This window comes from Chenopodium quinoa, unplaced genomic scaffold (assembly GCF_001683475.1).
Source record: "Chenopodium quinoa cultivar QQ74 unplaced genomic scaffold, ASM168347v1, whole genome shotgun sequence".
Lineage (NCBI taxonomy): Eukaryota > Viridiplantae > Streptophyta > Magnoliopsida > Caryophyllales > Amaranthaceae > Chenopodium > Chenopodium quinoa.
In genome coordinates this window covers 1,986,337-2,058,425 of record NW_018744072.1, presented here as the reverse complement: position 1 = coordinate 2,058,425, position 72,089 = coordinate 1,986,337, and the positions used below count along the sequence as shown (strand labels likewise).

The following is a 72,089-nucleotide window of genomic DNA, read 5'->3' as shown; positions in this document are numbered from 1 at the left end:
ATACTTTGGGTGATCATCCCACGGAAGAAGGTCTGGAACAAAATGATAAAGCTGCCCATGTAACTTGAACACATATATTCCTTTATATGTGCTAGCATTGAAATTCCCGCCTAAGGAGCTAAAAGCAAACAAGTTATTATATAAACACGCATACATCCTGAAATGCACTGCATCTTTTTCCTGTGACGTAAATAAGCGCTCGAGTTCTGCAGGAAATTCATTTTGAGCAATCTGTATATCACCATCCCCACAACAAAAAGTTTTGGTTTCGAATGCAAATATCTTGGCATGACAATGGTGACAGTAATGAGGACTGGGTAATTGCAATGATTCTGTGGGCAATGGTAAATCGATAGTGGCACCAAGAACATTTAAATCCGCAGTGGAAACCAACAAATTATCATAAACCAAGGTCCTTGAATAATTTGCATATACAAATTAAACACAAAATGAAAATTTTAAAATTTACTCTGGTGCGGGCATGCGTTTCCTCTTAGGTGCTTGGCGTCTACAATTTCCAGAGTTGCTGCATACCAGCTTCACAATCAACTCACTGTATAGAAAATAACATTTTAACTATGTAGAAAGTGTTATACCTCACTAAACCAACAGCAGGTTCTCCGCCAAGCACACGCCTTCTTCTGGTCGTGTGTGTCTTAGACTTGCGGGGATATCAGCTTAATATATAAAAAATAGTAGAATGGAATTATGTTAGCCTTTTAAAACCCAAATAAACAAATGAATACATAATTTGAAACAAAAATTATTGAAGAAGGATGCAATACCCATTGTTGAATGCAGCAATGACTTTTACGAAACCTGCAATAAAGTCCTTAGGAATATCGACCATTGCCTAAACAACTGGAAGCATTTGGAATGAAATAAACACAGGGTTAAAAAATAAATACACTGGTAACATACACAAAAAAAGAGAGTGGTACACAGAAAGGTAGAAACATAACAGTCGGTTATATGCATTATACCCAGAATCCGAGGTCTGCAATTTTGAAATAGTATATACAGGCTAAATGTACAAACAACCCAATTCCAAAGAATTGTATTATATAGCGAAGTACAAAGATGGTTAAAATTATAAACAAAGTTAATAGTGGCAAACAATAGATCTTCATAACAATAACATAGTTGTCACAAACCCAAGAACTAACCATAGAATAATAAAGGTGCATGTATAGAGATACACAGGTAAATAGAAACAATATAAATGAAAGACTGCTGCGTAAACCAATCAGCAAAACAAATCTAAGATCAAAGTCACTTTATCATACAACAAAAGTTTAGCAACCAGTTACAAAAGCCACAAAAGATACCACAACCGAACTACATGATAATAAAGCCTCTGTAGCTAACTAAAGGCACTACCAAAGCCAAAAAGGGCATCATAGGTCTGCCTAATGCTGCGACATACACAGTAAAGGTACAAAAAGTCTCTAGATACAGCTACAGAGATAAACATTGCACACTACGCGTGCCTTCGGACGCTTAACAACAGTCTCCAGTTCTGCAGACCAGCTACTAAAGGTCGTGTAGGTCTTGCACCAGAAGATGCTACATGAGCAGGAGACACACCACGCCTTCGCCGCATCTGCCGATCACAAGGTGTGCGCCTAGGAGATCTGAGGTACTTTTCAGATCTGAAGGAAGATGGTTGTACAGCAAGTGAAGACTCTGCTTCTTGCTTTGCAAGGCGAGATTTGAGAGCTAAGTATCCTCCCCCTAAGCGAGCACATTCTAAGCTAAGTGGTGCTGCATCACCATAGTTAACATCAATAATTTCAAGCCTGTACTTACTAACCAAATAGAATACTCCTTTCTTTGCAGCCTGCTGAACAGCAACCGAGCTCTCTAAACATGGTTTGCCAATATACATTCAAGACCATAGGGTAGATCATCACAATCAATGGTAACCCAACCAATATAACCATGTCCTTCAACCCAAACAGCCTTAACTAGTATAATAAATGCACCAGTTTTGCGACCAACAATATCCAAGAATGCCACATAATCAACTGAAACATGCGGCCTAGCAGTCAAGGATTTGTTACGCAAATTCCCCTGCCTAGTAGGGGCAGCTGCACCATGTTTTCTGTGCAGTAATGCAACACACTTGTGTTTGATCAATTTCCCACAAAAACTTAACATCTTTACCCTTTCAGATGTAAAGTCAGAAACACGAATATTGAAACGAGCTCTAAGTTTCTGCACAGCCTTCTGTGCTTCCCTCTCACGAGACTCCTCTACTGTAACAGCTGGCCCACCAAAAAATACGAACCTAGGTCGACCACTACGAGCCCTGACAGAAACATAAGCATTGTTCCTAGACTTATCGATAACCTCATACAGTGGCTTGGAGAGCTGTAAGTGCTCAACAATCTTCTCTAAAAGTGACTGGAAATCTCTGGTTCAACAGCCATAACCTGTATTCAGCAAGAACGGTGCTTAGCATGGCTTTCGTAGTCTAAGTTAAGTAAGAACTAAAAGATTCAATTTGGTAATTCAGTAGGCAGCACAGCTAACCCTGAAAGCTACCTAACTAAACTGCTACATATGTATGTATACATCCTTGAGCACCAAACCAAAAACATCCATTCATAGAAATACAAATTCCACAAATTAATAACTCTTTGTTATTACTTCTCCAAAAATGGGAATTCACACAAAAGAACAGCACGTAAAACTGCACAAGAAACCTTGACAGCCAATCAAATCTTAACAGCATGGCTCAATAATGAACAAGAATTTAGCAAAAAGCCTATCCTGAGCCAGCTTAGGACAAAGCAACCCATACCAGGAATAAATCACCACAACACAACAGACATATTAGATAACAAGTCTGCAAACACTGGCACATGAATGCAATAAACATCATTTCATTTTTAATACTGCAGAGTTAAAAGCCTAACAAAAGTGTAACAACAAATTTATCTTAAAGTTTCGAACTGGAATATAGACCTTCTCTGGTGCCGCAGCTACACCTATAAGCCGCAATGAATGGGGCCGAATGGCTTATATACTCACAACTAAATCCAATCTAACATAAAGGGAACAATGTAAAAGTGGCACCAATGCAAACACCAAAGTGTAAGACTTTGTAAGGGAAGTTGAATTTCTGGAACAAAGCCCACTAAACGCAACCAAACATATGCAATCATGTATCGATTCCAAACTAAAGAACGTATAAACCTATAAACCCAGGAAAACTAATAGAAGAAACATTATATATATATATATATAATATCACAAAACAGATTAATATAGGAAATGTAAATCACTGATACAATAGGGTAATAAGTTTCTCCAAAAGAAGGCAACAAAAGCGACAATACAATACATACAATCGGATGTGGAATCTAGGCATACAAAAAAAGACGCAGTGCTTAACAAAAGAGGGAATTTTAAACATATTCCTAGAGGAAACGTAGCCACATCCACTATACTATCCTAAACTCCTACAGTGGGAAAGAGCAGTCTTAAGATCTTAACAAAAGTCATAACAAAGTGCATCAAAGCAGCACAGCTAAGAAATTCTTGCACGCTTGAAGAGAGCCTCCAAATCTTCAGATGAAGGAGCATTGGAGGAGGCAGAAACTGCAGCCACTGGACGAGTCCCACCTGAACATGCCCTTTCTCTGACTGGAGCTGCAGGAGGAGAAGCTGAAGTTGGAATTTTTGAACATTCATCAGTGGGGGTCACACATTCAGGCCTAGTCACAGTCAGCCCATGCGAACTCCTCTTCTTTATCACTATAAAAGGGGTCCTTGCAACTATACGTCTCTCCCTCCACATCAGACCAGCAATATGCTCAACCATTGCATTCCCATGGTTTACATCAATGATCTTTAAGCTATAACAATGTGCTAAATAAGTAATAGCTTTCTTTGCAGCCTTTTGTTCAGCAACAGCAACTGCAGAACATGGATCATTGAAAACACATTCCAAATCTTCTCCAGTCCGAGAACAACTTAGCATAATCCAACAAATAAAGCCCTTGCTTTCAACCAGAACTGTCTATAGCAAAATCATCAAAGCTCCAGTTTTCTTAACAACATCAGTTAAGAATCCTACGTAGTCCATTGAGACATGTACAACAGCGTTAAAGAGTCTCCAATACACAAGGTCCTTTGTGAACCTGCAAAGCATCTTCTGTTTCTCAGGGGTAAGGGCATCACTCTTCTGTGCGAAAAGGTGACCATAAAATTCACTTTACCCAATGTAAAATCATCAACACAAGCTCCATAACGATTCATCAAACTGCGAACAGCTTTCTGAGCCACATCTTCACGTGAGGCCTCAACTGTAGCCTCGTTTCCACCCGTGAAATAAATGCAGCCAGAGCCAATTTCTAGGCAAACGCGCACATAAGCACTATTTTGACCAACATGCCTAAGGCCGTAAACAGGTTTTGGAAACTGGAGGCAGTCACTTATCCGCTCTAAAAGGGGTTGGAAAGGAATGGAAATCATTTTTGTTTCACAAGCCATAACCTGTAACTTTAAAGAGTTACGTTGAAACAATAATGCTGGCAAGGCCCACCAAAACTAAAGGACGCAAAAATATGAAGGGCAAGCAAAACCCAAAAATTAGATTGCCTACAAAAAAAGAAGGTACTACAGTTTATCTATAAATACCACTGACTTCGCCCAACCTATACTAAATCTCATTGGCTAATTCCTATGGCCATGCAAATCTAGTGTATAGAAACGAAAACCAAAATTCTTGCGAAACGCAAAATAGAAAAAAAAATGACGACACTTAAACACATTGAACCCACCGAAAAGCATCAGAACATGCAAACAAATCAACAATAGAAGCAGTGATATGCACAAAATCAAACATCCTTAACAGGTGACTACCACATAAAAAAGGCTGAAATATCACAAGCGCAAGATCTTGTAAGATCAAACCAATTGTCACAGACAGAGGAAACAAAGCTCCAATTATAGAGCCAGACACAACAAAAGCAAAACACTAAAGAAACAATAACATAGCAAACATAACAAATAACAAAGAACTAATGTGTAAATAAGGCAGCACTACAATAACAATGGCTCCATGTATTCTTAAAAACATTTAGACACAAAACCCAATTTAAAGGTTCTTTGAATACACCAGATCATAGTAAGTACAAGCTATACCTTCCGAAATCAGAGCTGAACAAACGCCAGCAACTGCAGCACACAATCAAGAGCAAAGTAACCTGAAAGAATGACCAACCAACACTAATTAAAAGGCATAAAACAACATATGTATCTACTTAACACACTAAAATAGACACTGAAACCCCAAAAACAAATATACAAACTACGAGCATACAACAACAAACTCAAACTCAGCACCACCAATTCATTCATATGTAATAGATTGTCATGCAAACACACATTTCCTCTCAGTTACAGCCCCAAAATATGTACCAACCACAGATCCTAACAATTAAACCAACATCAAAGAAACCTTGCCATTACGCTAACTAACCCCAACTTTCTCCACACAGCAGCATGAAAAATTTACTCTATAATAAACAACATTCAAAGTTTTTTCTCTTCCCCTTCCCTAACACAACACGATACATCTTTCAATGATCTGAACAAAGAACAAAACCAGCAAAACTAAGCAACTTTCAGCAACAACTATCAGTTCCTAAATGAATCAAGTCATTTTGAAACAAAGAGATCTGCACCAAAACAATGAAAACCCTACACAGCAGCCTGATCTGAAGAGGCCAAATCAAAAACCTCAACCCAAAACCGACAATTAAGCTCACTTAAGCAAAGTTGCAATGAAATGGGACTGATTAAAATTATATAAGTAAAGATCAATATCAATACACATGTATAACATATCAAGGTCAAATCAAATCTGTTCCAGTCTTGTAATAAATGCTGGTAAAATTCATTCTTGTCAAAGTATTCTTTAAGCCATTTTAGATTGACTGTAAAATTTAAGTCCAATAATTAAGACCAATTAGCACGAAAGAGATTAGCACCCTATTAATCTATGGTTAGTAATAATTCGGATTAGCACCCTATTAATCTATGGTTAGTAATAATAAATAAACACTATTACACCCAAGCAACGAAACCAAAACAAATAAAAAACACTAACCAAATCTTACAGCGTATTTAACTTTAAAAAAAACAAATTAAACATCAATTAGACCAATGCACAACAAGCTGCAATAGTATAGCATAGATTCTTACCTCAAAAACCACAACATGAAACGCCATTGGCACAATCCACACAGACCATAAACAAAGCCCTCACCACCACCGAAACAGGAAACTCAGGCAAAGAAGTCAACTTGTTTACTGTACCCATAGAGCCAAAGTACACGCCATTAAAGCACCCAGCTAGAGTACAGACCAGGAAGAAGATGAAATAGAAATTCACCTGCTGCTGATCTAGAATATAGCATGACACTTCGCCTCTACACACACAGCCACGAAAGCAGCTAAAAATAAATAAATAAAATCACTATAAGCAGGGGCATTTTGGATTCACTAACAGCAGGGGCATTTTCGGGAGAGCACTGCTGATAAGCTACAGTAAGTTAGGGACTTTTTATTAAGGGTCGTAGATAATATGTCCGCACGTTATTCTTAAGATTAAAAAAAAAAAAAAAACAATTCACATTATCGTAGATAAATAATTTAAAATATATAATTATTCAAATACTATTCATAAAAAGTATCTCACACTTTTTAAAAGGCGGGGAAAACATTTTGCATATCATGCATTTTTAAGTTACCTTAGCTTAATTGATAGAGTAGCTAATGACGTATATATGTACTGATGTACATGATATTATTTATATCAAATATTTTTATCATGCATGTGCACAAAATCTAATATATTATCCTAGCAATAATATATTTATTGTCATTGATATAGAGTAAGAGGTAAATGCACTTACCAATTTACTAGGGGTGTTTAAAAGTACCCGACCTACTTGACGCGACCTGAAAATTCACTGACCCGAGAAAAACTAGCGGGTCTTCTAAAAATCTCAAGTACTGGGCTGGATCATGGGTCGTCTGTTGACTCATTCGGGTACCCGCTAAATACATGAAATTCAAAAATATTAAAAAAAAAAAAAAAAAAAAAAAAAAACTAAACTAATGTGGGTTGTGCTGCTGTGCAATTTGAATGGGTTAGGGACTTAGGGTTTATTGTATTCATTCTCTCTCCTCACTCCTTTCCCCTATAGCCGCACAAACCTTCTTTATTTCTTTCTTCTCTCTCCTCTCCAAAAGTTAGAGATGCTTTTCAAAGTTCTTTTCCTAGCACAATTAGATCATTCAAAGATTAATTCTTAGATAATTTGTGCACTTGGGTTGATCTATACTACAGTATAAGAATCTAAAAGAAATAACGTAGCAAAGCAAACAATTTTGAAGAGAATTGAGATTGAAGAATGGAAAAATAAAGGAGTTCGAAGGAATGTTGGCTATTGAAAATCCATCAGCCATAAAAAATTACTCCTATGTATTTTCAAGTAACAATTTTGAAGATTTATAGGTTTATAATAATAGGAGTTTCATTTCTTCCTGTTCTAATTCAATTTTGGTTTCGGTTCTTGGAATTTATGTGGCTTTGGTAATTGTTGTTTATGATTTTATAGGTTAACCTATAATATACATATGCTTTTGGAAGAAATTTTGTTGAAATTATACTGATTAATGAAGTTGTATTTGCAAAATTCTGTTAAAATTTTTTTAGGGTAGCCAAATTATCAGGTACCTGTTAAAAATTAATCGGGTCGGGACATGGGCCGATCTTTTAACTACCCAAAACCCCGGGTACTCGCTTTTTCGAGTATCCGAAAGCCGGGTACCCGGATTTGAACACCCGTACAATTTACCATGTATATATTGTCAAGCATCCAAAGCATGAGCAAGCACACTTACCATATATTATGAAGCATGCAAGCAGTTACCAATAACCATAAATAGACGGGCATTCCAGCAAGCTATGCCCATATTAAGTAAAGAATATGTGCATAGTTATATATTAACATGAAGCATAAGTATGACTAAAACTGTATAAAGAAAATACCATAATTCAAGGTAATAATTTAGACTCTCCAAGAATTTAAAACTATCTTTTCTAAAGTAATAAGATAAGATTTGCATAATTTAAATTTTGTGGTGACATGTTTAGCGTACGCAACATAATTTAATAGGTACATTTTGGCAATGTCCAAAATTACATATCATGGTACACAACAAAACAATTAATATACTCCAACGTTTAGGTAATTCCTAGTAGACATATAGGTTGATGCCTTTTAACACAAACATATCATAAAAATCAGTCATAATTAGTTATTTTCCTCTCAAACAATATGAAAACAATTAGCTAGAAATCTTATGTGACATATTAATAAGGTAATATCATCACTATGAGCTTACCATTGGAGTTGCTTTAATGTGGTTTATTAGAAATTGAGTTAATTTTAAAGCAAATTTATACGAAAATCAAACCACAATAGTAGATATATGCATTTTGGTTTGTACAGTCCATGAGCCTCCATTAATTATATTCTAACAACAAATAAGTAATGGATGATATTTTGTGTTTTCAAACAAGGACCACAATCCTATAAACTTTCACTTAAGAAAATAATAAAACAGATTTGCAACACAATCAAATAGTTGTCAATTTCCAAAATTACATATGTGCAAGCGCACTTACAAGTAATTATTATATATTGACAGGCATGACAGCTAAGAATCATGCAAGCACTTACTCTTAAGTCTTAACCATATACTTTATACAAATATTGACAGGCATTACAGCAAGCTTAAACATATTAAGAAGCATGATTAATTAATAGAGTAGCTGAGCACTTACCATATTTAAGTAAATGCACATGATTCTTTAACTTTTAACCCAAGGAGTAAAACGAGCTCTCAAGTAACAAATAAAATGAAAGCAGTGTAATTCTATCTTAGATTTTTCACCTTCCAGTAAAAGAATTAGTATAAATACACTACTATACCAAATAGCTAATTTAAAATTCAGAAATGATGATAAACATGGCTTACGCTTCCCCAATTGTTTTCTTCATTCCCCTGTTTTTTCATTCCCTCATGTGTTTTTACAAAATCTAGCCTTGAGAGCTTCTATAACACCATCGTAAGCCAACAAAATCAATCAAACATACAAAATGCCAAATTTGCGAATTCTTTTTGAAAACCATCTATTCTAGAGATCAACAAGCTCAATGAGAAAATACGTTCCAAACAAGTGGATATGGAAGTGATAGAGCAGCTTCTCTCCGTTATAATTAACAAAAAGAAGAATGTACTATGGAGGGAAAGGTGGTGGGAAAGATGCTCTCGTGGGCATTGATCTCAACCTTTTAAACTTGACGGTATTCCATACCTTTGAAGAGCTTATACCAGAGAATATGTTGCCGCTATACTTCGCTAATGACGGGCCTATGGAGTCAAAGTTTTTGAAGAAGCTTCACCTAGCCAATGCAAGTGCAATATCTTGTGGTGCCGCTCTTTCAGGGGAGATGTACAGATGTGTTGCATCTCTTGAGGATATGCTGAATTTAGGAACAAGACAATAGGCAAATTGGTCAAGCCTATTCTCACCCCAGCATGAAGATGGCAACAGTATACTGTTGTTGGCGAACCGCAAAAAATCAGTGATGATAAGGTATGTGTATGTCACAAGAGCAAATACCATCCTTTTGCAATTTATGGATGCCATTTCATAGCAAATACCATCCTTTTGCAATTTATGGATGCCATTTCATACAAATACCATCGTACGTCTGGTTCTTTTGGTAGGTGAGGACGGAACCAGAGTAACTGCGATAAATGTTTGTCATATGAAGACATCCTCATGGGGCTCGAATTCCATCATCTTCCAACTCATCAATGCCAAACCTGGCACTCCTATCTGTCATTTAGTAGCTACTGATGATATTACTTGGATCGCCAAGTGATCGATTGAAGTTTTTTTTTTCTTGTTTGAATTATGTTCCTTCTGTTCAATTGTTCAACCCTTCTTCTAATGTAGTGGACTTGCTGATGTCAAAAAAAGTATTGTTTGAATGATGTTCCTTTTGTTCAAAGAAGGTTTGATGGGAGAATAAATAAGAATGAACCTTTTCTAACCTTTTAGTAGTGCATTTTTCTAAAAATATAATGCAATATGTAATTTTAACTAATCTGTCAAAGAGATTATAATTTACGTACAGGTAATGCGATTTCCTAAAAAAATTAAAAAAAAATACTGGTGATAAGGAAATTTTTCCTATACAACTTCATTAAAAAAAACTAATTAAAGGTAGTAACCATTATAAAAATTTTGTCAAAATCGTGCATTGCACGACATCTAAGCTAGTTAGAAATAAAAGCATTTATATAAACGTTCATGAAGACTAAAAAATCCTAAAAACAAATTCATGTTATATTATATATTATATAATATATTGCATATAATATATATTATATATTATACTTTATATTATATAATATATTGCAAATTTATTATGTGTACATATACTTGACACATAAGAATATGTGTGCTTTATATTGATATTATTATTCGAATTTTCATATCGACTTTTTTCATATTAAATAATTTAATTTAAATTAGCTCCACCCTTGATAAGATTGGTTGTTTTCACTGGAAAATTCATCCACAATTCCACATCCCTCTTCCTTGCTTACTCACATGCGTGTTTTATAAGACTTAGGACAATACTAATTACAAATATGTTTTACATGATTAATTGAATAAGAGATTTTCCGATAAGTATTGCCTTGTTAAATTCAACTTTCATGTGGATCAAGATTAATGTTTGTACCCGTAGAAAAAAAATTAATGTTTGTTGTAATATAATATTACTAGCATTATTGTGAATTTGGTGATACAAAGTACTGCTTTTCATGAAGAAGTTTTCATGTGACAAACATAATCTGGTTCCATACTCACCTACTAAAGGAACCAAGTGTACTATGTTGTTTGCAATGAAATGGCATCCATAAATCTCAAAAGGACGGAGATTGCTTTTGTGACATACACATACCTTATTATCATTGATTTTCCACAATTCGGCAACAACTATCATCTTCCTGCTGAGGTGAGAATAGACTTGATAAATTTACCTTTTGTCTTTTGGACACATCCTCTAGAGACGCGACACACTTGTACATCTCCCTCGAAAGAGCTGAACCACATGAGGTTGCACTTGCATTGGCTAATAGAGGCTTCTTCAACAACTTTGATTATATAGGCCCCTCTTTAGAGAAGAATAATGACAGCTTGTTCCCTGGTTTAAGCTCTTCATATGTACGGAATACTGTCAAGTTCAAAAGGTGGAGATCAACGCCCTTGAGGGCATCTTTCCCTCCACCATAGTAAATTTGTTTGTCAATCAGAGGCGGATCTTTAAGGGGCGGACTAGGGCTTGGCCCCCCTTAAAAGCTTAGCCTAAAAGAATTAAAAATTACTTATCCGTGAAGCTAGAAAGCCCAAGTAACGAATCCACCTCATATTTTATTGCATTTGCTAAAGCCCAAACCTTAAAATAATACGGAGTATATCAATTCATAATTTTTCCTATTCTATATGCCGATTGGGCACAAGCTCCAATATACACGTGATAGATGATAGATTATGTACTTTTTTTTTTTTTTTTTGAGGAATAGGTTATGTAGTTATGTACTATTCATACATCATACTCCCAAATCTTTTTTATTTTTCTTTTTTCTATATGTATTATTTTCATTTTTGTAAATTAAATAAGATATGATCCTTTTAAGGAATTATTTTGAAATGCATTGGATTAACAATATTTTACAATTAATTGTGAAATTTCTTAAAAAAAGTTTTTTTTTTTTTTTTAAAGTTTTACATATATATTATAGTATTTAAGGCATGATTAAAAAAATAATTATGAATTGAACATTTAATTCGGCTCCTAGAAGAAAAGTTTTCAACATCCGCCACTGTTGTCAATGATGATGGGGAGTTGCGCTATCATCTCGATATTTACTTGTCTGGAATGTATCTTCTTGTTAAGTTGGCTGATATCTAAAGTTTTTTCTCGGAAAGGAACATATTTGGCTTGTATGTTTGATTGATTTTGTTGGCTTATGATGATGTTATAGAAGTTGCATTGTCAAGGTTAGCTCAGGCAAAAACACATACGGGACTGAAAAGGAGAGGAATGAAGAATAATACTATAGTTAAGGAAGGCATCAGGGGCTAGGGGTGTCCATTATTCGGATTAGAACCGAAATCCAATTCAACCCAAACCAAATTATAAACTCGGATTGGATCCAAACTTTAAATCGGATTGAATCGGACTGAATTTTTTTTTAAAATTCCGATTTTTAAATCGGATCGGATTAACCTTGTTCGGATCCAAAAAAACCGAAATAAGCGAAATATGAAACCGTTATTTTATAAATAAGTATTGTTAATATTAATCATGTTAAACAATGTTTATAATTATATTAATATTAATATTAATCATCAAAAACTATGTTTTCAATACTTGTATTAATCGTGTACAACTATACTTTCAAGGAATGAATTTTTATTATTGCCTTTTTAATTATAAATGTACTAGGCTCAAAAAATTTGCACTGTATTTTAATTCGGATTTTCGGATTGAATCCAAATAACCGAGTTTTAATTCGGATTGGATCGGATTGGATTTGGTTAGAAATTCAGATCGGATTGGATTTAGTTAGAAATTCAGATCGGATTGGATTTGATATTTGAAAACCGAAATATATTTCGGATCGGAATTTAGGCTAAATCCAAACTGAAAACCGAATGGACACCCCGATAGGGGCGGAGCCATAGCATAGTGAGTGGCTGCAAATGAACCCACTTGAATATATATTAAATAGTTGAGGGAATTTATTTTATATATAAATGTTGGAAGATAGATAATAAAATACTATAATAACTTTTTATCCTAAAAAATCTACTTATATTATTTTAATATATTCATGAATATATATATATATATATATATATATATATATATATATATATATATATATATATATATATATAAACATATCATCAATAGTAGTTGTAATTTGTAAATAACTCATTTATAAGAGGTTTATTGAAAGTGATAATTTATTTTATGCTTCGTAAATTTGAAATATAAGAACTATATATTTATGGATGCCAAATATAATTCTAGAAATTCGTATTTTTATATAATTATTAAGAAGATTAGATGTGTGGGGATTGAGACAAATAGGGTTTGTAGTTAGACATGTCAAACGGGTCGATTGAGTTAGGTATAGATTGATTAATACAAATTTTCCAATTTGATTTCATTTGAAGTATTTCAAATATCAACTCCTACTTGGCTTTGAAGATATACGCACAATTTAATGACAAATGAGGTCAAGTTAGGTTTGCACTTATCCAAGGTGTTATGTACTTATGTTGTCCATCTCACTTTTCAAAATCAAATTGCTTTTCAAAAATATTAAGGCTAACTGGCTAAGAGAAATCTATACGGAATTGTGTTCGATTAGGCTAATTTAAACTCTTTTTTGGCTATTAGTATGTAAAATGTTACACGGTTATTGAATTTTATTGTAGTAATATGAAATCAGCTACTAAACGATCAATTGAAATTCACAGAATTAGAACAAGAATGACCCAACATAGATTGCAAAGATAGCTACTTATTATTTATACATAGGTATTGAGTCAATGATACAGCATCATGACCAAAATAAATGTACATGTTACAAATGTCTGAAAGAATCAAGTTGATGTAAATTCCAAAAATAAAGACCCCAAGGCCCAAATTATCTAGCAGAATTGTTCTGTTCTAGCTGCTGAATCCATTCTTCTTCAACAAATATAGAGGAGATAACTCGAAGTAGAGCATAAAATATCACTTGTACTACATAATGCGATTTTTCTTTATTTTTGTACTGCTTACCATTTATATATGCATCTGTAATTCACATGAAGGTCACACTGAAATACTTACAAAAAATGGCTTATGTCATCAGTATGTAAATGAATATTCATTCTGTTGTCCTTTTGGTTATTAGCAGAATCTCAACAGCTGCTTCAATAAATCACTAGTAAGTTGACCACTGTTAAAAGTCCATCACTCCATAACTCGAGCAGATGAGTACCATAGACCCAGAGTCTTTGAATATTAATAGTGTGGATTAACTAGCCAAGATGCATCGGAAACACAGATGACTGGCAGCGAATTCTTCACAATCAAACCCAGACCTCAATTTTTGAGCTGAAAGCACATAACCAACTTCTTCCACAAACCAGTGCTCTCGTTATTAGCTGGAAGTTCAGTTGGTTCCTTGAAATGTGCACTCTCACTAAGCTCCTCAAATGCATCCACCAAGTATCCAAGCCTTGCAACAAATTCTACCAAAAGAGAAGCAAAAGTTGCTAATGACAAGGAACTAGCGCTTTCATAAGTTTGTGCTTCCTTTTCATTGATGGTGAAGTCAGGAAGAATTGAAATACGTGAAGGCCAATGAGTCCTGCCAGCCATGCTGTCAGTGGAGCACAAGCCTTGCATTGAAGATCCACCACCAAACATAGAAATCTTTGAATTTGTGATATCAATGTTTGATTGCGTATGCTCAGGTTCGATGCTAAGCACACTGAGGGAATTTATCACAAGCTGACTGCCACCACAATCCTTCATTTGGGCAACATGATCAGGATCTTCAAATTCCTTGGGCCGTTTTCCTTCCTCCCAAGACTCAAAACTAACCAGAAGATAAGACTTTTCATCTATCCTTGTTTGCAGTTGCTCTGCTGCTACATGAACTTCAGCCAGTATATCATTATCATTTAGTTTCTCCATTTTCTCAACTTTGCTCCCAAGGTCACGTAATAGTTTAGCCCCAGCAGTACCAACCCTGCGAAGTTCATTAACGAAAACCTGTCTTTTTTCTGCTGGTGCCTATGCATATTAACAGACAGATTCAGTCAAATAATTATTTCAACATAAAAAAGAAGGTAGTAGAAGCTAAAGCCCAAGAGTGCAAAGAAATAATTTTCTTCAATTTTTTTTTTTTTAATTGTAGCCATAAAAGTATAAAACCCCCTAAATTAGGATATTCACATGTCCCTACACTAGATATCTATAGAAAAAGAACTGCATAAACCTTCGCCGGACTAGAAGGCCTCAGCCTTGAGCCCTTGAACAAATAAATCAAACCATAACCATAACTAATCATGACAAACTAATGAATTCACATAACCTTTCATAATTAATAGGGGTTTTGCAATGATCCCTTTTGAAAAAAAAAAAAAATCTAATTCATGAATCTTTTTTGGGTGTATTTCAAATTTTTCAATAGACTCAAGGACTTTCTAAGATGCCATAGGTGAGATATGGGAGATTTGTGAGGTCGTTTAGCATGACATATATGAGCAAACTAGATAGTGGTTGAGTATATATTGATGCTATATTTAGAGACCAATCTTTGGTTGATGTTTAAAATTTTTATACGTGGCTAGCTAAAGTGATTGCTTCGGGCACACATTTCTTGGGAGAGCTTTTTCCCCATCAGGGCTTCACACTTGTCTCAAAACCAGATTAGTCAAAGTCTGGTATAAAAAGCTATGGGCAAACAATGAGTAATATTATAGACTTGGCAAAAACTGACCAACTTGAAAACCAACCTGAACGTCCTGAACCCTAACCTGCCAAAATAATGGACAAAAGTAACTTGAAATTTTGATAAGATGTGAAAGCGGTTATTCATATAATGCACTTCAGACTTGAGAATTGAGACGGGCTGACTACATTGAGTCTTGCTCTTTACTTATTGTGCTGTTAGTTCCATTGTCAATCACACTCATAAGTGATAGCTTAATTAGGCAGAACACCCTACAGGCTACAACTCTATGATAAGGAATATGATTTACAAATCAAAATATTATACTCGTATTAACGGAAGTAACTTTGATTATTACAGAATTAAATTGGTCTTAAGCCTTGTTTTCAAATATATCTTGTATAAAAATTAATAATTACTTAAATTTATTGTAAAAGCATTACTGGATTCTGTTTACTAGTACTAAAAATTGCAAGTATTTTATTAACACACAAACTCTAAAATAAAGAGGTCTCTTAAATTTGTACAAATATCACTTCCTCTACTTTTTAATAAATGCAACTTGTCATTGTCGCCTTTGCACAGATTTTGAGGAAGAGAGTAGTGAAGGTAAATGAATAAATTATTTAAAATAACCTAAACACCGGTAAGACGAAAGGATTGGCTTACCTATATTTAACACTATAACTTATATTACCATAATTGTCCATTTATCTTCTCTAATCTCTTCCCTAAAATGTGTGTCAAAGAAACATGTTAAAATTATTAAATAAAGACGGAAGAAGTATATTAAAATAGATAAGGAGCATGAAGCTAACTACTTCCTCCGTTTCCTTAATATTGCAACAATTACCATTTAAAAAAGTTTCACAAATATTGCAACATTACCATCATGCTTTCTCTCTATCTCTCTCCTCATCACATGACTCTCTATCTTTATTTCTCTTTCTCTCCATCTAAAATTCTGTGTCTTCCCCCTTGTTGCAATATTAGGGGAACGGAGGAAGTATAATATTATTACATGATAGTCCATGTATGGTTATTGTATATGATATGATGGAGGGATCTAGTTTTGAAATACTTCTCAAAACGATTCTAGTGATATGATAATTACAAATAAATGATTAAAAGTTATCATTCAAACATGATTTTATTTATGCAAAATGCTACTATATTAGTAATCCAAAACTCTAATAAATAGTAAGAAAATATAAGGCAACATCATGAGGAAGTAGTAATGCAACATGGTTATGTATCTGTTGTTAGATTACATGCAAATTCGTAAATATTCTGAAAGCTAACAATTGTACCACTGGGTTTTAAAATGCACCATTGATAGTGGAATAGTACTATAAGTGGTTATAATGATACTCCTTCCTCATTAGGTTGTGAAAATACCTAATGACAACATTTAGCATTTAATAAGGTTTTCGATTGTAGTCGTCTCATGTCGGGTTTGTGGATCCTGCTCTATACATTTTTGTATATATATATTTTCACCCTACATCACTGGTATGACCATCATAACTTTTTAGAGAGATGGAAGGTAGGTTGAGCATAAGTCTTATAAGCTTGTAGGGCCTATGATAACTTCTATGACATCGGCGGAGCTACAGATATTCTAAGACATCAAATTTTATTGCTCCCTCTAGCTTTTTTTAACAGTTTTGACTTTTGCATTGTTCATGTGCTGACTTTGACTAATGTTTTCACTAATATATAAAAAGCACATGTGCTTATATAATATGTTGTTGGAGTAGTCACGTTGTGTACTATCACGGTATCAACTTTTTATAACTTTTACGGATATTAAATTATAGATATTAATAGTCAAAGTTATGTTTTGGCAAATGTGGTAATCAAGCCGTTGCATTTTTAAAAAATAAAATATATAAAGGGAGCATATTCTATGAATGGCACAAAGTGCAGCCTCAATTGGTGATGTAACCTTTATCACTAAATAGGTGGGCTACCTAGGGTTAATTAAGAACAAACTCTTAAAAAAAAAAAAAAAAAACAAAAAAAACAAAAAAAAAGGGGGTTAATATGAGTGTTGCATTAGAGTAGCTAATGCAAAATTTTAGTAAGAGTGGGCAGCACGGTTCTCGTTCGCAATGATGATGTGCGGAAAAGGCAGCACAGCAAAATAAAGATTCCGACATTCCCAAGGTTATAAAATTTATGAATGACAAGTACATAAGCCTTATCAGTCGCTGTAATTACTACTTAGTAACTACTATGGTTAATCTAGCAATTTTCTCATAAATTGTTTTCTTCTTATGCTCTAGAAGTCCTAATCTCTCAATATGTTTCTTGATTTTGTAGATAAATCATTGCATGGTATTGTGAGGGCATTAGATTTTTAATTAAATTAGTTGCTTATAGATGGTTCTTCGTAGGATCTTTCCAATATGTTTCATATATATGTCAGACTTATCCCAAAACAATTGCATGTTCCAATTTGTTTCTATATTCTCTCTTAGTCTCATTACCTTGCAATCTACCGTCAGCTCCTTTAGGAGAGGGAAAAACCGGTTTAAAAAACTTGGTAGTTGAGCATCCTACATAAAGACATAGGACTATTTGATAGCACAAAATCAGTTTATAACTGATGAAATTACTAGGACTATTACTAAATGATCTAATGCCATAACTGATGAAATTACTAGGACTGCTATTAAATGATCTAATGCCACAAAATTAACTATTGAGCACCCATACCAAAAGCAACAAGATTTTGTGAAGCTTCATAATCAATTATATACTTAAGAGAGTTACAAAATGCAGCTGACAGCATAAAAAACAACTAAACACACCTAGCTTGGTTAGAAAGAACAGTTAAAAGGAGAAGCAGTGAGACACACACACACCTGTATTTCTGAAAGAATGCATCCATGCATTGCCATGACCATGAAAGCACAATGCCTCAGAGCACCACTGACTTTAACATAGTTTTCCCATGGATAATTAAATGACTTGTAAGGGCCATGTGGAGGCTCCCATGTCGCAAAACCTAGCTGAAACAGAATGTATTTTTGTGGTTAAAGCAAACCATTCTGACAAAAAAAAAAAAAAAAAGAGGTAAATAGTGAAAACTCTAAAAATCAAAATACCAAAGATTCCTCTTGGCTTGTAGACTGGAGAGCTGCTCTGTAACCACCATACATAGGATCATCATAAACTTGGTATGTAAGAATTTTTGAAGGGATTTTATCATATGCTACACAACGCAAGTAACCATCAACACAGCCTACAAAAGAGTATGAACTTGTTTCAGGAGCAGGTCAAATGAAAGGAACTAATCAGGCACTTGCTCCCCCCCCCCCCCCCCCGCGCGTTCTCCCCTCTACCGGCCCAAAAAAAAAGAAAAGAAAAGTAGTGAAGTGTGGTCAAACCTTCCAATGAAGTAGCAACACCTTTGAAATTTTTAACAACCAACTTGTGAAGATCCTCACCAGCCCAGATAGGGAAAATACAGATGTTGACGAGAGAAGCCATGCCAGCCCCAATTGCAATAAGTAATAACCGAAAGTATGCTGTCCGCAGAAAGTTTGATGTTTTATTTCCAGTCACCAGTACTAAACAAAAAGTCAGTAGGAATACCCTGAACCCATACTCATAAGGTTTCAACTTGGGGTATAATTTAACATAAGTCACGCAAAATCCTGAACATCAAAAGATCATAAAAGCCAGGTTAGTATGATATTATCATGAAAAAGACGGGCATTAAATTAGTCATATTACAATCACGAGTGGACATAGATGACATTCAATAGCAATAAGAAGGAAACAGATTTCAGCTATGGTAAGCTCTAATTAAATTTACACTTATATGAAGTAAAACTAAAATGCTGACCTCCAACAAATAGAGTAGCTATAATGAATGCTTCTTTAAATTCTCCAACATGAATGGCTACTTCTGCTATCCCTAAAGCAATTGCACCAGCAGACAGAGTTCCAATAGCACGGTTACAACCTTTACTGAGAGATGCTCCTACAGAAGAATAAACATACTGTCATACAGAGTGAATGGATGAGTACAGCAAAAAAAAAAAAAAAAAAAAAAAAAAAAAAAACCATGTAAAGAACCCTGCTTCACACATCGAAGAAACTTAAACCCTAAACTAGAAATCTAGAATCATCGCAAACAACAATCATAGGTCCATAAATTGGATCAATAATAAACCTGAGCCCATTTCACAAAAATAGACAACAAAAGTACAGGCTGAGATCTCTTTGTTGAAAAAGAAATACAACAGTTCATTCCATCACTTTCGTTGTTTTTGCTCAGTTTTTCCTATATACAGCCTGGGAATTGAAATGGGCCAAAATTAATACTAATTTCGACTGAAAAACCAATACTCTCTAGTCTCTCCGTTCCACAATAAGTATTTTTTGCGATAGTATGTACAAACCAAGATGGTTAGTATTGCATAGATTTGCATTCTATTTCCGAATTCACAAGTAACATTGCATTAAAATTTAAAACTAACTTTTAATAAGCATTTACATTCGAAATAGACTATCACAGTTACAGTAAAAATTACCAAATCAAACAGCGCTGTACAACACTAAAATCAAAATATCAACCACAAATGCACACAACTACACTACATTCAAAACAACCTAGCACAGTTAAAATAGCCCAAATCAAACGGAACAACATGCCACTGAAATATATAAACGGGAACATATCTAAATTACATTAGAAACAGACTAGCACAGTTAAAATCGCCCAAATCATACAGAACGCCACAAAAATAAATAAATTACTGCATACCTACACTAAGCAGACTCACACAATTAAAATCGCTCACATTAAACAGAACAGCATACCACTGAAATACAACATACCTACACTATAATCAAAACAGACTAGCACAGTTAAAATCGCCCAAATTTAACAAAACAACATACCAGTGAAAGACGAAGAAAATTAAAGCCGACATACCTACATTATATTCGAAACAGACTAGCACAGTAAAAATCGCCCACATACAAAGTATTAAACAAAACAACATACCACTAACAAAACATAAAATCAACGACATACTTACACTACATTTAAAATCGTCCAAATTAAACAGAACACCATACTACTGAATTACATAAATAAGCAACATACCTACAATATATTCGAAGTATTAAACAAAACAACATACCACCAACAAAACATAAAATCGACGACAAACTTACACCACATTCGAAACACAGTTAAAATCATACTTATCAAACAGAACAAAATACAACTGAATTACATAAATAAACAACAACATACCTACACTATATTCGAAACAAACGACAACGGTTAAAATCGCCCAAATTGCATATTGACTAACATCCTTTAAAGGTCCCGTCAAAAAAATGAGCAAAGAAACCAAAACCAAACACAAACCCATTTTCGCCGAGAAGAAGACTTTTCGAGGGTCTGATCTTCCCATTTCATATAAATTAACCCAGAAATCTTTGAACCCATTAACACAACCCGAAAACCCATCACAAACACATCGATAAAACCCGATTTTGGCCCGATTACAAATTGATCGGAAACACCCAGAATCGTTTAGGTCAGTTTCTGCATCCGAAGTCGAAAATCCGAATTCATTATACCCTTTTCGAGAGAGCAATCTCTCTTTACTTCTCTCCATGAAACTCTGCCTCAATGATCCGAATTTTGCCGCCATTTTAAAGGGTAAATTGTGAAAGCTAAATTGTCCTTTGAATAGTCGTGATAATGAAATTGAACAAAAGGAAGAAAATTGAGATGATAAATTGGAGATTAAGCATTACCAAGAGACAAATTAATTTAGTTTAATACAATTTCAATGGGATTAAATTCAAAAAATCGGACTTTGTAAAAAAATGAAGGGGTCGTGAAGAAGACGTGCTGAATTTAGGGAAGAGAGAGATGATGATGGAAGAGTTGAGGAAGGAGGGAGATTCAAAGTTAATTATGCCAGAAATTTTTAAAAATTGATTGATTATTTGATGTGAGAGAGAAATTTCAATCAGATCTCATCAGATTTTACAGCACTTTGATGATTGATTTGTTTGATTTTGTCTTTCATGCTGTTTTTTTTTTTTTAAATTATAATTATTAAATATGGAAGGAAAAAGTACAAATACTAAAAGGTTGGAAGAAGAAGAATTGTAGAGGAGGTAAATTAGTTATGGAGTTTTGGCCTTTCCGGGGTCGGATTGAAATTTTCAATTTCGATTTTGATTCGGATAAGGAGTTTTTCATTTGGACTTGTTATGATGTCGGCTGGATTATTTTTGGATCAGGTGATTTTAATTTTGGGTTAATTTGTTACGAGTGGTGCTTTTACTAGTATTTAAAATTTTAGCAAATTTTTTTCTTAAAAATTTTTTTAACAAATTTATAATTTGTTTTTAATGTAATCTATCTATCTATTAACCTATACTGAAAGCAAATCTTTTAATGACACTTGTCATTACCTTGTGAAATTTTTTTCCGCTTTTTCGCCTTTTTTTTTTATTTGCAAAATCTTTAAGTAAACTATTTATACCTTATGTATTTTCTTTCCAGATTGACAATCATATCTCATATTGGTCATATATACCCAAATGAAATATTTCTGAATATCATTTATATACTTCATATTTTGTAATATTATGGTAAAAAATATTTAATAATCGTGCATTGTACGAGATTTTAACCTAGTTTATGAAATAATTAAAAAGATTTGCATGATCTAGTAAAAGTATATTAGTGTCAAATAAAGATTCTTATTATCAATGTTGAACAAAGTACATTAGTTTTGATTTGATTAGGATTATACTAACCGTGTATTATCTATTTATCTTATTTGAGTGGGTTACTTATTCCATTTAAGAGTAATTTTCACAATCTATGGTAACCTATTTGATTGAAATTTTATATGATTTACAAAGAAGTCCTTTAGAAATTCCACTTGCTTTTTCTCAACTTTACCTTGGTTTTCGTTTTAATTCATTTGATTGTACTATTGTGTAATTAGTCCGATTATGCAAACGAGCTCAAAATTTACTAGATTTCATTCCCTAACTTAGTTGGACCGATTTCCTAGACTTGATCTACAAACTTAGTTGGCCCAATCTTCTTGTCCCTTACCCAAAATGAAGCTCGCGAAATTCACAAACCTTCCAAGATCAACACGAGTTAGATAGTCCTTTGGATAATCTTTCATACGATATATTATAAGATAACTTCAAGTTATAATTAAAAAAATATATATGGGCAAAATGTTAAAACCGGCCTCAAAATGGACACCTATGCACTCTTGGGAGAATTTCTTAAAATCTACCAATTATATTGACCTAGTTTCAATTGTTTTGAAAAGTAAAGTTTTGTAGCTTTCTAACAATATGTTAAAGCCCAATTTCAACTTCATAATTCAAGAGTTATGAGCTCTATAAAATAGGTTGCGCTGGCACTAAACAAGAGCTTAGGCTTTTGAGGCGAGAGCTTCATTAGAATTGAAATAACTCCCTTCCTTATTCCATTATCTTCTTCCTTTTTTGCTATAGATACTCCCTTTGACCTTGATTTCTTCATTAGAAAACCCTTCGAATTACAATATTGACAAAAAAAATCCTTATTTCATCTCTCTCTTTAGTATTGTAAGCTAAACCCTTCAAAAATACCTCAGCTCCAAGTTACTACAAGTATTAATGGCTTGTTTGTGCAATCACTTTGACCTTAGCAATTCAGGTTCAATTTTTGAGGAACCCGTTTTTCAAAACAAAATAATTCTATAATAAAATCTTTCTTCTTTAATAAATCTTCTTTAAAATACTTAATTAATGATTGATAGTTAAATGATTACACACTTAATTATTTATGTTTTGGGGTTTTTTATGTGTTCTGCGGGAGAGTTACAATTCCGAGAACGGCTTGCTGACCGGCTGTGTACCTGCAAAACAACGAAACTCCGGTTGGGTGGAGTTCCGCCTCCGACGATCAAGTTAGAGCTCGTTCGAAGTGAATAGTGCGGAAATAAATGGCTTTCTCTCTGATTCAGAGAGAATAAATGCTTAGTTTTGTTTTTGTGTTTTTTTTGTTTGGATTTGTGAATACCCAATAAATGAGTTATTTTCCTCTATTTATAGGGTTGGGGAACTGTATCCCCACCAGTAAGGAGGTGCCACGTGTCAGCCTGGGATTGGCTCCCACTTGCCTTCTCTGGGACTGACACGTGGCGCTCTCTGATTGGGCCACGTGGCTAGGGTAGTTTTTACCCTAATCATTTGCCCCTCACAGATGACACGTGGCGTGCCACGTGGCATCTGACATGGCATGCCACGCAACATTGCTATGACAGTTGTCACAATGAGGGGAGGAGACGGTTGGTCTCCCTCCCTCCATTTTTTTTTTTTTTTGAATTTTTTTGAAGGGGGAGGTGACGGTTGGTCTTCCTCCAAATTTTTGAATTTTGAATCAGAGAGTTGGTGATTCGCCTTCCCTGACCCCTATATAAGGAGTCCTTCCTCAATCATTTGCAACATTTGCAAATTTCCAAAAAATCCAGAAGAGAGCTCTGATACCGGCTGAGAGTAAACACCAATCGTTCCTTGTTTTTCACATCCGGCTTTGCATCACTTCCTAACTCAGAGCACCCGCAATCTTCCGGCTGAGGTAACTTTCACACCTCTTTGCATACTTATACGGGGGGGTTAGCTTGCCATAGATTAGGGTAGCAGCCGGATTTATTCATTTTTGCACAACCGGTGATCTTGGAAAACTTGTTACATCTGCTCAATAGACCCCCATCCGGTATAAACCGCATGGGGTACTGTTGAGAAATTTATGGGTTGCTTCTCAAAGCTCTCAAAGGACCCCCATCCGGTTATGACCGGGTGAGGGATCTTTGACTGACCCCATTTTTTCCAAGGCTCCTCAATATACCCCCAACCGGTTTTAACCGTCTGGGGACATTTGGGTAGATAAAGGCCTTTCATGAGACCCTTGATAAGCCCTCATCCGGTTTTAACCGTCTGGGGGGCTTTTGGAGGAATTCTGAATTTTTCCAAAAGCTTTCAATAGACCCCCATCCGGTTTAAACCGTCTGGGGTGCTTTTGAGTCATTGTATTTTTCTCAAAATCTTTCAATACACCCCCATCCGGTTTTAACCGTCTGGGGTGCTTTTGAGTCATTGTATTTTTCTCAAAAGCTTTCAATAAACCCTCATCCGGTTTTAACCGTCTAGGGTGCTTTTGAGTCATTGTATTTTTCTCAAAAGCTTTCAATAAACCCCTATCCGGTTTTAACCGTCTGGGGTGTTTTTGGAAAAGTTTGACCAAAAACGTTGACCAGACCGGATGGGGTGTTTTTGGGTAAGTTTGACCAAAAACGTTGACCAGACCGGATGGGGTGTTTTTGGGTAAGTTTGACCAAAAACGTTGACCAGAACCGGATGGGGTGTTTTTGGGTAAGTTTAACCAAAAACGTTGACCAGACCGGATGGGGTGTTTTTGGGTAGGTTTGACCAAAAACGTTGACCAGACCGGATGGGGTGTTTTTGGGTAGGTTTGACCAAAAACGTTGACCAGACCGGATGGGGTGTTTTTGGGTAGGTTTGACCAAAAACGTTGACCAAAACCGGATGGGGTGTTTTTGGGTAAGTTTGACCAAAAACGTTGACCAGACCGGATGGGGTGTTTTTGGGTAAGTTTGACCAAAAACGTTGACCAGACCGGATGGGGTGTTTTTGGGTAGGTTTGACCAAAAACGTTGACCAGAACCGGATGGGGTGTTTTTGGGTAAGTTTCTGAATTCTGATCACTTGGATCATTTTTTGCAGGTATTTGAGACCGTCTGCAGTGCTTCCAATCAGCCTTCAACTTTTCAACTACAATTTAGTACCAAGGTACCGCCTGTAATCCTTATATTCTCTTGTCAATTTTCCGGCTGACTAGGTAGTTAGAAATGGACTCACCCAACACACACTTGGCACAACCTAGAACTGATGTCAACCGGTCACCAAGTACGGCTGAGTCTAGGACTGGGGATGCCGCCTGGGAGTGTTTGGTCCATTCTTGTGATAAAAATCCGACCATCTCTGCTCATGTGCAGGACAGAATGGCCCAAACAAGATGGACGGTGGTAGATCCGGATTACCAGTCTGAAGATTCAGCCGGACCTCCGGTTGAAGACATCCCCTACGACCAACCGGGTGTACCAAGTACACCAAGTGATAGGATATTAGAGGGGTCTGAATCTGGTGAGGAGGATACTGCTCAGAGATCCGCCTCCTCTTCTTTTGCCACAACATCCGGGGAGCCGGATGTCCAAGAAGTGGACAAGGACGCCTTCAAGTGGAAGTCCATAAATAATCCCACTGAGGCGTCAATGAGCGCCCGGGATATTGTCACTTTAAACGCCACTTTGCCGGCTTTCTTGGCAAAGAAACCAATAGGGGCCGGCTGGGACCTGGTAGTGCCGCCAGCTGAAGCGACGATTGTCTGGGATGACAACCGGGACCACGCGGACAACTACTTCGGCTGCTATGAGGCGGCCTTCAAAGCCGGTCTCCGGTTCCCCCTGCATCGAGCAATCAAGGCCATACTAAGGGGGTATGACCTGGGCGTTTGGCAACTTACACCCAACTCTTGGGTCAATATTTTGGGATATATTGCCGCCTGCGAGATGCAGGATGTGACACCTAGCTGGGAGGCGTTTGCACATATGCATTACCAAAGTCGTGCCCCAGGCGGCTGGAATGCGTGGTATACCCTGACCACGCATCCGGAATTTATGATGACCCTGGACAAACTGTCCAAGTGGTCAAGTTGGAAGAGTAAATTCTACTTGGTGTCATCACCGTCTCTCCAACAGAACTGGAGGCTGCGCACCTATGATAAGCAGTTGTTGCTTCTTGGGAAGAAGTGCGCCCTCCCAAAGATACCGGAAGAGGCCTGGGATCAAATTATGGAGCCGGGGCTCTTTAAGAAGACGACCATGCCCCTGGATGACGGGACACATATCATCGTGCCCAAATTTTGGGTTCCTCATCCGGAGTGGTTTGGAGACGAGGCGTTTCTCTCCGCCTGCGGTCTGAGTACCATGTTTACCAAACGTACGTCATAGACAACCGGCCTTTTCATCCGCCTGTATTATGCTTGGACTGTTCTAACTTTATTCATTTGTTTTGCAGAACAAGGTAGAGAGATGGTTTCCCCGGACATGACCCCGGCTAAATCAGCAGCTGAGCTCCGCAAAGAAAAGCTCGATAAGAAGAGGGCTCAAGTTGCAGCCCGGAACGAAGGGGTAAGTACCGGATGCTCTCTCTTATTTTTACCGGATGTATGAGTTGTAGCTCATACTTTTTACTCCGGATGCATATTAACTTGCTAATATTTGTAACTTTTTCTTTTGCAGTCTGGGAGAAGGGCGGTTCCCAGGTCCCTCCGGCAGATGACAAAGAGGCCCGGCGAGGATCTCTCTCAGCCGGCCTCCTCCCGCCAGAGAACCATCCCCATTCCTCCTCCCGTCTCTGGAGTCAGACCGCCTGCTCAACCGGAGCGGTCTACTTCTGGAGGAAAAAGCCTTAGAGGCTTCACTCCTGGCTCCCAGACGGGAGGCAACGAAACTGAGGAGCCGGAGGCTCTTTCTGGCCGGGTGCTTGCTGTAGCATCCGGCTCAAATGCGGCTGGGGGTGTTTCAACCCCTCAGCCCCAATCTCAAGGTATGGCCTTGCCCTTTGAACACCCCTGGCCGCTTGGACCTGTCAGAGTCAAGTCCCAGGCTTCTCAGTCGGGCGATTCTGCAGCCAGCCGGCAAAATATAGGCGGTGCTTATGCCCGTTACTTAACCGGTCGATCTGTTGATGCAGAAACTTCTCGTTGGCCTGACTTGCAAAATTATGCCAAGAGAATGGTCCGGGCCCTCACCCGTTCTGAAAGGGAGGCAATCCCGGGTGTAGGGCAGGTCAACATTGACCAACTACAATCACTTGCAGATGAGGTAAGTACCGGCTGAGTTACTTTTATGCAAGTTTTCATTTTACCGGATGCTAACTCATCTTTTGCCGGCTGTATTGCAGTTGATGTTACGGATTGATGGACTCCGTGGCCCTCTCCGCCGCAAGCAAGAGGAGGTAAGGGATGCCCAACGAAGGGCAACCGACTTAGTAGACGTCCATCAGTATAATTCTATTATGTATGAAGTTGAAACTAAAGCCCGGGAGATGAAACAGGAGGAGCTTCTCCGAAATGTTACGGCTGCTGCTGAGGCTCCCATGTTAGGCATCTGATGCTGAGCTGAAAGTAAAGTCCCTTGAGGCAAACGTCCAAAAATTGACGGATGCTCAAAAGGGTTATGATGAGCTCAAGGAGGAGGCTGCCAAGGCTAAGAAGGAGCTTGCTGAAGCTCAAGAGGTCTTCAAAGGCAAGCTGGAGGCTGAACAAACCCGCCTGATCGATGAGAATGAACGGGGCTGTGAGGCCCGGATGAAGATGGCGTGGAGAATGCTCCACCCGAAGACGGAGTACGCGTGCTTCGACTTGCGTTATAGGTACGCGAGTGAAGTATACGACGCTCAGGTACTCGGGTTGGACCAGCCGACACCCTTCGACGAATGGGTGCAGGCGGAGTTGGAGCCGGAAGAAGAAGTGCTGGCTGAGGGTACTGAGACCCAAGGCCAAGCCAATGAAGCTCCCCCAGCCGGTGATAGCCAGCCGTCTGTTGATCAGCCTCAACCTCAACCTCCGCAGCAGCAGCAGTAGTTTTTCTTTTTTGTTTTGTTTCATCCCCGGCCTGTGTGCCATGTAATGATTCAACTGTTTTTACCGGACGTTGATCCGGGTGACATTAATATATATATTAACCGGTACAACCGGTTTTCTCAAGTTCTATTTTTGCTTTCAATTATTTCAATTTTTGCAAAAATTTTACAAGTGTTGGGTACGTCTGCCCCTGGACGGGTGCATGCTTCAAGTCGTTCCAACTTGAAGGAGGCAGTCGTCCATATTGCTACCCGGCTACTTTAAAGTATCTGCTGGGTGCGATGCCGTCTACACTATCTATGTAGAGCACCGCCTGTAGGGTCTTTAGATAAAGACCGGCTACAGGACTTTTGGTGAAACACCGCCTGTAGGGTCCTTAATTAAAGACCGGCTACAGGGGCTTTGCGTAAAACAACGCCTGTAGGGTCTTTAAATAAAGACCGGCTACAGGGGCTTTGAGTTAAACATGAAAGGAATGGTGTCCTTCCAGCAAGTGTATTATTCCGGTAGAGGGTTCAGAATTATTACAGAGCTAATTCTTCAGTAAGGTCAAGTGATCGGAATGCCTAGGTGGAGGCCGCTTTCGATCAGTAATATCAAGGTACAATTGATATTACAGCTTAATCTTGACTGAACCCTTCGGGTCGAACCCAATTGAATCTCCGATCCGAGACGTCGAATTAATCCGGAAGGATTTAATGAGTCGACAGAGTTTTACGAATACAGACGTCGGAAATCGAGCCTAGGGCGTCGAGACCGCGCGTCGCAAAATCACAAGCAACAAGCATGAGCGTAGCCGTAGCTAGGCTAGGCTAGCTCATCGCAAGCCTAGGCGCATCATGGGTGTGCTAGGCGCACCATGGTGTGCCAGGCACTATCGCATGGTTAGCATGCTCATAACATAGCTAGGCGCAAGCCTAGACTCACTAGGTGTGCTAGGCACACCATCGCTAGCACCGAGTGCTGGCGTGAGAGCATGCCTAGCATCACTGCCTTAGCATGGCAGCACCAACGCAGGCCACACGCATCATGCACAACACTATCGCACGGCTAGGCCTATGCGAGTGTGCGTGTGCAGTGCCTAGGGATATCGCAAGCCATCGCAAGCCACACGCACCGAGCACAGCCATCGCAGTGCTTGGCACTTGCGTATGTGCTTGTGCGTATGTGCCTCGCACCATCGTAGCACCAGCCTCGCACAGCAGCACCATGCCAGGCATCGCCCTGTGCGTGTGCGTGTGCGAGTGCCAGTGCATGCTGGCTAGCAAGCAGCAGCAGCGAAGGGTGCCTTGCGTGTGCATGTGCGATGGCTAGGCACAGCGCCTAGCACTAGCACGCAGTAGCAACACAAGCATCGCCCAGCGCCAGCACGCATAGCTTGGCTGGGGATGCAAGGCTGCTGGGCGTGTGCTAGCTGGCAGCGCTAGCTGGCTGCCAGCCCAGCAGCTGTGTGGCGGCATTGAGGAAGAGTGTGGGGACCAAAAACCAACCCCTTGGGGAGCAAGGCACATGGTCCCCCCCCCCCCCACCTAGCCTTGGGCACTACTTCTTTGCACATGATTATGCCACTTGTCGCAATGTGATTTACTTGATTATTTATTTAATTTGGAAATTAAATAAATCATTGATATTCAACACTCCCACATTGGTGGAGAATGAAATGCAAGGGCTCATTTCCCTATAAATACCAAACTTGGTATTGGGATTTGAAACAACCTTGAGTGGAATTAAAAAGGCAACTCTAAGAAAGAGTAAACCTTTGATTCGTAAAACTCATAGTTATTTTGTCCGGGCCTCGACTAACCTTCGAGGCTTAGGACGCTCGGGTCGGGTTCGTGGGTACGAACCGTCGGAGATCTCGTGCTTTCGGGATTTTGAAGTAAGAGCTCTTTGGGAGCGAAGCACGCGTCAAAGGTATAATTCTTGTCCTTAATCTTGTACGATTAAGTTTATTATGCTTGTTTAATTGCTTTAATTAAGGGGCGGGTCTTGGTGGGTTTCCTTCCGCGTAGTGTCGGGTCACTACGAAACCCTACAGCGGTATCGGAGCCACGCTCCTTTTAATTTTTGCAATTGTTGTTTAATTAAGGTGTTTTAAAGAATTTAATTTTCTGGTTCATGTTCATCTAATTAGATTAGATGCTCGTTTTAATTTTAAAACTCGATTTTATTATCGACTTGGCTGTCGAATCCAGATTTTGGCTCAAAAATAGTGAATTTTGGGTGGAATCGACATTCTGGAACTGTTTCAATCCCTTTTAGGATTGTCCAGAAGCCAAATTCGAACCAGAAACCCATTTTTTCTGGGGTTTTTCGTTTTTAACGAAAGTTTTAATTCTTTTTAAGCCTTGATTAATGCAAGCATTACAAGGTTAGATTAAATGCATATTTGCATCACTAATCTTCTGGTTTTAAAATATCCTTGAGCATAATAATGGAGTGTTTATTAGTGCTTAAGTGGATATACCAAGTAATCACATAAACTAGTTTTTCACAATTTTGCAAATAAATTGCAATAAGGTGTGAAAACTTGTTGTGATTTTGTTTTTTTTTTTAAGTTCCCAAGTAATGTTAAAGTTCTAATCTTTAAATGTTTAAATGATTGGAACCCTAACCCTAAATTCCATGATTGAACAAAGTTTGGATTTTTCATATTTTAGTTGATTAAAATCCATTAAAAGTTCAATTACTTGTGAGTAAAATTTGATTAATCTTCATATTGGAAGATGTAATCTTGGTATTTTACACAAGTATGCAAGTTGGAAAATTTTATCATTGGATGATTAATTTATTTTTCCAACTCCCTTTAGTCAAATCCATAATTAATTTTCATATTGGCAAGATTAATGTTGGACATAGCTCATTTTATTTTAAGCATAAAGTTTGACCTAATTTGATCAAAATTGAAATTTTGATAAATTTAGGTTAGTGCACCAATTAAAATAAAATTTGTTTAAGTTAAACTTAATCGTTGTTTTATTTTCCTTTAAAATTAATTCTAAAATCTAATTTAGAATTGATTATTGTCACACGAAAATCGGGATTGAAATCCCGAGTCGTAGCACGCAAATCAAGGCCACACACCCATGTGCCACCAAGGCTAGCCGGGCTGCCTAGCAGCCCACATGTGGCTGCCTGTGGTGCGCACAAGGGCGAGGCGTGATAATGCTATGCGCTGTGTGTGTGGCTGGGATGCGTGGCTGTGTGGCGTGGAAAGGTGTGCTGTGAGGTGCGTGTGCTGGCGCATAAGGGGCCTTAGGCTGCTGGTATGCTTGTGCGGCTGCTGGGCAGCAAGGCAGCAAGCCCCAGCCAGCCAGCCCTGATGCTCGTGCCAGCAAGCTGCTAGCGTGCATAGCATGCGTAGCATGCTGCTGGTGCTAGCAAGCTAGGTAGGCTGTGCTAGGCACAGCTACTAGCTGCCAGCAACACGCACCATGGCGCAGGGGCCATGGGCTGCCTAGCAGCCATGGTGCGCCAAGCATCATTGGATGATGCCTTGATTTTTCTTAACATTGAGCTATGATTTTGCGATTTTTCGCATTAATAATTTTAATTAATTAATTACTTTAACGAGGCTAAAAACCTCGATTTTGATTTTGCAAAATTTTGACAAATTACGGGTTATGCCGACTTAATTAATCGGATTAATTAAGTACGGATGCGGAATTTAGTGGGAGCTTAATTAAATGCGTTAGCATTTTGCGTTTAGAAATAATGGATTAAACCACTTTGACTAGTTTTAATTAGGCGCGTTAATTGGATTAACGACCTAAGTTAGTTACTAGTTCTGCGTGTTTAATTATGTATTTCGTAAAATTGCATGGGCCGTTCACAAATAGTGAACGGGTGAATGAAAATTGCTTTCAAAACAGGTTGTTTGAAAATGGCAACTAGTAGGGCCTGACTAGGATAGAAAATACGGACTGTGTTCCGTTATGTATTTTTGTAAATCTAAATACGGTCTGCGAACCGTCAAGTATTTATGTACTATTTAGATTAATCTTAGTCGTTCTAGCTAGCTTCTTTATTTCATTTTGGCCGAGAAGTCTCAAGACGGCGTTTCGACGAAGACGAGCCAAGATGAAGACCCATGGAAATTGAAGATTTCAAGGGGTCATGCTAGTTGCCAAATGCATCTAATTTTATACCTTATATATTGTTATTATTTACGTTTGCTAGATGCATGTCTAGGATTTCTATGGCGTTGTGATGATTAGTTAAGTTCACTTAAATCAACCAACATAGAAACCTTAGGTCCCTTAATAATATTGAGCTAAAATTTGTCATTCTAAGTACAACACTTACCGAACTAATGCGCGTACGTGATGGATTACGCCAAAGCGAGGCATCACTACTTCCCTAGGAACGTAAGGTATACTAGGTATACAAGTTGTCTTGGTTAAGTTCAACGATATCAGTAAGGAGTCCTTAGATGTCGTGGCAAAAGAGATAAAATGTCAAGTATGCATTAGATGCGATATTTTATCAAACCGAGAGTAGCTTGGAGCTATTAGCAATTGGATTGCTTACCTTAAGATATTTAATGGTTAAGACAAGCCAAAGCATGCTTAGCCATTTCTTGATCTTTGGGATCTCGGAATCATTTTATTCTCGCCCATAAGGGACAATCTTAAAATGCGTGGATAAAATGTTCAATAAGGGTGAATAAATGCATGAACGCTTTAAAATTCAACTTATTGATATATGAATATTTTTTTTCACTTCAAATTCTTTCAATTGTAGAAATCATGTCTGCAAGTAACTCGAACAACAACCAATTCTCTTTGCGCTCAATTCTCGACAAGGAGAAGTTGAGCGGGCCAAACTTTCTTGATTGGCAAAGAAATCTCCGCATTGTACATATGCAAGAGCAAAAGGAATACGTCCTTGATGAGGAAATGCCCGACGCTCCCAATGAGGAGGTTACTCAGGCAGCCCTTAACCGATGGCATAGTGCCAATCGGGATGTCAAATGCATTATGTTGGCCACTATGTCTCCGGAACTTCAAAAGACTTTCTTTGAAAAGGAGACAGCCTTTGAGATCATTTCTGAACTTCAGAATATGTTCCAAGAGCAGGCCCGAACTGAAAGGTTCGAAACCCACAGGCAGATCCTTGAGAGAAAGCTCAAGAAAGGAGAGCCAGTCAGCCCGCATGTTCTCAAAATGATTGGATTATTTGAAAAAATGGAAAGGCTTGATGCTGGGTATTCAACTGAAATGGCAATTGACATCATTCTCCACTCCCTTCATAAAGGCTATGATCAGTTCAAGATGAACTATAACATGCATAGTATGGAGAAAACCCTCACCGAGCTTCATGTTATGTTGAAGCAAGCCGAGCAAACCCTCAAGGATGAGGGCAAGCATGACATGCTCATGGTGAGGAAGGGCAAGTCGTTCAAACGTGCGGGCAAAAAGAAGAGCTTTAAAGGGAATAAGAAGAAATTCCCGCCTAAGTCAAAGTTTGCCAGGGGCAACAAGGACAAGAAGGCAGCTTCTTCTAAGTCTGATTCCGAATGTTTCTACTGCAAGAAGAAGGGACATTGGAAAAGGGACTGCCTAAAATTCAAGGAAGATAAGAAGAACGGCAACGTTGCTTCTTCATCAGGTATTTTTGTTATAGACTTAAACTTCGCTAGAAAAACATCATGGGTATTAGATACCGGATGTGGCTCACACCTTTGTTCCAATGCTCAGGGACTAAGGATAAGTAAGAAGCTAGAGAAGGGAGAGGTCGAGCTTTGGGTCGGCAACGGAGCAAGGATGTCTGCCGTCTCCGTTGGAACTCTCAGTTTTTCTTTACCCAGTGGGCTTGTTATAGAACTTGAAAATTGTTATCATGTTCCTAGAGTGACCAAAAACATTATTTCAATATTGGCGTTGGACGCCAAAGGATTCGAATTTCGAATCAAAAACAATAGTTGTTTTATATATTTTGATAATGTTTTATATGGAAAAGCACATTCAGAAAATGGTCTTTATGTGCTGTCACTAGACAAACAGGTCTATAACATTGAGAATACTGCCAAAAGGGCTAAGACCATCGAGTCGAATCAAACCTACTTGTGGCATTGTCGTCTTGGCCACATTAACATCAAACGCATCAAGAAACTTCTTCAAGAAGGTGTTCTTGACTCATTTGACTTAGAATCATTTGAAAATTGCGAAGGATGCTTATTAGGCAAGATGATCAAACATCCATTCTCCAAGTTGGGAGAAAAGGCAAGTAACTTATTAGGTCTAATACACACGGATGTATGTGGACCTATGAGCACACCCGCAAGGCAAGGTTACCGATATTTTATAACTTTCACCGACGATTATAGTAGATATGGCTATATCTACTTAATGTCGCATAAATCTGAATACTTTGAAAAATTCAAAGAATTTCAGAAAGAGGTTGAAAATCAACTTGGCAAGAAAATTAAAGCACTTTGATCGGATCGGGGTGGCGAATATTTGAGCCATGAATTCGACGATCACTTGAAAGAATGTGGCATTCTTTCAGAGTTGACACCTCCCGGAACTCCTCAATGGAACGGAGTGTCCGAAAGGAGGAATCGGACCTTGTTAGACATGGTTCGGTCAATGATGGGTCTTAGTGAACTCCCTATCTCGTTCTGGGGACATGCGCTACAAACAGCAGCACTAACACTGAATAGAGCTCCGTCAAAAGCTGTTGAAATGACTCCATATGAATTATGGACTAAGAAACCTCCCAGGTTGTCTTTTCTCAAGATTTGGTGATGCGAAGCATATGTCAAGCGATTAATTTCGGACAAACTTCACCCCAAATCGGATAAGTGTTTCTTTGTGGGATATCCAAAAGAAACCAAAGGGTATTACTTCTACAATAAATCCGAGAACAAAGTATTTGTTGCTCGTGATGGTGTCTTTTTGGAGAAGGATCACCTTTCCAAAATGACAAGTGGGAGGAAAATCGAACTCGACGAAGTTCGAGAGGACGAGCAACAATGTCAACCTGACAAAACTGACAATCTAGATACTTTGGAAGCATCTGGGAAGATTGGTCAGAGTCAAACAGACAATGTAAACTCTCAACCGATTACCCTACGTAGGTCGCAACGACAAAGATCTCAACCAGACAGATACCTTGGTATCGTCTTAACTGATGATCAGGACATCCTAATTATGGATGGTGATGAGCCGGCGACATACAAGCAAGCTATGATGAGCCCCGACTCTGCAAAATGGCAAGAGGCCATGAAATCCGAGATGGACTCCATGTCTGAAAATCAAGTCTGGGACTTAGTGAATTTGCCCGAGGGTTATACACCCATTGGTTGCAAATGGATCTTCAAAATGAAGAAAGAAAAAGATGGAAATGTATCGATATACAAAGCTAGACTGGTGGCAAAAGGTTATAGACAAGTCCACGGGATTGACTATGATGAAACTTTTTCACCAGTTGCAATGCTAAAGTCCGTCCGGATTATCCTAGCGATTGCTGCATATTACGATTACGAAATATGGCAAATGGATGTCAAAACCGCCTTCCTTAATGGAATTTTGGAAGAAACTGTGTACATGACACAGCTAGAAGGTTTTGTCGATCCAGGCAACGCTGGAAAGGTTTGCAAGCTGAAGAAGTCCATTTATGGACTAAAGCAAGCCAGCAGAAGTTGGAATCTGCGATTTGATGAAGCCATCAGCAGGTTTGGTTTTATCAAAAATCCAGATGAGTCTTGTGTATACAAGAAGGTCAGTGGGAGTGATATTGCATTCCTAGTCCTGTATGTCGATGTCATACTGCTCATTGGAAACAACACAAAATTATTGGAGTCCGTAAAGGACTGGTTGGGAAAGTATTTTTTAATGAAGGACTTAGGAGAGGCACAATACATATTGGGCATCAAGATCTACCGGGATAGATCTAAGAAGATGATTGGATTAAGCCAGAGTACTTACATTGATAAGGTACTGGCTCGATTCAACATGGAAAATGCCAAAAGAGGGCATTTACCCATGTCCCATGGCATAACTCTCAGCAAGAAACAGTGTTCGCAGACACCTGTTGAGCGAGAAAGAATGAATCAGATCCCATATGCTTCGCTAATCGGATCGATCATGTATGCCATGATATGTACAAGGCCAAATGTATCGTATGCCCTGAGTGCAACGAGTCGATACCAATCAAACCCAGGAGAGGCGCATTGGACTGCGGCCAAAAACATCCTTAAGTACTTGAAAAGGAACAAGGATAAATTCCTGGTATATGGAGGTCACAAAGAACTGGTTGTTGAAGGTTACACCGACGCTAGCTTCCAGACTGACAGAGACGACTTCAAGTCACAGTCGGGATATGTATTCTGTCTGAATGGAGGAGCGTTCAGCTGGAAGAGTGCCAAGCAGAGCACTACTGCAGACTCTACAACTGAAGCCGAGTACTTGGCTGCTTCGGAAGCTGCCAAGGATGCTGTTTGGATTCGCAAGTTCATTAGTGAACTTGGTGTTGTACCCTCAATCAAGGGACCGATAGATCTCTATTGTGATAATAATGGAGCTATCGCTCAGGCCAGGGAGCCGAGAGAACACCAGAAGGTCAAAGATGTGCAACGGCGATTTCACATGATAAGGGAATGGAAATCCGAAGGTGAAATCAGAATTTGTAAGATCGACACGGATGATAATGTAGCCGATCCTTTGACTAAACCTTTGCCTCAAGTGAAACACAACAAACACGTTGAGGCAATGGGAATCAAGCATGTTGGAGACTGGTTTTGATATTCCCTGTACAAGTGTTTTAATTAAACAGGGTTGATTTAATGTAAAACACTGTACTAAAACCATTCATTAATGGAGTAATTAATTTTATGTAATATTATCATTCACTCCATTACTATTTAATTGTGGTTTAGAATTAAATAATGAGTCCATTCGATTTACTGAAATATTCAAAACAGGGTATCAAGACCATGTCTTGGATAAAGAAACACCTGTTAAGTGAACATTGAATATTAAATCGAAAAGTATCCCTAATCGAGGTCATCTAACAGATGGACGATTGATGACCGCAATAGATTAGTGTGTAGTATGATTTACAGCACCGTTTCTTGTGCTGCGAGGACGTGACAGTCATAAATCATTTACACAGGTACAGTTTAGAACTGTACTGGATAAGACCTATGAGAGTACTTTAAGAAAATTTAACTTTTGTCATAAGTACATTTCTCATTATGGCTATCGGAACTTAATTCCTCAGACCATGAGTACTGTGAAGTTTTCTTGTTTGAGTACTAGGCTCTTTGATGTTTCCAAACGTCTGCCGTAACTGGGGATCATAACGGGAACACTCGGGAGTCTATGTCCTCTTAGTGAGAAGAACTTACAATACAAGACTGGGATTGTCCCCCTACTAAAATAGGGAAAATGTTTTGTTGTTTAAAAGGCCGCTCGAAGAGTGAGACTGTAAAATGCATGGCCATGCTCAGATGGATTTTAGAAATCATCTGCTTATTGACAGTCGAGCTCGGAGATCGAGAAACACTTCTGAACGTAATAAGGATGACAAGGAATCTTACCTTATAGTTCACGAAGAAACATTAAGTGACAAAGGAAATAAGCTATACACAATATGCACACTTGTCCGGAAGGACAAGTGGGAGATTGAAAGGAATGGTGTCCTTCCATCAAGTGTATTATTCCGGTAGAGGGTTCAGAATTATTACAGAGCTAATTCTTCAGTAAGGTCAAGTGATCGGAATGCCTAGGTGGAGGCCGCTTCCGATCAGTAATATCAAGGTACAATTGATATTACAGCTTAATCTTGACTGAACCCTTCGGGTCGAACCCAATCGAATCTCCGATCCGAGACGTCGAATTAATCCGGAAGGATTTAATGAGTCGACAGAGTTTTACGAATACAGACGTCGGAAATCGAGCCTAGGGCGTCGAGACCGAGCGTCGCAAAATCACAAGCAACAAGCATGAGCGTAGCCGTAGCTAGGTTAGGCTAGCTCATCGCAAGCCTAGGCGCATCATGGGTGTGCTAGGCGCACCATGGTGTGCCAGGCACTATCGCATGGTTAGCATGCTCATAACATGGCTAGGCGCAAGCCTATACTCACTAGGTGTGCTAGGCACACCATCGCTAGCACCGAGTGCTGGCGTGAGAGCATGCCTAGCATCACTGCCTTAGCATGGCAGCACCAACGCAGGCCACACGCATCATGCACAACACTATCGCACGGCTAGGCCTATGCGAGTGTGCGTGTGCAGTGCCTAGGGATATCGCAAGCCATCGCAAGCCACACGCACCGAGCACAGCCATCGCAGTGCTGGGCACTTGCGTATGTGCTTGTGCGTATGTGCCTCGCACCATCGCAGCACCAGCCTCGCACAGCAGCACCATGCCAGGCATCGCCCTGTGCGTGTGCGTGTGCGAGTGCCAGTGCATGTTGGCTAGCAAGCAGCAGCAGCGAAGGGTGCCTTGCGTGTGCATGTGCGATGGCTAGGCACAGCGCCTAGCACTAGCACGCAGTAGCAGCACAAGCATCGCCCAGCGCCAGCACGCATAGCTTGGCTGGGGATGCAAGGCTGCTGGGCGTGTGCTAGCTGGCAGCGCTAGCTGGCATGCTAGCTGGCTGCCAGCCCAACAGCTGTGTGGCGGCATTGAGGAAGAGTGTGGGGACCAAAAACCAACCCCTTGGGGAGCAAGGCACATGGTCCCCCCCCCACCTAGCCTTGGGCACTACTTCTTTGCACATGATTATGCCACTTGTCGCAATGTGATTTACTTGATTATTTATTTAATTTGGAAATTAAATAAATCATTGATATTCAACACTCCCACATTGGTGGAGAATGAAATGCAAGGGCTCATTTCCCTATAAATACCAAACTTGGTATTGGGATTTGAAACAACCTTGAGTGGAATTAAAATGGCAACTCTAAGAAAGAGTAAACCTTTGATTCGTAAAACTCATAGTTATTTTGTCCGGGCCTCGACTAACCTTCGAGGCTTAGGACGCTCGGGTCGGGTTCGTGGGTACGAACCGTCGGAGATCTCGTGCTTTCGGGATTTTGAAGTAAGAGCTCTTTGGGAGCGAAGCACGCGTCAAAGGTATAATTCTTGTCCTTAATCTTGTACGATTAAGTTTATTATGCTTGTTTAATTGCTTTAATTAAGGGGCGGGTCTTGGTGGGTTTCCTTCCGCGTAGTGACGGGTCACTACGAAACCCTACAAAACACCGCCTGTAGGGTCTTCAAATAAAGACCGGCTACAGGGGTTTTCGGGCACTAATTGGTGCATAGTTTTGGACAAACGGTTTGTAATTGTTGCTTTTTTGTTAAGCGCGTTCCCCTGTAGAGCTTCAAGATTTTAGGCGCCGCCTGTATCACCTTTGGGTAATAGGCGCCTGTATCTTGAATTCGAAGGATCACTCAACTGGCGTTGAGTTATGATCGCTAGAACAATGTACCACCCGGATGGGAGATGTTCTCTTCGACGATTGAAGCCAAATTCAGATCGCCGGATGCCTGCCTTTTTGGACAGACGGTTTAAAGTAGTTTTAGGCAACTTATGCGCATGCCCCTGGAGGGTTTCAAGATTTTAGACGCCGCCTGTATCACCTTTGGGTGATGGGCGCCTGTATCTTGAATTCGAAGGATCATTCAACTGGCGTTGCGTTATGATCGCTAGAACAATGTACCACCCGTATGGGAGATGTTCTCTTTGACGATTGACGCCGGATGTCTGCCTTTTTGGACAAACGGTTTAATTTTATAAATGCCCGGTTGCGTATTACGCGTGGGACTTTGAATTATCCGGATGTGTATCCGGCCGGGCTATGCACAGTTACAAACGAATATATGCAAGTATTTAAACAAATAAGTGTCGGCTGTGCATTGCGCAGCTGCGACATGATACAAATTGAGAATAAAGCTTTTTATTAATACTTTATTACAAATTATCAGAAGTAGTACTTTTTTAAGTTATCTACATTCCAAGTTCTGGGTAGCTGTCTACCGTCTGGAGTTTCCAGGCGGTAGGTACCACCTCTGACTTCTTCGGTAATCCGGTAGGGCCCTTCCCAATTTGGGGTTAGTTTTCCTTGCTCATTTTCCCTACCGGTTGCCTCCATTTTTCTCAAAACAAAGTCACCCACTTTAAGGGGCCGCTTGTGCACCCGTTTGTTGTGGGCTCTCGTCATTCTCAGACGGTATATCTCATGACGCAAAGCGGCATTGCCCCTACGCTCCGGGAGATAATCCAATGCTAGCCGCATGGCCTCCCAATTAGCCTCTTCGTCATAAAGCATGACTCAAAGTGTTGGCTCATACAGTTCAATTGGCAAGACGGCTTCAGTGCCGTATGTCATGAGGAACGGGGTTTCACCGGTTGCCCCTTTCTCAGTTGTTCTGATGGCCCATAGAACATGTGGCAATTCGTCTGCCCATAGACCACCAGCCTTTTCTATCTTCTTTTTTATACCGTCTGAGATGAGTTTGTTGAAGGCCTCAACTTGACCGTTTTCTTGAGGACGGCCTACGGATGCAAAGCAGTGGGTGATTCCTTGATCCCCTAGCCAACTCTTGAGTATAGAAGTTTCAAACTGAGGACCGTTGTCAAAGACCATGGACATAGGCACCCCAAACCGGGTGATAATGTTTCTCCATATGAAGGAGATAACGTCCTTTGTTTTGATGCCCTTGACCGCCTCTGCTTCCACCCATTTGGTGAAGTAGTCTACAACCACTAAGATGTACCTACGCCTGCCTGAGGCTGTGTATGGTCGTAAAATGTCCATGCCCCACTTTGCAAATGGAACCGGGCTGTAGATGGCCGTCAGGTCTGTTGCTGGACGGTGGATGAGCCGGCCAAATTTCTGGCACTTGTCACACCTTTTCACCAAATCCATGGCGTCTGATTCAAGAGTCGGCCAAAAATATCCCTGCCGCCTGGCTTTCTTGGCTAGGGACCTGCCGCCTATGTCCAATGCACAAAAGCCTGAGTGCAGATCTTCCAAGACCTCCTTTCCCTTTTCAGGGGTTACACATTTTAAAAGCGGCTGGAGATACCCTTTCCGGAAGAGTTCTCCTTGGAACATTCCAAAGCTGGCAGCCCGTTTTTTCAACAAAACCGCCTCAGCAGGAGCATCCTGCAGGATGCCGTGTGCTAGAAAATCCCGGATGGGGTCCATCCAGGTAGAGCTTCGGTCCAGAACTCCAATGGGATCATGCTCAATACTTCTTTTTTCCATGACTTCCCAGAAGACTGACCTAGGCGTATCAGATGTGGCGGATGAGGCCAGTTTGGAAAAAGCATCCGCCTGGTTGTTTTCTGACCGGGGCACCTGACTTAGCTTGAATTCGTCAAGTGTCTCGGCCTCTTCTTTTACCGCCTGCAAGTATTTGATCATTGCCGGATGGGTGGCTTCGAAGTCACCATTGAATTGGCTGACGATCAATTGAGAATCCGAGCAGGCGTCAATCTTTCTTGCCCCTGCTGCCTTACACATGCGGATACCGGCTAGCAGGGCTTCATATTCCGCCTCGTTATTCGAGGCTTGAAATTTGAACCGCAGTGCATATTCATAAGTATCCCCCTCCGGGGATTTGAAAATTACGCCTGCACCACAGCCGTTCATTGTAGAGCTCCCGTCTACATGCACCTTCCAGACCTGATCTGTGTTATCCGGCTGGGGTGGCCTTGTCATTTCCACAATGAAATCGGCAAACGCCTGACCCTTCACTGCCTTTCTTGGCTCGAAGGTGATTTCTAAGCTTTGAATGGCGATTGCCCATTTCAGAAGCCTACCGGATGAGTCCAAGGTTGTCATTTGCCACTTGAGGGGTTGGTCGGTATAGACCACCACCGGATGTGCCAAGAAGTATGGTTTTAACTTCTTTACAGCCATGAACAAGGCGAGACCAAACTTTTCAACCATGGGATACCGGAGCTCTGCATTCCGGAGGACATAGCTTATGAAGTAGACCGGGAGCTGCGTGCCGTCTCGCTCGGCTAGGAGAACGGCACTGAGGGCATGATCCGAGGCAGCTAAGTACATGTACAACACTTCACCGGTTAAGGGGCTAACCAGTCGGGGTAACGAGTGAAGGTGTTCCTTTAATTTCTGAAATGCCGCCTCGGCATTCTCCCCCCATTCGAATCTGGTCTTCTTCTTGATAGCTTGGAAGAAGTAGAGGCATTTGTCACCCGACCGGCTCAGGAATCTTCCCAAGGCAGCCAGGCAACCGGCAAGTTTCTGGACTTCTTTGACGGTACGGGGTGACTTCATGTCAATCACCGCCTGCACCTTGTCCGGGTTTGCCTCTATTCCTCTTTGATCAATCAAGAAACCGATAAACTTTCCAGAATCAACACCAAAGACGCATTTCTTGGGATTTAACATCACTTGATGCCGCCTGAGTGTTGAGAAAGTTTCCCGGAGGTCAGCGAGGTGATCCACCTGCTGCTTGGATTTGACTATCATGTCATCAATGTACGCCTCCACATTCCTTCCGATTTGATTAATGAAGACCGTATTAATCATCCGTTGGAAGGTGGCAGGCGCATTCTTCAACCCAAACGACATCACCGTATAACAGAACAACCCTTGATCAGTGACGAAGGCCGTCTTTTCTTGATCTTTTTTCCACAAGGGTATCTGATGGAAGTCGGAGTAGGCATCCATGAAGCTCATCAAGGCATGACCGGCTGTCGAGTCAACCAGACTGCCAATCTTAGGAAGCGGATAGCTATCCTTTGGACATGCCTTATTCAGATCTGTGTAGTCTACACACATCCGCCAAGTACCATTCGGTTTTTTGACAAGAACAACGTTTGCTACCCAATCCGGGTAGTAGCATTGCCGAATGAACCGGGCATCAAGGAGCTTCTTGACCTCAACGGCTGCCGCCTGAGATCTTTCTTCGCCGTGGTTCCTCTTCTTTTGCCTAACCGACTTTTTCTTTGGATCCACGGCGAGCTTGTGAACAGCAAGATCCGGATGTATACCCGGCATCTCGTCCACTTCAAAGGCAAAGATGTCTTTGAATTCTTTGAGAAGTTGGTGCAATGCTTCGCCCAACTCCCCTAAGGAAACCGTCCCCACCTTGACGGTTCTCTCTGGACGACTGTCATCCATAATGAGGTCAATGTTTTCACCAGCCGGTTGGGGACGGAATTCATCTGATCGCTCCCCAATCAGTGATTGCTATTTTTTGCCTCTCTTGGCGGCCAAAGGATGGTCCGCCTTTCTTTTTTGGCCGGCTGCTAAGGGAGCAGGCCCGGCTTCCATGCTTTCTCCAACAAGGGGGGGTTCCTCATTGATGCCGGTTGTGTGCACAGTCGGCTTGACGGCTGTGAGGTAGCACTCCCTTGTCGTCTTCTGATCACCACTCATGGAACCCATCGTCCCATCATCCCTCTCAAATTTGATCAACATGAGAGAGGGGATGATGACTGCCTTGGACTCATTGAGGGTTGGACGGCCCAAGATTATGTTGTAGGCGGTCAGTTCTTTAACTACAAGGAACTTGACCACCATATGTCGTCCTTCCCCCTTCTCGCCCATCCGGATGGGTAGGTCAATCCTCCCCACCGGATGCACTACTCCTCCCCCGAAGACAACCAGGGGGTGAGGAGCCGGCTGCATGCTACCAGGCTTGTATTTCAACTTTGCTAGGCACTGGTAGCTGATGAGATCAGACGAGCTCCCGGTATCTATAAGGATCCGGCCTACTCGCTGATTGGCAACCTTGCACTCTACGACCAAGGGGTCATCATGAGGCCGCCTGACCTTGCCCCGGTCCCTCTCAGAAACGAGGACTTCGGGGAAGGTATCCGGCGACGCCTGGCCCTCATCTACTGAGTTGACCAGACGCCGGATGTTGTCTTTAGCCCCCCGGATGGTAGGACCCCCTCCGGCGAAGCCGCATGCTATGGTGAAGATTTGTTCTTCATCCGTATCAGAGCTGGCAGCCGGCTTCTTGGACGGACGCCCTTTGCTTTGCTTGGCTCCGCCCTTGGGCTTCACTATGTAGGACCTCAGGGGCCCTTCATCAGCCAGACGGTCCAGCTGCCGCCTGAGGGTATAGCAGTCACTGGTGTCATGGCCAATGTCCTCGTGGAATTGGCAATACTTGCTCTTGTCCCGGCTGCTGATGGGACTTTTCATGGGAGCCGGCTTCTCAATGGTCATCCGGTTCCTGACCTCCACGAGGATGGAGGATGGGTCTTTGTTGAACTCGTACTTGGGGACATACGGTCTCAACTCTCTTGCTTTCTTCTGGGACGGCTGACCAGAACGGTCGGTTGCCCAGACTTCCTTCCTCTTGCCCTTGTCTTTGGCAGCCGACTGGGCAGGCCGACTGTCTTTCCTGTCAGACTTTTTAGAGTCTGCCGGCTGCCTGATGGAGCACAACTTTGTCGCCTGTATATAGGCTTCAGCTTCCATCAGTGCCTCTTGAAGGGTAGCAACCCTCTTCCGGACGAGGTCAAACTTGAAAGCTGACCCGTTCTTCAGGCCCTTGAAGAAGTCTGTGTAGGCAACCTCATCCGTCAGGCCGGCTATCTGAATTTGTGTCAGATTGAACCGCCTGACGTAGGACCGAAGTCCTTCCTTTTCCCCCTGCTGTACTGCCCCTAGATCGAGGCTAGTTTTCTTGGCGGGAATGTTCATGGAGAAGTTGGACGTAAAGAGATACGCCAACGTTCTGAAGTTGTTGATGCACCCGGCTGGGAGGTTGCCAAACCACCTCTGGGCTATGTCCTTGAGGGTAGCCGGGAAGCACTTACACCAGACGGCGTCGTCCAACCCCTGCAAGTACATGAGGTTGGTGTATGCCATGAGGTGATATTCCGGGTTGGTGGTACCGTCGAAGGTACCTACCAACACGTTCTTAACCTTGGCCGGCTGAGCCGCCTCGGCTATTTCCCGGGAGAAGGCTGACGGCTGCTCACCTAGGTTGAGCAGCCGGAGCTGCCAGTCGGCTGACTGGATGGGTGCCGCCTGACCTCCGAAGAGACCCGGCTGCATGTATGGAGACCCATAGGGCATGTATGGCGGCTGGGGCGCATACAGTGCCGGCTGGATCACTTGAGGGCCAGTGCGCGCGGACACTCCGAGCGACTGACTTCCTCTGTTTGTTTCCGAATGCTTCATTGAAGTATTACGGAAGCTGTCGGGGAAGGTCGAGGTGGAAGCCGACCCAGACAGCTGCTGACTTCTCCTTTCCTGGATTAAGATCCGGGCGTCGGAGTAAGTCTTCTTGGACCCATCCGGCTGTACTTGCCGGATGGCTTTCCGTTGCCCTGATTCAGGGAAACGGAGTCTTGAAAGATCAATTTGGGGCCCATCCGCTCCCTTCGGCTTAGGGTGCGGAGTAGGCACCCGGTCTTTTACCGCCTGCCCCCTCTTTGAGGGAGAAGGCTTCTTGGCTGCCTGACCCCTGTTGGAGCCAGTAGACCTTTTGATGATGTCCGTGAGCTCCCCCTTGAAACTAGTCATGAATTTCATGAGCTCATCTCTGGTGACGGGGGCTGAGCCCTCCGCCGCCTGGGGTACCCCAGCAGGCTGGCCGGCTGGGGGGTCATGGACTGCATCAAATCCCCGTTCCCTCATTTCTCGAGAACGGGTATGTCGCGACCTGAATGACCCGTCTGGGGCCATATAGGTTTCGACATCGTTATCGTCACCACTGCTTGGGTCCGTGTGGACCTCGGCTTCGACCATAGGCCGTTTGCCATCAGCAGGCGGTACATAGTCGGAAGTCATCTTGGAAGTACTCTCCCCACAGACGGCGCCAGATGTTTCGGGGTTTTTTATGTGTCCTGCGGGAGAGTTACAATTCCGAGAACGGCTTGCTGACCGACTGTGTACCTGCAAAACAACGAAACTCCGGTTGGGTGGAGTTCCGCCTCCGACGATCAAGTTAGAGCTCGTTCGAAGTGAATAGTGCGGAAATAAATGGCTTTCTCTCTGATTCAGAGAGAATAAATGCTTAGTTTTGCTTTTGTGTTTTTTTTGTTTGGATTTGTGAATACCCAATAAATGAGGTATTTTCCTCTATTTATAGGGTTGGGGAACTGTATCCCCACCAGTAAGGAGGTGCCACGTGTCAGCCTGGGATTGGCTCCCACTTGCCTTCTCTGGGACTGACACGTGGCGCTCTCTGATTGGGCCACGTGGCTAGGGTAGTTTTTACCCTAATCAATTTAAACTTAATCAATATAATTAACTAATTTAATATGTATATTCATGTCTAATAGTCCTCATGTATGATTTGTAATTTTCTATTTGATATTGTAGCATGCATAATTGCTTTTTTATTCTTATTCCTGTTTTTCATGATTAGATTTTTCACTGTTAATTGTTTCAATACCTATTATGTAATCACATCAAATCCTGAGTTAGTTTTGGACTACTGGTTTGGGTAAATTTATAATAATAATAAACAAAGTGATAAACTTTAGTTACAAACTTTATACTCTAACCGAAAATGATAAGTGTTTACAATTATACTCAAACCTATATATCAATCAATAAGATAATACTAAAACAGACACCAGATTTGACATGTGTCACTTTCTAGTGCTGTTTTTTCCCTCCAAAATAATATTTTTTTTTTCATCAAATCTTCTTCAAATATATTTTCTATATTATTATAATATATAACCTTCCTATTTGATCACCATATGTTTTTGAAAACCTAAAAAAGATTCACACCATTTATATTATAGCAAATATCTAGAATTGTCATCAAAATAATATTCTATATATCGCTAATGTATATTTCCAAGTCAAATCTTCAAATACATACATTCAAATCAATAATTTATATACTAAAGTGAAATTAGGCATGACACATGTATGTCATTTCATTATTAAAAATTTTCTCTCCATTTTCCTTTTTTTTTTCCAATATTTCAAGAAAACAATTTAGAATTAGAATATATAATATATTCTTTCCAGTTTGGACAATCAAATTTTTTCTATATATATACACTTAACTCGAATATTTTTTTATATCTTTCAATCATTTTATATTTTGTATGTATTTAAAAAAAATGAACAAAGATTAAGTAATTATTATATGAATACTTTTATTTAAAATTATTCCTATAATATTATAATTTTTTCCTTTGTTTCAACTTTACTATTTTTGCAATAAAGTTTTGGCCAAATTAGAAAATAACACTAGAAAAAAGACACGATTTTGATAATAACACCTAAAAAAAAAGTTTTATTATAACACCACCAAAAATCCCAAAAATTTGATTTCACCACCCACTAACGGATTTTTGGATGGATACTGTTAGTGGGACCCACTAGGGACACGTGTCAATAAGGTATTGGTTTTTTTAAAAAAAAAGATAAATAAAAATATAAAGTAAAATTAAAAAAAAAAAAACCCCTAAACCCTAACCCAGTCACCAGTCCCACCATCGGCGGGCCGTAACTCCACCGACGGAGACCCCCACTGCTGCCGGAACCCCTTCCTTCACCGAAAAAATCACCAGCCATCACCCCCACCGACATCAACCCCTCGCAAATCCCACCAATCAGTGGAAATCACCACCACAGATCGGCGAGAACAACCACTTCCGTTCGCCTCCACCGCGAAATCAATAGGTCGATTTCGGCCGGTTTGAAGGTGAGGGGTAATTCCAAGGGTGGTTTTTTTTGGGGGGGGGAAGGGGCTAGGTGGTTTTCGTGGGGGAGCTGTGATGGGTGGGGGTGATTTTTCGGGGAGAGGGAAGGGGGAAGGGGATTTGGGGGGGGGGGGGGGCTAATGTCGGTGGGGTGATGGCCGGTGATTCCGCCGGTGAAGGAAGGGTCTCCGGCGGCAGCGGGGTTCTTTGTGGTGGAGTCACGGTCGCCGGTGGTGGGGCTGGTGGCTAGGTTAGGGTTTAGGGGATGTTCTTTTTTTTTAGAATTTCCTTTTTCTTTTAAACCAATAAACAACTGACACGTGTTGCTAATGGGTCCCACTAACGGTCTCCATCCAAAAACCCATTAGTGGGTGGTGAAACCAAAATTTTGGGATTTTTGGTGGTGTTATAATAATTTTTTTTTGTGGTGTTATTATTAAAATCGGGGTCTTTTTTAGGTGTTATTTTCTAATTAAGCCTAAAGTTTATTTCAATTTTAGAAAAATCATTTTGGTAACATATATATGTACAAGTATATCTTTTATTTTTTCTTATAAGTAGTACTAATAATAGCATGGCCATTGCATTGGTATTAAACTAGATTTTTATTTTTTTAATATAAAATCACTTAGACCTTATTTATTTATTTTAAAATAAAGTCTAATGTTTCGATAACCTTGTCATTGATATAAGTATAAAAATAATGGTGCACGTTCCATTATTGTTGAATTAATATTGCAATTTATTACAATATACTCCGTAAAATCTAGTAATAACCGTGCGATGCGCGGGACTTAATCTAGTTAATAAAATTAACAAACGAACAAAAGATAACGAAGTAACTATTATTGAACCAACCTAAAATAATGATTCTTATGTGCATTCTTTAGGGTTTATTTTAATTGATTATATTTTTTGTCATGAAATTGCAATTATTTGGTAGACTACTAAGACTAGCCTCTCATGAATTATTCCTCTAGCCCTTCTCAATTTTATCATGAGTCCAGTAGCTTATTTTAGAATTATAATGGGTTTATAATGGAAGCCTATGCATAGATCACACATTCCTTCGTAATACCTTTTTTCGTTGCCTCATCGTTAGATCTAAACATATTTTACAAATATCCCTATAAACAGTTGTTGCATATTCTTACTTGTCCCTTTTTAGATAGTTAATTTACGCACCAAACATATCCATGTGTGCAATTCGCTTTCTCATAGTCAGATGAAAATAAATTTGTGTGTTTATAATGTGTCAAACCTTAAAGTTATCACATACGATGTAATATCTCAAATTCTCAATCATAATAAATGAATGGGTCATGAAGGTTGGTACTTGTTAATGAGCAATCTCCACTTTATAACCTTGATAATAGGTTTATTAAATGACATTTTCGTAAATTAAATAAGTTGCATTGAAAATTGTGTTTTAAAAAAATATATTTTTATTGTTTGTGGGCCACTCTGACAAGTTGGACAGATTTTTGGAGTTAACACTGTTAACTCACCGTATGCTACTATTTATCTTCTTCTTCATGTTCATCTTCTTCTTCATGTTCATCTTCTTCCTCTTGTTCATATTTTTTTTCCCTCCCATCTTAATCTTCTTCCTCCAATCTCTGCTCACTTTCACCTCCTCTTCCAAGTCCGTTTGACACCATTTTTGCCGGCGTAAACGAAACCCTATTCACAAAAGGAGAAATTAATGGCATGGTTAGCCCTAAAGGGTAGCTGAGTTTTCCTTCCTCCATTAAATTCGACTTCGTACCACCATGGCCGCCGGAATTAAACGATAACCCAAATAATAAAGTGAAAATTACGAACATGGTTAACCTTAAAGGGTAGGTAAGGTTTTCTTCCTCCATAGATGTCAATTGTTCGAGTCATAGTGAGAAGGGGTATTTTCCACCATCGAAATTGAAGATTGAAGGAGGAGAGAGAAAATCAGAAAATACCAAAAAGTTAAAGGAGAAAAGAGAAAACAACAGTTAACCAAAAGTTAGATGTAATTTACATATACACCCTTTAATAAACAATTTTATTTATCAAGGTTATAAACTTGGATTTTCTCCTTGTTAATTATCAATCAACTCATATTGTTGATTAGATTTCTTCTAGTCTTAGAATTGGCAGAAAAGCTGAGCCAAATAGCCAATAGGCCCTCATTCCCATTTTCTCTCCTCATGCATTTTTTTTAAGTGTCCAATTAGCACACGTCAACGCAAAATTTTAATCCATGATATCTTTTATTATCAATAAATAAAATATATACAAAATTATGTTTGGAAGCTATATAGTAATATATATAAATATAATAAGTACGTAAATGACTATATTTTTTTAAAATCTTATATGCATAGTATAAAATCTCAAATATTTGTTAAAGTGTTTGGCCCGGTTTGAAAATAGTGTAAAAATCAATATCATGTTTGTTATGCAGGTTTGAGAATGAAGTTTGGGATTGGACCTAAAATTATATGCCCTTTTTTTGCACCAAAATAATGTCGTTAATGAATAAGTAAGCGAAGAAATCTTGTTGAGGATATCTCTGTGAAATTAAAACTTCAGCTGCCATCTTCTAATCGCAATGTTGATTTTTTTTCCCACTATTTACGCACTATGTTATTCGTCTTCGTATATAGTTTTAGAATTTTAGGGTTTATATGTATATATAATTTTACATAAAAGTAATGAAAATATTGATGGAATAATGCAAGCGTAAATTGTTCAATTTTGTAATAAAAAGAAACAGAGGGTAATACGAGTGTATTTCTTTGGTCTTATTTTCATGAATTTTCAATAACTGATTTTCATTTCTCATCCCAACCTCTATTCTCCAAACTCCCATATCAATTGTAGAGGTTTTAAAAATTAATCCACCTCAATAAGCCCAACTTATCTAAAAGTGTTTAGTTGTTGACTTGCATGGATGCAATAATGATCTATATTACTCTCTCCGTCCTATAATAAATGGGACGTTGAACTATTTTAACTATCAATGTATTATTTTATTTTTTTAAATGGACACTATCAATGTATTAGCTTTGACCATAAATTTTTACTAACATGATAAAAAAATATATTTTATCATAAAATATGTTATTAGATATGTATTAATATAAAATTGCATAATATAACTTTTAAAATAATTTTCATTAATATTTAATTATATAAAAATAAAGTCAACATAGTGAATCGACAAGTGTTGTTGACTGCGCCAGTTATTTAGCGACAGAGGTAAAAGGGGTATTTAAATTTTTATAATGGCTCAAACCCGAAAAAGACCCGAGCCAATGAGACATCAATCCCACGCCTTGCTAAAGAAAAAACCAGACTGTAAAGGGTAATTGAAGCTGAAGGTGCCTGAAAGTTAAAGCAAAACTTAGTTTGATCTCCAAAGAAATCAGAAAACAGAAAAAATGGAGATATTTGGTATGGACTTTGGGTGTGTAATTGGATCTCTTCGCCATGGCCAAATTCCAGAAAAAGATTGCTTGCTTCCTCTTATTTCTAAGCTACTTGGTTATTGTATCGTTGCCGCTTCCACCACTGTCAAGATCCCTCAGGTTTTCTTTTCACCTTAATTTTATTTTTTTGGGAAATTATAACACCAAAAGCCCTAATTTGTTGTCAAGTGATGTAATTTGTTCAATTATTTTGTAATTATTATCAGATTATTCACTGAATTCCTTTTTTAGCGGAATTCTGCATTAATGGTCTTCTTCTCTCATGATTATGCGGTTGTTTGTTGATTGTTTAACCTACAAAAAGTATCAATTGTTGTTGTTGGTGTTTTTTTCCTTCTAAATTTAAACAATTTAACCAGTAAGAAACATTATATTGTGATGAATGATGGTATAATTGATTTTTTTCACCCCAAGTATTCCTTTTTTCAATGTCGTAATCGGTTTTTGGAGTGTTGAAATGAAATTATCTCTGTTTGTGATAGCAATTGCAGGTTTTGGTGTTTATCGGTGGATTTAAATTGAAGAATTTTCCATTAAAGTTGAGTTGTGGTTTTGAATTTTAATTATGGGCAGGTACATTGATGATAATTTTTGGTACACTTAGTAATTTAATTAAAGAAATGGTAAATAATGATCTCCGTACCATGTTAAATTTTTTCAAGTCTATTTTTGTTACCATTTACATCCAGTGGTACACTGGTACTGGTATCATCCGGAGATGTGAATATGAGTGTTAGTAATGTCAACAAAGAAAATTTGTACTTGATGCTTCCTCCGTACCTTAAAGTTTGCCCCTCGCCACTTTTCACTTGATTAAGAATTGTTTGAGTGGCTAGGTAGATTGGTTGTTTAGTATGTGCGGTAGTAAATAAGGTAGAGAGGAATTGTGAGGACCATGCTAATCAAAATGGAAATGGGGCTATATCTATCAGGGACGACCAAATAAGGAAAATGGGGCAATCGGACGCAGACAGGAGTGAAGACTAACTCCCTTACACATTCACTTGGGGCGTTCCATGTAAATTGAACAAAAAGTTACTACGTATTAATCCTATTATTATTCACTTAGCTTACCCTCTACTCTTAGTTTGTCGTTGACTTGCTAATAATTTTCTCTTAAAATTTTAGGCATTCCAAAGTTCTGTGGCATGTCTTAGGAACACTCGTATCTTACAACTTGTAGTTCTTTCACACTAATTGTTTCCAAAGCTTTAAATTGCTATCAAATTGATTCTGTCTAATATATGGCAGATATTGAAGATCTTGGAACACAAAAGTGTTAGAGGGCTTAGTGTGGCGGCTTTTGAGCTTGAAGTTATTGGTTACACAATTTCTCTAGCATATTGCCTTCATAAAGGCCTCCCCTTTTCAGCTTTTGGGGAATATGCATTTCTGTTGGTGCAAGGTACATAATTTAACTTCACCTAGAATTTTAGAACTCTCCCGTCAAGAAGAGATTGACAAATCTCCACTTTCTAATTTAAATATAATCATAGTTTAGTGAAAGTTGTTTATCCAACTCATGTTCTTACATGTTAAACCCAAACAAAAGATATAATAGTATTAAGATGGGCAATCAAAAAGGTAAAATATAATACTACCTCCGTTTCTTATTATTTGCAACAAAGGGGTATTATTTGTGAGAGAAATTATTCCTTTGTTGCAAATACTAAGAAATGGAGGTAATAGTATCAAAATTAGTGATCTTGTTTTCGTCACCTTTGGGGTATATTTTATTTTGTCAGTTTTTTTTTTATTATTTTTTTTTATTGGGAGGGGGGGGGGGGGAGGTGGTGGGAGGCTTATTAATTTATATATACATGTTTCATTTTTGTGCCTGTTATTTTTCTTGCATCCATTGTAAGAAATTTCAGGAAGAGGATTCATCACAGAACATTAGTTTTACAGATTAAAGATGCTTACCCTTTGCTGCTTCGGATGAACTTTTTATAAGTTATCATTTGACCTACTCTGTTTATGCTGCACTATAGAGTTTGAAAGAATGTTGGTGCAATATTTTTTTTTTTCTTTTAATGGCTGTTAGCCAAGTTTCTTAAGAATTTTTTTTTCCAGCTTCAATCCATTTCATGATTCACATGTTCAACTAGTCTTACTACTTACAGTTTAAAGTATTTATTCTTTTATTTTATTTTATTCTATTATTTTTGATGAATGCTTAATATCCATTAAGATTTTGTTCAATAAATTTCTTCTTGCAGCTATAATTCTTGTTGGGGTAATCTATTACTTTTCACAACCTGTGGGAACTTCAAGATGGATGAGGGCACTATTGTATCCTTTGCTTTGTGATCTGTTTAACATCTTTATCATCTAAAAAAAATTCCTCTCTTTCTTTAACATTATTAATTTAGATATTGTGGCTTGGCACCAACAATTTTGACTGGTAAAATAGATCCCATGCTTTTTGAGGCTTTATATGTGAGTGAATATTCTTAGATGATTTCACAATTTGTTTAATATCTGCTGAATTGGATATATATTGACAACTATATGGTATTGTTTTGAGCAATATTCCACCTTTTTGTTTGTTAAATACATACTCATTCTGATCCATTTATCACAGGCATCACAACATGCAATATTTCTCTGTGCAAGGATTCCTCAAATATGGAAAAATTTCAGTGTAAGTTGAACTCTTGAATGTTGGATACTGTTAGGATAATGAGAATGACAAGTGTTGCTGTATTATGTACTCCGTATCTATTTTTTTGTTAGTATTTCCATGCTTGAATTTAAAACATTTTAAGGCATATTGACGCAATTGGCTCTTGAAGCCATGACATAACTCATTAAGGTTAGGGGTGAAGGTGCATGGCACAAACCACCATTTAAAAAAAAATTAGAAATTTGTGTACTGAATATTATTACTGAAATTAGCTGCACTGAACCTTTGATTTATAGAAGTGGACTTAAAAAGAGATTCTTAGCTTAATAAAATACTTACAAGTGCAGTAATTTTGTTGGTGTTAGAAGACTCCGTTTACACCTTAAGTGCTTCTAGTATATAGGGTGCCCTTATGTGATTTTTATTTGGATTTATAATAGTATTTTACATTTGACCCTTGTTGGATGCAATCCTCCTGTCTCCATTCTATGATCTTCTGAGCCCAATCAAGGGGGTCATAACTGGCTACCAGAGCACATCTACTGTGCCTTAATATACAGTGTGTTGAACCAAGAATTGGCTACTTCTTTGTTGAAATGATTAGACCGGAGTTGAGCAGGAACTGGAATACATGGTCAAAATATCAACCAAATTGTTGAATTCATTGTCAAGTCAAAAAATTCTGGAGGAATTTATTTATTTACCCAGACAATCGACCATTCTACCTGCTCATGAATATCTTTTCTTTGATTTCATTGTTTCAGAAAATTTAAATTTTCAACCCTTTTGGTGACAAGCCACTGTAGTAGCTTTATCTTCCGAATGTTAATTCTTGAATAAATATCTAGGTAACTATTGTTCTTGACTATACTAGAGACGGATCTTAATGTCACATCGACTTATGACTTTATGTTACAAAGCAACCTTTTATGCTGTTTGTTCTTGCTAGTAAGAGTCCATATGATTTGTCATTATGCTTATATATGGGCTTAACATTTTTGACGACTCTCTTCATAACTTGCAGAATAAATCTACGGGGGAACTCAGCTTTCTAACATGTTTTATGAACTTTGGGGGTTCCATGGGTGAGTATATACTATTATACATGATTTCAGACATCTCTTTTTATTTCACAACATTTGAGGTTCATTGTTGCATATCGTGATTTCTGTTTGCTGTTTTGCAGTGAGGGTTTTTACCAGCAACCAGGAGAAAGCACCTACAAGTGGTATCCTTGCTCTTTATTATATTGTTGCACAGTTCTACATATTTTGATGGTATTTACTTTGTTAGTATATATTTGACGAATGAGGCACTTCTATATGGGGATTACTTATTTTATCTTTATCATCCTGCTTTGCATTTTTTTAATTAATTTTTATACTTCCTCCAATGTGGAGGGGATGCACAAATATTTTGTGAGAGAAAAGAGATAGAGATAAAAAGGGGACCCATGTGATGAGGAGAGAGAGAGAGAGAATCATTGGCCAAATGAAGTAATGTTAGCAATTAATTTGCAACTTTCCAAAAAGGAATAGGTTGCAATTAAAAAAGAACGGAGGTAGTATATCACAAGGGTCTTTTGATTATAATTGTCTTTAGTCTTTTATAAGTGATTAGGGACAACGCTATCTATGGCTAGACCTCACCAATCACTGTACCTTGGCTAAAATTGGTGGATATTGGATAGTTTGTAATGAGTTGCAGAGGACTTAAGTCAAAATTATTGTCTAGACCTTTCACATTGTTTTCCCTATAAATGTGGACTGCTGGGGAAATTTGGCCTAGGTTTTGACCTTTAACCCTTTAATGATTGATTCTTCATTTTGGATACAAAACATGCAAACTTTCCTTTAATTGCAGAGTTTGACACTATTTGGTAAGATGCAAACACTATTTGTTCCTGCAATACCCAAAATAGCCCAAATAGAACTCTGCAGTACAACACTACAAACCCCAGAGAGGGGGTGGGGTGGGAAGGGGATTGCATAAATCAAACACTATTTGTTCCTGCAATACCCAAACTAGACCAAATAGAACTCTTCAGTACAACACTACAAACCGGGGGGCAAGGAGAAGAAGCACATGCAAGGTGAGAGAGGGTGCGAATTTGATGTCACCTTCATTTATGGAACATCTCCATTCACTTGGAATTTATGATGCTAGCATAGTTGTTCATGCAAGAGGGAAACATGCAAGGACCACATCTTGAGTGAGAATGTGATGTATGTACCTTCACATATGGAACACATTCATCCACTCGGATTCTCATGATGCTAGCCATAGCTGTTCATGCAAGCAACTCTTTATTATAATACTTGAAAACTTTTGAAGGGCTTTGTGTTCCCAATAAAATGCATGTATTGTCATACCATTGTCCTGCCATGCCATTCTAGCCCATAACCACGGGAATCTTGATGTCTCCTTGAAGAACTGCTATGATATATTTCAGAGGTGCTTTCATATTGTTATGGATTTTTTTGGGAGATTTAATTGGACTTTAGTAGGATTGTTCTGGCTTTGACTCAGTTTGATTAATAAATATGTAAATGCTATCAAGGATGGCACATATTGATTTCTATGGTAGTTAAAGTGCCTTTTTTTTTTCCAAACGCAGTTTGTGTTACTCATTTGAAATATCAGCAGGGCAGCACATTTTAACTTAGGAACTTGGACAATACATATATGAAATTTTGGTATGATGGTTCACAGTGAATTGACAGTACTTTTACTTATCCTACAAATTACACTAGTGATTTTATTGGTGACTATCCCCTTGAACCCTCACATTTTCTTGGATTTACATCCTTCTCATGAACCTATATTTTGTGGTTCGACAAGGTGTTACTTTGTGACTAGATTGTGTCAGCCATGGTTAATTGACCAACCTGGTTTGACTTTCATCGAGTTGTAGATATGGGAGTGGCATAATGTGGGCATGAGGTCACCAAGTGATATGGTGGCATTAGATCAAAGTTAAGGGAATAATGTTTAACTTAAAAGAAGGGGAAGAAGGAACACAGACTTGTTTGTTCCATAATTTTTTGATAGAGAATCTTCTTTAGAAGATAAGAAATTTGGTGTGGAGTTTTGGAAACCTAAACAGCAATGAGATTGAAGCAGGTGTTTGAGTCCTTTAGGTTATTGGTGGCCATGTTTCAAGGAACGTGCAACTCCAAGGTTTGTTCGACATCTTGGTTTCCAAGCACCTTTGGAGATAAAATTGGGAGCTTTCTTTTACGTTACAATTTTTTTTCCCTATTTGGATGCCAAGTTAAGAGAACGCAAACCAACTCAAAATTGCCAAACTTCTATCAGGTGCACAAAGTGGAGGCTTTTGAAATGTGTAGTGGAAAGATGGTTAACCAATTATGTTGAGGATGGCACATCAATTTAGTAGACATGAGAGGTGAGAAAGGTGATGGGGAAGGGGGAAGAGGAAGAGCAAAAGAGAGAAGGTAGCAGTGTGGTGAGGAAGGGGAGGATGGGTGCTTCCCCTGCTTGTTTGTTGCTGCAGGAGAAATGTAGGAAAGCCTTATGATGCATCGAATATTAATAGATGTGAAGTCACTTTTACAGATTTATAATATGATCAAGGAAGAATCCAGGTATAGGTTACACTCATACGGTTTGTTTTTCCATGGTCTTTGTAAATTGCAATGTACTAGTTTAACTGTAAATATGCTGCCTTTTTCATCTGGAAATTTGTTTAATTCCTAAATTATGCCTTTTACATCTGGAAATTTGTTTAATTCCCTTTATATGCCTTCATTGTAATTTTAGAAGTTAAATCCGATGTCCAAATTCTTTATTATTCTTTTACTTCCCTTGATTCACAAATTGTAATTCCTTGACTCTGTTTTAGTTGTGATGGGCTCTGTCCTTGGTGCCATAACGAATGGTACCTTGTTAAGCCAGATAATTATATACAAGAAGTCTGACAAGAAGAAAGAAAAGAAGGTTGAGTAAAGAAATGTTCTGTTTCTGAGACTGCTTCGCCATGGCTGTAAAATCTCCATGTCACATTATATATCTTTTTTTTGTAAGCAACACTGGCAGTTTCAATCTGTAGATTTTATTACATTTATACACACGGGATGGAAGATAATCTGATACTAGTGACAAAAATAGATGTTGCTGATTCAAAAGATGAGCAAGATATTCTTTTATTCTGTCATTAATACTCTGTTGATTGTTACTGATGAATGCATGCTATTTCATTGTCTCAATATCACTGAGAATGATCTTACAAATCCTTTAGCTTCAAAACAAATTGACTAGTGAATTAGTTATTGATCATGATAACTGATTTTCCAGCATTACATATCCAATTATTCAATGATCTTCATACAGTCATACTTGAGTTTCTACTAGACCTTGTGGTATGCCGGTTTGTCCCACGTGGCGCTCATGTGGTTTTGCTGATACAAACTCCACCAGATTAACGGTTTTCCCGTTAAGAGACGTGAGAGGAAAAGGTTAGGGCATAGCAACTTCACAAATTATATGTAGGGATGCACCAAGAAGTCTTCCATCAATCTCTCAATACTGTTATACAGTCAATGTGAGGGTACAGGGGAATTAGAAGGTTACAAAAAATAAAAAAAATAAAAATGAAATGTATGATTAGCGATTCTCAAGGATCATGAATATCATTGATTACTTATTACATCGGAGTTAACTACAAAATGTATAGAGGAAAACTCAAGAATCTAAACTCTCATCTTGAGTTATTCTCCTAATCAATCATTCAAGCAGCTCTTCAACTACCTCTCTTTTCAGACAAAGAAGATAAGCAAGCAAGCCAAGTACCGGTATGTATCTAGCGTATTTTACAAACATAAGTCTGTCTTCCGCAACATTTGGTAGGTTTTCACCAATCAACCAAGGCTGAAAGATCATATAAAGAACAATATCCCAGATAAAAGCATAAGCGAGCCTCTCGGATCCCAGATAGCTCAACAAGAAATTCCACCTTTCATATAAATTTCCAAAATCACCATCCATTCTTCCATATAGAGCCCACAGAATGGATATTGCACACACAGCACCACCAATCAAACCAACTACTGGAGCACCTTTGATCATCACAGTACCCAGTTGAGAGGGCTTTCTTGGGTAGTCACTTACATCAGCTCCATTTAGTCTGATAGCCATGTAGGGTATCAAGAATGCTATGAACCAAAAATAATGACAGTACTCAACAACTCTTGCTTAAAATATAAACTCCGAATATTTATATATAAAAGCATAGCCACAGAAAAATATGAATCCTATAATATATCACAAATAAAAGAAGTTTAAACCAGCAAATCAAGATGGCTGAATTATATAACTTAATGTAAGAAAACTGGAGAAGCAACTTTACGGTAACTTCATTAGAGTGCCTATAGCTATTAGGATATTAAACGTAAGGACAAATTCTAGGGTAAATAACCAAGACACATTCTCCAATTGTTGGAAAGGAAGCAAAATACATGGACCAAAGATGAATTACGAGGAACTAAGCCTTCATTAGTTATCAACATGAAGAAACATTTTTAAAATGTGGGTGATATTTACATGTCACACAATGTTTACATTTCCAAGGTGAACGATTTTGTTATATTGCTCTAGATTTTCTAATGTACTATTTATGAATACTCTTTCAAAGTTTTACTTCTGAGTTCTGACTACCATTAAACAAGAAGAATTTTTATTCAACTTCATCAGAACAGTAGAGCAGAATCAGGCAAGATTTTCCAGACTAAGCAAAAGAGTCATCAGTAGAACTTACTGTTTGTCAGAAACATCTGAAGGCCCCATAACGCATCCAGGGATCCCTTGTACCTACTGTTCTTAAAATCAGTGTATAGTAGAGGAGCAAACATGAAGGTCCATGCCACAACAAAGTTGAAGAGCCCTTCAGACATCTAAATTGAAATCAGAATTCTCAATCAGAGTAGGTAATTAAGATATTGAATGCATTGGTCTTGAACTTCAGTCACACTACTTACTGGGTGAAGAACTGGGGCTTCTATAGCATGAATACCAACTACTCTGTCAGAAATACACAATACAAATGATTAGTACTTCACGAGGTTAATAGAAGACAAAGCAGAGTATAGGCCAGTTACCAGTCTACGTAAAAGAGGATAAAGGTGGGCATATATTAAAAAATGCAAAAAAGTTATATGATGACATCACAAATTAACATAATTTATGCTTTAATCATAGTGACAGTCATTTTATGCTTCTGTCATAGACAGCAGAACAACGCTTCATTCTATGGAAGTATACAACTTCTAGTATATCATAAATTCAAAATGGCAGAGGTGTAAACAACCATATGAAATCAGTAATTGTGTACAGATGGAATGTTAGTGAGAGCTCGATTTTGTTAATGTATACAGTCACAGCCCTAATGATAGCAAATTGGCCTATGAACCTCATTTTGTCGTAAGTCATAATGTGTAAGATGATAATTACATCCTCCTTTTCATAATGACTAGCCCTACCTGGCTACTTGCATCCATGTGCTTCATATTCGCCAGAGTTCACTCCCATATAGTTATCCCCCCCTCGTGACAATCTCATGAGTTTATTCTTCATTCTCTCAACAACAAAAAAGGAGCAAAATTGCCATCAGTTGTAAAACTCCCAGAACAAAAATTAACTAGCCATATTGCCAGTAATATTTGAAATACTGAGTCTAGGTCTGCTTATAATGAAGGTGGAGGTATTCATGTGCTCCAAAGAAGGCTCAAGTATGCTTTTGCCTTGGCTAGAAGGCTCAAATGTGCTTTTTCCTTGCTAAGAGTGATTATCAATCCAAAAACCTTATAAAGGCGGAAACCTCCTCAACTTGATAATTTCTCCATTGTTAGGGTTGCACGTGAATGACGTGGTAATTTAGGAAATGGTGCTGAATTAGGTGTCAAATTAAACATGGGCTTCCTCATAATAAACCAAAGTAGTTGTGTAGGCACACCACAACAAAATGGGATTGTTGAGTGGAAATAAAGAGGATATCTTGGAATCTATGATTGGTGTTGAGTAACAAACACAACACCGATATAGTAATATAGTATAATATAAAGTTAAAAACAATCTATGTTATTTATTGATGTTATGGTAAGTAGTGAATTTGAGTATAATTAATTGATAACCCAATGAAGATGAAGGATTCCCAACACCTTAAAGACTCCAAGATGCCAAGTTGGTGATATAATCAAACAATCATCTCTTGCAGCTTTTCACTAGCAATGCGACATAATTTGAAGTAGCCACATAGCTAAACCAAACTCATTTTCAGGACTTTTATACCGTTATTGGTAGGCTTGTTATGGTTCCAATCCAACTCATATGACCCAGGGGAACACCCAACACATTCACTTCAATTTTTGGAAAAAATTCCCGAAATTGGCTTGAAAAGGTGGATTATAGCCTTTAGTTTTGGACAATTTTCGACTTGTCTAGACTCTTAAAGGAAACATGCTAGGGTGCTCATATTGACCCCACAACACCTTTGAGAGCCCATTTTGGTGGTTGGAACCGTTCGTTTACAACTTAAGATTCCCTTCATTAACTCAAGACCACCACGGGACTTAATATGGGATCGACTGGTGATCATATATGGTTCCAAACAAAATCATATGACCTTGGAATGCATTCCCTACATTATATGACCTCAACCAAAAAATTATTGTTTTTGTTATTTTCCTCTCTCTCACCCAGCAACCAACCAGCTCTCCGCTCTCCCTCTCTCTGAACCTAAGAGTCAATTAGTCATGCACAAGCTACACATCCTGCTTGACTTGAAGTAAGTCATAGCTAGGATCTTGTACTTATAGAAGGTACAAATTTTGTTTTGATTGGTCGTGTCTTAGAAGACTGGTAAAATAGCTTATGATGCAGGCAATCATATTATTATGGTAGCATATTTACACTTGCCAAGAATATAAGACCATTAAAGTGATACTTACCAGCATTTGTCATTGGCAAGATAAAGAAGAAATTTAAAGAAAGGCCCACAAGAGCATTGATAGTGTCAGAACTGATAGCCCATACAGGATCACCCTGTCATATGTGCAAAATAAACTTTTATAGTTAAAAAGAGAGGTCAAACTTGCATAGCACAATGCTAGCAATTGTTCAGATAATCATATTCTATTTGAGACAATAGAAACAATTAAGTTCAATTCTTCAATATGTAAGATCACAAGGCATTAGAAAATTAGAAAGTACAAGAACATGAAAATATCAAACATAAAGCAGGAAATTCTCCGTCCCCTTTTCTTGCAGAATGGGTTGGAGGGTGGGGTGGGGTGGGGTGGGGGAAGGAGGTGTCACAGTGAGGGAGAGTTTGTGGGCATGGTCAGCTTTCTATGGAGCAAGAGTGCAATCAGATTTAAATCATTTAATTGAACGCATCCCCTCCCCCACCCTCCCTTCTCTCCGTCCTCTCTTGTCTACAGTAGAAGAGTATATGATTCCATAAAATTGGTTATTAGTATTGAAGTAGAGGGCAAGAGAGAACTTTGATCAGTACTTAGGAAGCTTCACACTACCGAAAATCGAGATTGTTCAGAAGAAGGGAATTCAAATTGTTGGAAAAGAAGAAAATAAAGTCTCAGAAGCTGGTTAGATAAAATTCAGTCCATTCATGTGCTAAAAAAGATGAAGATAACATGAATGACCTTTCCTTATCAAGAGACTACATTGCTACAGTTCCAAAGCAGATGAAAGCAACTGTGTAGGTTGTCAGTTTGGAAATATCATATTTTTGTGAAAATCTATAGATTTTGAAGACAGGAAGGTGTCATCTCTTGCAGGTATCTTGTGTTTTTTCTAATGGAGATACAAAAGAGTAATACACCAACTTGTCTGTACATTATGATACAATGAATTTTCATTGGAAAAAAGCCTTTTAGTATGGTTGAGATAAGCTAGAAGCCTTATTTACTTCTTTGGTCATCTGTAGATAACAATATATGAGGCGGTACAGGAGAAGCAAGAGGCACAAGTTGTGGCAAGCTGTGATTTTTGCTGTTATGTGGATATGCTTTGGTTGAAGACTTGAAGAGGAATAATAGAATTGAATTTACATGATCCTGTTTTCTTCGGCAATGATGTTCTTATGGGATCTCATAGTATTCAGCTTATGCTCGAGGTGCATGCCCCTTTCAGATGTAATACATGATTGGTACTCGTTATACTTTTGCTTGAGTTTTTTAGACTTTCAGCCCCCATCTTTTCGAAACTTCGTGAACTGTATCAATGGATTTTCTTTTCTTATTTAAATGAGTATCAAGGAGAAAGTCAGTAGAGCATAAGGAATTTTCCACGAAATGAGATTGGCCTGATCTCCACAATATTAGACCAAGTGTATGTAAGTGGAAAACCAATGGTTATCAGGTAACACGAATGAGTCCTCCCAATAGGCTCATGCATGTGTACATGGACAGCAACTACACAATAAAAATTCTATTTTGTCGGAGCATGGGAAGGTATAAATATAAAGTATTCTTACTCTAAATTAACCCTTATTAACCAAACAACACAGAAATAGAGTAAAAGATATGACCCAAAAGAAAGAGATACTACCAACTAAAAGACTGACTCTCTCTCGATTATTAACCTCTTTGAAATGAATTCAGTCCTATGATGTCTTGCCACAAAAGTAACTCAAGAAACTCTTAAATAAGTATCAAAGTTCAAATTATGTCATACACTCATGTCTCAACTTCAAAAGTTAAATGATATATATCTCCAAAAATGACGACCATTCCGCCACAGTAACCACAGTACCAGGGCCCAGGGGTGTGAAAGATGAGCATCTTACTCTAAACTATCCACTACTACAGTACTACTCCACCTTCAACATCACAAAGATACCGCAATTCATTTATATAAAGGACGACCCTGATATAAATTCAATCATATTCTAAATGCACGATATAATTAATTTCTTCTTAACAGGACCAATAGGAACTAAAAATCATGCTAAGGTGTAAATTCAAGATAAGCAGAATATGGAAAAAATTACTAGAATTTGCTTATCACTCGAATTTTCTTTAACTACAAGAGATGTATACAATTTCTCATTACTTCTATAAATGCAAAACAATAGAAAACTATGAGGAACATATAAAATGTCAGTAGTACTCCATAAATAAATTCAATTGAAATTTCGATGGCTTCGAAAATTATTAGATCTGACAAAACATTCCCCTAACAAAACGAGACTCCAATTCTATTCAAACAACAGCATCACAATTCACGACAACATAATTTCAATTAATTTATACCTTATGTTACATTCCATCAAATAAAATTTAAAAATAAAAAATAAAAAAAATAATCAAATATGACAGAAAATTAGGGCAAAATTAAATAGCATAAAAGGGGAGAGAGCATACTAACAGGTGCAAAAGGAAGCAAAAAGAGCCAAACAATGTAGACCCCTTCCATAACCCACAACACTGCTTGTGTTAATTTTCTACGAAAAGATTCAGATTCAGATTCATCTTCAACTTCTACACTTACTAACCCAGAATTCTTTCTATTCGACGAGCTTCGAGTTGCATAACAAGGAATTGTGAGTTGAAAATGGCGATTTGGCGGAAAATTAAGGGTAGTTTTTTGGGGGATTATGAGTGGAATATGATGATGATGACAGAGAGAAAAGCGTCGAGAAATGGAAGGTTTAGGAGGTGGTTGAGAGGTGTGGAACAGAAGAGCTCGAAGTGGAGTGGCTGTTGACGAAGCCATTGTTGTCATCTTCAAGGTACTGAAAGTTGTGATGAAGAAGAGAGAGAATGGTTATTGGTTTGATTCCTGTGTTTCATGGCAACGTGGCGCCAAATTGATCAGAGATATAAAAGTCACCTGCATTTTTTTCTAACAATTCCAAATTGGTCAACAAAAGTCAATAACCTAATATTTAAGGTCACTTGACACGTGTCAAGTCGTAAGTGGTCTAAAAAATTAAAGAAAAAATCAATAAAAAAAAAAATCAAAACCTCCCCCTGAAACCGCCCCACCCCCTTAAAACCGGCCCCAACTCCCTCTCCCCACCCCCTAAACCAGGAATAGCCACAATCCCAGCCTTGAAACCGCCACCATAAAACCCAAAACCAACTATAACCATCCCCATCCCCTCCCCCAACTCCCGATTCCACCAATAACACCAACCCCAACCCTTAAAATCACCCCCACCCTCGAAACCACCATAAACGCAGCCCCTTCCCTTTCTATCTCCTCTAATTGCAGGAAAACACAAACAAAGGAAGTGACAGGTGGGTTTTTGATACGAGGAGTGAAAGGAATGGTGTCCTTCGAACAAGTGTATTATTCCGATAGAGGGTTCAGATTCAATTACGGATTTAATTATTCAGTGAAGTCAAGTGATCGGAAAGTTGGGCTAGAGGCCATCTCCGATCAGTGAGATTAATTATATTAATCTCACAGCTTTCCTTTAACTAAACCTAACGGGTCACACCAAAGTGTGCAACCAAACTAAGGCGACGAAAGCCAAAGGCTTTAATACGTCAAACAAAAGGATACGTACTCCGACGTCAGATTTCGAGCTTAGAGTGTCGAAGCCGAACGTCAAACGTCGAGTTAAATTCTAAGAATTAACGAGACGAACAAATAAGTCAAACAACAATAATAAAGTCAAAGTGCATAGCCATAGCCTCGCAATGGCCTAGCTATGCGAGGGCTAGGCCAGCGCATGCTGCCACAAAGCTAGCACCGGCGGCAAGCCTAGCTTGGTGCACGCACGCACTAGCTGGGCCTGCTGATCGAGTGCATGCAGCTGGCTAGCATTGGCCGCAAGCCCAGCAAGCCATGCGCATTGGACTGCGGGTAAGAATGTCCAATGCGCTGCTTCTCCTGGGTCTGATTGGTATTGACTCGTAGCACTCAAGGCATACTATACATCCGGTCTAGTACATATCATGGCATACATGATCGATCCACTGAGCAAAGCATATGGAATCTGACTCATCCTCTCTCGTTCTTTAGGTGTCTTTGGACACTATTTCTTGTTGTGAGTTATGCCATGTGACATGGGTAGGTGACCTCTTTTGGCTTCCTCCATATTGAATCGTGCCATTACCTTATCGATGTAAGTACTTTGGCTCAATCCAATCATCCTTTTAGATTTATCCCAATAGATATTGATGCTCAATATGTACTGCGCCTCTCCCAAGTTCTTCATTGAAAAACACTTTCCAAGCCAAGCCTTTACAGACTCCAACATTGGATTGCTGTTTCCAATGAGTAATATGTCATCGACATATAAGACAAGGAATTCGATGTCACTCCCACTGACCTTCATGTAAACACATGACTCATCTGGATTCTTGATAAAACCAAACTCACTAATGGCTTCATCGAATTGCAGATTCCAACTTTTGCTTGCCTGCTTTAGTCCATAAATGGACTTCTTAAACTTGCATACCTTCCCAGCATTGTTTGGATCTACAAAACCTTCCGATTGTGTCATGTACACAGTTTCTTCCAAAATCCCATTAAGAAAGGCGGTTTTGACGTCCATTTTCCATATCTCATAATCATAATATGCGGCAATTGCTAGGATAATCCGGACGGACTTAAGCATGGCGACTAGCAAAAAGGTTTCATCATAATCAACGCCGTGAATTTGCCTGTAACCTTTTTCCACCAATCTAGCTTTGTATACATATACATTTCCATCTTTGTCAGTTTTCAACTTGAAAAACCATTTGCAACCGATAGGTGTGTAACCTTCGGGCAAATCAACCAAGTCCCAGACTTGATTTTCAAACATGGAGTCCATCTCGGATTTCATGGCTTCTTGCCATTTTGCAGAGTCAGGGCTCGTCATAGGTTGTTTATATGTCGCTGGCTCATCTTCATCCATAACTAGGATGTCTTGATTCTCGGTTAAGACAACACCGAGGTATCTGTCTGGTTGAGATCTTGGCCTTTGCGACCTACGTAGGGTAATAGGTTGAGCATTTGCTTTGTCATTTTGACTTTGACCATTTTCAACAGTTTCTTCCAAAGCATTTTGATTGTCAGTTTTGTCAGTTTGACTTTGTTGCTCACCTTCTCGAACTTCATCAAGTTCGATTTTCCTCCCACTTGTCATTTTGAAAAGATATTCCTTTTCCAAAAAGACACCATCTCGAGCAACAAATATTTTGTTCTCAGATTGGTTGTAGATGTAATACCCCTTGGTTTTTTTTGGATATCCCACAAAGAAACACTTATCAGATTTTGGTGCAAGCTTGTCGGATATGAGTCTTTTGACATATGCTTCGCATTTCCAAATCTTAAGAAAAGACAACCGTGGAGGTTTCTTCGTCCATAATTCATATGGAGTCTTTTCGACAGCTTTTGATGGAGCGTGGTTCGGTGTATGTGTCGCGGTTAGAAGTGCGTGTCCCTAGAGAGAGATAGGAAGATCGCTAAGACCTATCATTGATCGAACCATGTCTAATAGAGTTCGATTTCTCCTCTCGTGCACTTCATTCCATTGTGGAGTTCCAGGAGGTGTCAATTCTGAGAGAATTCCATGTTCTTTCAAATGATCGTCAAATTCGTAGCTAAAATATTCGCCACCTCGATCCAATTGAAGTGTTTTGATTTTATTGCCAAGCTGATTTTCCACTTCACATTAAATTTTTTTGAATTTCTCAAAAGATTCAGATTTGTGTGACATATGGTAGACATAGCCATATCTACTAAAGTCTTCCGTGAAAGTGATAAAATAGCGATAACCATTTCTTGCGGTTGTGTTCATTGGTCCACATACATCCGTGTGTATAAGACCCAATAAGTCACTAGCCCTATCTTCCAACTTGGTGAATTGTTGCTTTATCATCTTGCCTAGTAAGCATCCTTTGCAGTTTTCAAACGAATCTAAGTCGAATGAATCAAGAATCCCTTCATGAAAAAGTTTCTTGATGCGTTTGATGTTAATATGGCCAAGACGACAATGCCACAAGTAGGTTTGATTCGATTCAACTGTCTTAGCTCTTTTGGTGGTATCATTAACATTTGTCTAGTCACATTTAGAATGTGTAATCCCATAAAACATACAAGCAAGACATTTAAAACAACCATTGTTATAGTCTTATGAGCAAAACATCCCGGCGTCCAACGCCATAGATCAAAATATGTTCGATGGTAAGCAAAACATAATAAAACAAGAATCAGTTCTATTACAAGCCAAAGACAAATAATGTGCCTACAAGCATGACGGAAGGACCATCTTCATTGTCCGCTCGTAGTTGCACATTCACTTGTGAAGCCCTCACACTTGGTCTCTGAAGATAAGAGCATAAAGTGAGTCATACATGGTATCCAATACCTATGAATAGCTTATACACAAGTGTTAATGAAGATACCTGAGGTAGATGGAACATTCCTCTTTTGCTTATCTTCTCGGAAGATCTTGCATTCCTTCTTGTAGTGGCCTTGCCCACCACAATAGAAGCATCACATCTTTGCTTTGTTCTTGAACTTCTTCTTCTTCACTATCAAGGGCATCTTTGTAGCACCATAGGAGTCGGCCTTGCGAAGAATTTGCACCACCTCATTCAATGAGTATGACTCTTTCTTGGCTGCCATATGAATCCTAAGTGCATCAAAGCCCGGTAGCACCTCATCCAATGAGTATGACTCCTTCCTGGCTGCCATATGCATCCTAAGTGCATCAAAGCTCGGGTGGAGTGAGCCAAGCAAGATATGACCCGCCATCTCATTCTCTAATGAGATTCCAAGTAGCTCCCTGTGTTTGAAGAGCCTAGTCATTCTAAGCACATGAGGTTGAAGGGGCATACCAGGTCTCAATTTGGTATTGTAGACCCTAGACCAAACTCGGTACCTTGGCAAGGCAACCTTTCTGTGGGGCCTTGATTTTTATGTATACAAATGACCTAGTCAAATTATGAACATTCAAGTCCCGAGTCTCGGAAGACATGTTGACTAGATCCTTAAGACTATTAAGAAGCATGTCGGGAAGGTATGAGGTGAACTTCCTCTTCCAATCCTCTAGAAGGGAGTTCCTCATCAAATTTGTGACCTTGTAACAATATAAGGACCAAGTTTCATGATTTTCATCACTCATGAGTCCCTTAGAGGAGAAACTTGGAATTGGAGAGTCCAATATGTACTCCATGGAACTATTCCGTAGAGTTCTCCGGAGTTCTTCTTCCCATTCCTTGAAATTGACCAAGTTTAGGCTAAAAGCCAACTTATCGAGGAGTTCCGGGCACATGTTGTTGTTGTTAATTGCAGACATTTTTCTACAATTGAAAGAATTTGCAATGAAAAACCATTCATAAAACCAATAAGTTTGAAATTTAAAGTATACATGCAAATTTTCAATCTTATTAAGAGTTTTATCCACACATTTAAAATTGTCCCTTTTACGCGAGAATAAAACGATTCCAAGACCCCAAAAATTAGAAAGTGATTAAGCATGCTTTGGCTTGTCTTAACACTTAATATTTTAAGGTAAGCAATCCAATTGCTAATAGCTCTAAGCTACTCTTGGTTCGATAAAATGTCGCATCTAATGCTTCCTTGACGTTTATCTCCATTGCCACGACATCTATGGACTCCTTACTGATATCGTTGAGTTTAACCAAAACTAACGTGTATGCGCTTCCCTAGGAAAGTAGTAACGCCTTGCTTTGGCATAGCCTAGTACTATTCTCATTAGTTCCGTAATTGTCATTTTGGAATGACAGATTTAACTCAATTTTCTTTAAGACTTAGGGTTTCTATGTTGGTTAATTTAAGTGAACTAAACTAATCATTCAACATTCGAAATCCTAAACATGCATCTAACATCGCAATTATATATAAGAAAAATACATAAAGCATAACTAAAGATGCATTTGGCAACTAGCATGACCCCTTGAACTTGAGTCTTCAAATCTTCAAGAGCCTTCGTTGCATCCTCTTGGCTTCGTCTTCTTAGAAACGCCGTCTTCGACACATTACCATCAATTATGAAACTACTAGAAAAACTAGGACTAATCTAAATAATTTAAGTACAAAAATACTTAACGGCATGTAGTCCGTATTTAGATTTACAAAAATACAAACGGAACGCAGTCTGTATTTACTATCCTAGTTGGGCCCCACTAGTTGCCATTTTGTAAAACCTACATTAGAATATATGTTCCATTCATCCATTCACTAATGTGAATGGCCCATGTATTATACAAATAATTCAAGTAACAATTCAAAATGTGCGCAAAACTAGTTACTAACTTAGGTGGTTAATCCAATTAACGCGCCTAATTAAAACTAGTCAAAGTTGTTATCGATTATGTGAATTAACGCAATAATAACAGCTCAAAATGATTAACGAAGCTCCCACTAAATTCCACATCCAACTTAATTAAAATTAATCCAATTAAAATTAATTTAGCCGGTTAACCCAAAATTTTGCCAAAATCTTGCAAGTGCCGGGAAAAACCGAGGCCTAGCCTCGTTTTAATTAAAACGAAAAAGCACAAAATTAATAGCCCCTTACGGCTGAGTGCCTAGCATCCAAGCCACGAGGCTCGGCTTGCTAGGCACCAAGCCCCGAGCTGCTATGTGTGGGTGCTGCCCCGCACAGGCCACTGCTGCGCCAAGCCACGTGCTAGTGGCTGATAGCATCGCTTGCGCGTTATGCTGGCCTTAGCACCGTGCTTGCAACGCACGCAAGTGGTGGCCTCAAAGGCCATGCTTCTGTGCGGGCTTGTGTTGCCTAGCAGCCGCATACCTCACCACACGCAAGCCTTCTTCGCACCAAGTTGCCGCACCAAGGGAGCTGCTCGCACACACCAATGCACTAGCACGCCGCGCACTCTCGGCAACACATGCGGGCTGCGCAAGCAGCCCAGCTGGACGAGAGTTATGCTCGAGGCTTCGTGCCTCGATTTACCTGCTTGTGCCCCGGAATTTTATTCCCTTTATTTTTTGTGTGATATAAAAATTACTTCTAAATTATTTTTAAAACCAATATTGAGCAATATGAAAATAAAATAAGTCCAACTTAATTAAAATCAATTTTAGTGCACAAACCAAAATTAATTCACGAACCATTCTTTAAATAATTTTTGGCTCAACTTGATGCTACAAAATTGAGGGCTATTCTCATAATTAATTTAACCAACATATATTAACAAGGAGATTTGACAAAAGGAGATGGAAAAATAAACACAATCATCCAATGAAAAATTCTCCAACACCAACTTGTGCAAATTTGAAAAATAACATTCTTCCAACATGAAGAGTAATCAAATTTCAATCACAAGATTGCACATTTAAGACTTTAATCAACTCAAAAATGATTAAAACCAAAAATTATCTCATTATGGAATTTAGAAAGTTAAGATCCAACCAAATAAACAATTAAAGATTGAATCTTTACATTTTAGAGGCTTCAAAAATACATTTTTCACCATAAACATTCACACTCCAAGCAATTAATTTGCAAAATGTGAAATTGCAAGTTTATGTGAAAATAAGAGCTAACCAAATTAAGCACCAATTATGACTTTATAAACATGCTTAATAAGGGTTAAAATTGCAGAATATTAATGGTATAATCAAACACATAATCCAACAATTGCATGCCATAATTAATCAAGGTTTAAAATTTTTAAACTTTTACGTCTAAAACGAAATACCCTTCGAAAAACCACTTTTTGGGTGGATTTTGGCTTCTAAAATGCCATTTTTAAATACAAAGTGGATAAAGATTGATTTAGAATGTCGATTCCACCGAAAATTCACTATTTTTGAGTCAAAATCGGAGTTCGTAATCCAAAATCAGCATAAATACGAATTTAATCCAATTAAAAACGAGCTCCTAATCTAATTAGGATGCTAAACCAGAAATCTAAATCCATTTTAAATCACCTTAATTAATTTTTAGTTGTAAAAATTAAATGCAAGAGGCTCTTATATCACTGTTGGGTTTTTGCAGTGTCCGACATCGCGCGGAAACTGTTTCGGGGTTTTTGGAGTCCCTCGGGAGAGTTG

The 72,089-nt window shown here is 38.8% G+C and overlaps 3 protein-coding genes across 4 annotated transcripts; 1 reads left to right on the top strand and 2 right to left on the bottom strand.

The window, feature by feature from the left end:
* Positions 1-13,659: 13,659 nt before the first annotated feature.
* Positions 13,660-22,121, bottom strand: LOC110691242 (aluminum-activated malate transporter 4-like). The gene is made up of 6 exons (XM_021868154.1): positions 20,906-22,121; positions 19,484-19,621; positions 19,023-19,292; positions 18,741-18,877; positions 18,498-18,644; positions 13,660-14,966 (listed from the first exon to the last, which is right to left on the bottom strand). The coding sequence occupies exons 1-6, from the start codon at positions 21,309-21,311 to the stop codon at positions 14,271-14,273; spliced, it is 1,794 nt and encodes a 597-aa protein (XP_021723846.1). The 5' UTR covers positions 21,312-22,121; the 3' UTR covers positions 13,660-14,270.
* Positions 22,122-51,255: 29,134 nt separating this feature from the next.
* On the top strand, positions 51,256-58,297 carry LOC110691241 (mannose-P-dolichol utilization defect 1 protein homolog 2-like). The gene is made up of 8 exons (XM_021868153.1): positions 51,256-51,541; positions 52,694-52,847; positions 53,662-53,734; positions 53,815-53,881; positions 54,027-54,086; positions 55,093-55,153; positions 55,255-55,296; positions 57,934-58,297. The coding sequence occupies exons 1-8, from the start codon at positions 51,395-51,397 to the stop codon at positions 58,035-58,037; spliced, it is 708 nt and encodes a 235-aa protein (XP_021723845.1). The 5' UTR covers positions 51,256-51,394; the 3' UTR covers positions 58,038-58,297.
* A 278-nt stretch (positions 58,298-58,575) lies between these two features.
* LOC110691239 lies at positions 58,576-65,296 on the bottom strand. 2 transcript variants are annotated; one of them, XM_021868151.1, is made up of 5 exons: positions 64,473-65,296; positions 62,033-62,126; positions 60,065-60,102; positions 59,845-59,980; positions 58,576-59,242 (listed from the first exon to the last, which is right to left on the bottom strand). In XM_021868151.1, the coding sequence occupies exons 1-5, from the start codon at positions 64,827-64,829 to the stop codon at positions 58,815-58,817; spliced, it is 1,053 nt and encodes a 350-aa protein (XP_021723843.1). In that variant the 5' UTR covers positions 64,830-65,296; the 3' UTR covers positions 58,576-58,814. The 2 variants fall into 2 exon arrangements, with proteins under 2 accessions (XP_021723843.1, XP_021723844.1); XM_021868152.1 differs by having other exon boundaries at positions 59,131-59,214.
* Between the last annotated feature and the right edge of the window lie 6,793 nt (positions 65,297-72,089).

Coding starts and splice junctions, on each gene's coding strand:
- LOC110691241 (XM_021868153.1), top strand. CDS start 51,395: ATGGAGATATTTGGTATGGACTTTGGGTGTGTAATTGGATCTCTTCGC. Junction 51,542..52,693: donor CCACTGTCAAGATCCCTCAG/GTTTTCTTTTCA, acceptor AATATATGGCAG/ATATTGAAGATCTTGGAACA. Junction 55,154..55,254: donor GAACTTTGGGGGTTCCATGG/GTGAGTATATAC, acceptor GCTGTTTTGCAG/TGAGGGTTTTTACCAGCAAC.
- LOC110691242 (XM_021868154.1), bottom strand. CDS start 21,311: ATGGCGGCAAAATTCGGATCATTGAGGCAGAGTTTCATGGAGAGAAGT. Junction 19,293..19,483: donor AGCTACTCTATTTGTTGGAG/GTCAGCATTTTA, acceptor TTTGATGTTCAG/GATTTTGCGTGACTTATGTT. Junction 18,878..19,022: donor TGTTGCTACTTCATTGGAAG/GTTTGACCACAC, acceptor ACTCTTTTGTAG/GCTGTGTTGATGGTTACTTG.
- LOC110691239 (XM_021868151.1), bottom strand. CDS start 64,829: ATGACAACAATGGCTTCGTCAACAGCCACTCCACTTCGAGCTCTTCTG. Junction 62,127..64,472: donor TTTTGCTTCCTTTTGCACCT/GTTAGTATGCTC, acceptor CACATATGACAG/GGTGATCCTGTATGGGCTAT. Junction 60,103..62,032: donor CTTGCCAATGACAAATGCTG/GTAAGTATCACT, acceptor CTGACAGAGTAG/TTGGTATTCATGCTATAGAA.